This window comes from Phyllobates terribilis, unplaced genomic scaffold, assembly GCF_046119375.1.
Source record: "Phyllobates terribilis strain yellow unplaced genomic scaffold, ASM4611937v1 Scaffold_1__5_contigs__length_1240528914, whole genome shotgun sequence".
NCBI classification, from domain to species: domain Eukaryota; kingdom Metazoa; phylum Chordata; class Amphibia; order Anura; family Dendrobatidae; genus Phyllobates; species Phyllobates terribilis.
This window is the reverse complement of record NW_027362761.1, coordinates 613,676,639-613,746,265: the sequence shown is the minus strand read 5'-3', so window position 1 is coordinate 613,746,265 and position 69,627 is coordinate 613,676,639. Positions and strand designations below refer to the sequence as shown.

The 69,627-nt window shown below is 46.1% G+C and overlaps 1 pseudogene; it reads right to left on the bottom strand.

Annotated features, from left to right (window-relative positions):
• Window positions 1-10,438: 10,438 nt before the first annotated feature.
• LOC141153319 (uncharacterized) lies at window positions 10,439-57,158 on the bottom strand (annotated as a pseudogene).
• Window positions 57,159-69,627: the final 12,469 nt, after the last annotated feature.

Genomic DNA, 69,627 nt, shown 5'->3' with positions numbered 1-69,627 from the left:
AGTCATCATCATTGTATAGGAGGCACTGGAAGCCATGGACTTCATGAGTTTCCCCAGGCCAAGGGTATAGATGGAGAAGAGTAGGGGTCCCAGGACAGAGCCTTGAGGGACTCCAACAGAGAGAGGGCGGGATGAGGCGGTAGTGTGGGAGTGAGAGACGCTAAATGTGCAGTTGGACTTTGACGCCAAATGAAGAGAAGATCTATAGTAGGACGTAATGGTCACCTGTGTTGAAGGGAGAGGACAGGTCTAGAAGGAGGAATATAGAGAATTGTCTGTTAGCTTTGGCAGTAAGTTGTTAGTAATTTTGGTCAGGGCAGTTTCAGTAGAGTGGTGGGGACGGAAGCCAGATTGTAGGTTGTAAAGTTCGATGAGAGATGGGAGGAAAGTTTAGTTTGGACATGCTGTTTGAGGAGTTTGGAGGCGAACGGGAGCAGCGATAGCTGAATGTAGGGGTCTGGTCAAGGGATGACTTCTTCAGGATGGCAGAAGGGAAGGTACCAGAAGTTAGCGATAGGTTGAAGAGATGGGTTAGGGCCGGGATAAGCGTAGTGTGAGGTTGGCAAGGAGCTGGAGTGGGGTTTTGTGCACAAGTAGTGAGGTGCACTTTGGAGAGGAGATGAGATGATTGTGCAGTAAAGACTTGCCTTGTTTGGTCGATCTTCTTTTTGAAATGTGCGGAAAAGTTTTTTGCAGAGATGAGGGAGGTCGGAGGGGGCAGTGGAGGTTGGTGGAGGGGGTCTTTGGGGTTGTGAGATACGAGGGTTGTGATGTCATCCTGTTTAGCAGAGGTGATGGCCGACTTGAATGTGAAAGTTGCTGTTTTGAATGCGGTGAAGTCATCTTGCGAATGTGTTTTCTTCCAGCAGTCCTGGACACTTGCCAAAGCTTTTTAGGGAGGTTAATGTACCAGGGTTGTCTATTCGTCACGAGAGGGGCGACTGTGTCAATAGCTGATGCCAGTGTGGCGTTATAGAAAGCAGTGGCGCTGTCTGTGTCGTGGAGTGAAGATATGGAGGACAGCGGTAGAATAGAGTACGAGAGTGTGTGAGCGTCTAGGCATGTGATATTTCTGCGGGGGTGCACTAGTTGCTGGACATGGACGGCAGGGGAGGAGGACAATAATGAGAAAGTGAGTAGATGGTGATCAGATAGGGGGAGAGGTGAGGTTAGATAGGGAGCAGAGGCGGGTGAAGATTAGTTTTAGAGTATGTCCGTCTGTGTTGGTGTTTGTGGAGGACCATTGTGTAAGACTAAAGGATGAAGAAAGTGACAAGAGTTTAGAGGCTGCCAACTGGTGGGTGTCAGTGGGAATGATGTCACCCATGATAATGGTGGGATTGTCAGCAGAGAGAAAGTGTAGAAGCCAGGTGGTCAATAAAAGTGATGACCAGTCCCGGTGGTCGGTATATGACGGCCACTTGGAGGTTGGAGGGAGAATACAGACAGAATGCACTTTGAAAGAAGGGAGGATGAGGGAGGGTAGAGGTGGGATTTGGTTGAAGGTGCAGTTGTTAGAAAGGAGAAGACCCCCTCCTCCACCATGTTTATTGCCAGGGTGAGAAGTGTGGGTGAAGTGATGGCAGCCGTTAACACAGAGCAACAGGGAAGGCCATGTCGCATGGTGTCAGCCATGTTTCGGTAAGGCCCAGGAAGGAGAAATTGCTAGAGCTAAAGAGGTCGTGGATGAACAGACTGGGCATTCCCAAAGCGCTCCAGAGAAGGGGCGCGGCGGAGTGTGGGTAAAGGGAATGGGTTTTATGTTGCAGGGACTGTGGTATTTTCTAGTTGGTTTGGAGGGAGATTTTATCAGCTATTGGGGGTCCAGGATTGGGAGAAATATCACCAACAGTGAGGAGAAGTAAGGAGAGGGAGAGGAGGTGGGAGAAGGAGAGTGCCCGGCTTGTTTTGTGTTTTAATAGGAGGGATCAAGTCTGCAGATGAGGTCGGGTGGGGGATAAACACAGAGTCGTAGCTCTTACCTTCTGCTCACTTCTGAGACATTTCTGGTATATTTCTGACGTGCACTTAAAAGAAGCACAAAAGGACCACGGTCAGCAAAGACTTGATTCTCTAAATATATATACCTTTAATTGCACATGAGCTAAACCAGGTGAGAATAGAAGGTTGGAGCCATAGGAGACAAATCAGACAAAGGAATGGGATGAATTAAGGGTCAGGAGATAATGAGAAAGGTTTGCTAGTTGCACAGCAGGGGATGGAAGCAGAGGACATCCCAAGATAGGCAGATAAACAAATGTGAATTCAGACCAATGGATAGTGAGGAATATTCTGTTCAGTAGAAAGCAGGAGACATTCCTGTGGAGGAGACAGATGGGTGCTCAGGTCAAGGTTAGCCGTGACATTGAAGGACATACAAGAGGGTATCCCAAACAAACAAGAATGACTTATTTACATTTATTTTATTCAAGATAGCATCTTGGAAACATTAATCCCCTTCACAATCCCACCCATTCGATGATCTTCACTCGTCCCAATGGTTTTTCCACTGTTCATAACATTTTTTTCTTCTGAACTAATGCTGTTAAGTGCTATTTTTTCTTAACCTCTTCTACATCCTGAAAACGCTTTCCAATAGGGTTTTCTTCATTTTTGAGAATAAGAAGAAGTCGCAGGGGGGCTAGGTCAGGCGAGTAAGAGGGTGACCCTGATTTTTTTGTCAAAAGTCATCACAGGAAATGAATCTTGGTGTTACATCTATGATCCTGAAACAAAACAGCAGAACGGTGGAAGACAGCGCCATCACCCAGACCAAAAAAGCACTGCAAGTGAAATCAAATCTAAAGTCCATTATGGTTTATTTGTTTGGGAATAACAGGTGAGGTGACCGGAGAGATGAGGAGAAGATCTGATGTCATCACATGACCTCATTATCTATGGGAATAACAGGTGAGATGACCGGAAAGTGAGAGAATCTGATGTCATCACATGACCTCATTATCTATGGGAATAACAGGTGAGATGACCGGAGAGGTGAGAGGATCTGATGTCATCACACGACCTCATTATCTATGGGAATAACAGGTGAGATGACTGGAGAGGGGAAAAGATCTGATGTCATCACATGACCTCTGTCAGGACTGCAAATATTTTAATTACATTTTGGCCCTTTTTGCCCTCTTTCAAGATGGTGTCTTTTGTCTCATGTGCCCCTCGTCTTCCTGCTTTATAACTCCACCCAGCCTCTAATCAGTGCTAGAGTATTCTGCCTGTGATCTGCTCCTAGTGGTTCCCTAGTTTCCTGCTCTGCCCTGCAGACTTGTTTGGTTCTTCTGTTACCTGCTCTCAGAGACTCTGCTGCATTCAGTTGTTACCAGTATTCCTCCTTCTCCTGGCTGCTCCTGCTGCTTCCTCTGAGCCTCAGTCCTCACCTGCATTCTGCTAACAAGTAAGCTGGTTTCTGCTCTGACTCACCTGCTTTAGATAGTGCAGCACAGTCCTGTGCTCTGCAGCTATCAGGGACTTCCTACCCTGGCCTCCCTGGATTATCTAAATATTGTATGGACTTCCTTGCATGGACTTGATAAGGACTTCCTTGTTTTCTAGCATCCTCTAGTGTGAATTGTGCTTTACAGATTGCTTTGCTGATTACATTTAGAGCACGGGACTGTGCTGCATTATCTGGGACTTCCTACCCAGGCCTCCCTGGATTATATAATATATATTGTTTGGACTTGATAAAGACTTCCTTGTTTTCTAGCATCCTCTAGTGTGAACAGTGCTTTACAAACTGCTCTGCTAATTGCATTTTCCCCTGAGTGTTTATGGACTTTGTGTTTTTCGTCTGCACTTGTTTGAAGCACCGTGTGTTTATAATATACACTTTGACACCTATACGTTGTGTTTTGTTGTATCTTTGTTCCACACAAAAAGACTCCTGTGGTATCCATTATAATTATTACAGGATACTCTAGCCCAAAAAAATAAGGAGTCTGCTGGAACAATGTCTGCAGAAAGCAAACTAGAGCAGGTGTATTCCGTAATTAGATCTCTTCAGAAGGAGGTGGAAGGTCTGCAAAAGAAACTTGGAGGCATTGAACGGAATGAACAAGCATTTGGACAAACTTTACAGGACTTAAATACCCAAATAGCGGCCCAGGAAAACAAACTTGCGGGCTTGGACTCCCAGTACGGACGGGCTTTCCAGGACATTAGTACTCAAATGGCGGCACAAGTGACTTTACCTTCTGGGATACCGCCACCAGCTAGCCCACCTAAGTTGCCTCCATTCAGATTTAATGGTGAACGTGACAAATTTCGTGGCTTTGTGAATCAGTGTATGCTATATTTTGATGTACATGCTGACCGCTTCCTGATAGATCTAAGGTATTGTGTGTAATTATGCTGCTGACCTCACGAGCACTCGCCTGGGCGAATCCGATGATCGAGTCTCGTGACCCACGGTTAAATAATTTGGATGATTTCTTAGCCGCTATGGCATTAATGTTTGATGACCCTAACCGCCGTGCTACCGCTGAGTCTGCTTTACTATCTTTACGCCAGGGTAAACGCTCTGTTATTGAATATGCTACTGAATTTAGGAGATTAGCGGTAGATACCAACTGGGACAGTTATGCACAATTACCTATTTTTAAGAGAGGTCTGTCTAGCATTGTAAAAGATGAATTGGCCCGCTCTGAGTCACCACAAGAGCTAGAAATGTTTATACAGCATTGTGTACGCATAGACATACGCCTTACTGAATGTAGGCAGGAGAAATTGGCTGTATTTAATCGTATGTCTAACTTTTCCCTTCCTCCCAAAGAGCCTGCAGGTAAAACATCTCGGGAGGTAGAAGCGCCATGCAAATAGATTCTGTGCAGAGGCGTGAGAGTAATGAGCGGCGGGAGGCTATGTTTCTACTGCAGCCAATCTGACCACTTTCTAATCAACTGTCCCAAGCGGCCTAACAAGGTGTTAGCAGCGGTAGGAGAGTATGATAACACTGATGATGAATCTGACATCTCTGAATGTAGCCTGCCATTAAATGCTGTATTCCACTCTCTCTCTATGACTAGACCTCCCAAGGAGTTGAAGGAAAAGAACTCTCACTGTTCACTCCCTATTAAGATCCTGTGTTCAGGGCAGTGGATTTCCAGTGCAGCTATGATTGACTCTGGTACAGGGGGCAACTTTATGGACATTACATTTGCCCAAAAACATGGTATTGAGATACAGCGAAGAGCCTCTCCAATTACCATGGAAACAGTGGATGGGTCACCTTTAATCTCCGGGCCTGTGGATCAGGAGACTGTACCTCTTAAGATTTTGTTGGAGCCTAATCATCAGGAGCAACTTTCTTTCTTGTTAATTTCTTCTCCTCATTTCCCTGTGATTTTAGGCATCCCTTGGTTGCATTCTCAGAACCCGACTATCAACTGGGAGACCAAGGAGATTATTTTTCCGACTAGGAGCAACCCAGCGATAACTGAAGCTGTCCCTGAGTCGAGTCCACGGATACAAAATCTACTGTACGGGTATTCACTTTACCTTCAGCGTATAAAGCATTCTCTGACATCTGTGACAAGAAGAAAGCAGATCAGCATCCTCCACATAGGCATTATGACTGTCCCATTGAGCTGCTTCCTGGGATGGCTATTCCTTTTAGCAACGTATATCCTTTAGCAGCACCTGAACTTCAAGCCTTGAAGGAGTATATTGATGAAAATCTGGCCAAAGGCTTTATACGTCCTTCTTCCTCACCAGCAGAGGTGCCTATATTTTTTGTAAAAAAAGAAGGATGGGACCCTAAGACCCAGTATTGACTATCGGGAACTCAATAAGGTAACCATACGGAATCGTTATCCTTTGCCTTTGATTCCAGAATTATTGGAAAGAGTCCGCCATGCCAAGGTGTTCTCTAAATTAGATCTTCGTGGGGCTTATAATTTGGTGCGTATTCGTTCCGGTGATGAATGGAAGACAGCATTCAGATGCCGGTACGGACACTTTGAATATCTGGTGATGCCCTTCGGGCTTTGTAACGCCCCTGCGACTTTTCAACATCTGGCTAATGACATTTTTAGAGATTTATTGGATCAGTTTGTGGTGATTTATTTGGACGATATTTTAATTTTTTCTCTCTACAGGGAACATGAAGAACATGTCAAAACTGTTTTGAAACGTCTGAAAGAGAACCATCTGTATATTAAGCAGGAGAAGTGTGAGTTCCATCGTTCTGAGATAATTTTTAGGTTATGTCATTTCTCCTCAGGGGCTGAACATGGAATCTGGTAAGATTCAGGCAATCCTTGACTGGCCAGTACCCAGGAACGTTAAAGAGGTCCAACGTTTTATTGGTTTTGCAAATTTCTATAGACATTTTATTAGAAATGTTTCTGACATTACTTCCTTGACAAAGGAAAACCCCTTTAAGTGGTCATCACAGGCTCAAGAGGCTTTTGATCGACCTTAAGGTTTGTTTCACCTCAGCACTGCTGTTGATCCACCCAGACCCAGCACTTCCTTTCATTGTGGAGGTGGACGCTTCTGATAATGCTTTAGGGGCCATTCTCTCCCAGAGAACTGGAGAGAAGAGTCTGCTACACCCTTCTGCTTTCTTTTCCCGTAGACTTACGGAAAAACTACGATGTTGCAGACAAGGAACTGCTAGCTATTATTGTAGCTTTCAAAGAATGGAGGCATCATCTACAAGGAGCCACACAACAGATCGTAGTGCGGACTGACCATCGCAATTTGGAGTGTCTCAGATCTGCTAGATGTCTTTCTCCTCGTCATGCTCGTTGGAACCTATTTTTAAATCAATTTAATTTTGTTATTTCGTACCGTCCAGGTTCTCGTAATGGGAAGGCTGATGCTTTATCCCGAATCCATGCTGCGGATTCCGTACCTGGAGCCCCGTCCAAGACCATTCTATCCAATGCCAACTTCATTGGAGTTATCCACGATCAGGACTTGTGGAAGGAGTTCAAGGAGGCCTATGATGGTGATGTATTTCTAGCCAATCCACCTGTTGATATTAATCTTGTCCTTAAGGGTGGCATGTGGTTCAGGGATCGACGTATCTACGTCCCTGAGGCCGTTCGTCTGCAGATCCTCAAGTTGGTCCATGACTCCAAGGTGGCTGGTCACAGGAGGGTACAGAAGACACAAGAGTTCCTAAGCCGATTTTTCTGGTGGCCGACTTGTCTGAAGGATACTAAGGACTATGTTCTATCTTGCGAGGTATGTGCTCGTTATAAGACTCCTCGTATGTCACCTACGGGTCTTCTTCAACCATTACCTGTTCCGTCCCGCCCATGGGGGTCTATCTCAATGGACTTCATTGTGGAGCTGCCTACATCCGGTGGCATGAATGCGATCCTGGTGGTAGTGGATCGCCTGACTAAAGCTGCTCATTTTGTTCCTTGCCCCGGTCTTCCCTCAGCTAAGGATACAGTGAACTTGGTTATGCAGAATGTTTTTCGGCTGCATGGGGTCCCGGATGAAATCATCTCTGACCGTGGAGTGCAGTTTACCTCAAGATTCTGGAAGGAGTTTTGTTCTGCACTCAATATTAATGTCTGTCTTTCTTCTGCTTATCACCCCCAGACGAACGGTCAAACCGAGCGTACCAACCAGACCTTGGAACAATATCTACGATGCTATGTCAGCCATCTTCAGGATGATTGGTTGGAGTTACTTCCATTAGCTGAATTCTCATATAACAATTCTCAGAATGCCTCCACTAAGTTCATGAGGCAAAATCTGGAAGTTCTGAAGGAATCTTTGACCTCAGCTCAGGAACGTTACAAGAAATCGGCTGATAGATTTCGTAAACCGGCACCCATGTTCAAGGTAGGAGATTCCGTGTGGTTATCCACTAAAAATCTGAAGTTGAACGTTCCTTCACAGAAACTTGGACAGAAATTCATCGGCCCTTTCAAGATCAATGGTATTGTGAGCTCTGTGGCCTGCCGTCTGAAGTTGCCTAGGACTATGAAGGTACACCCAGATTTCCATGTTTCTTTACTAAAGTCTGTATCTCCTAATACCTTCCAGGGACGTGTTGTGCCACCTCAGTCTGTGGTGATTGATGGGCAGGAACAATTTGTGGTGGAAGAGATTATTGATTCTAAGTTTCGCAGGAATCGGCTCCAATATCTGATAAGATGGCAATGGTATCCCCCTGAAGAAGACTCTTGGGAACCTGTGGAAAACATCAATGCCCAACAGAAGATTTCTCGTTTCCATCAGAGATTTCCTGAGAAACCGGGTCCAGGATCGTCCTGAGGCCGCTTCTAAGGAGGGAGTAATGTCAGGACTGCAAATATTTTTAATTACATTTTGGCCCTTTTTGCCCTTTCAAGATGGTGTCTTTTGTCTCATGTGCCCCTCGTCTTCCTGCTTTATAACTCCACCCCAGCCTCTAATCAGTGCTAGAGTATTCTGCCTGTGATCTGCTCCAGGTGGTGTCCTAGTTACCTGCTCTGCCCTGCAGACTTGTTTGGTTCTTCTGTTACCTGCTCTCAGAGACTCTGCTGCATTCAGTTGTTACCAGTATTCCTCCTTCTCCTGGCTGCTCCTGCTGCTTCCTCTGAGCCTCAGTCCTCACCTGCATTCTGCTAACAAGTAAGCTGGTTTCTGCTCTGACTCACCTGCTTTAGATAGCTGCAGAGCACGGGACTGTGCTGCACTATCAGGGACTTCCTACCCAGGCCTCCCTGGATTATCTAAATATTGTATGGACTTCCTTGCATGGACTTGATAAGGACTTCCTTGTTTTCTAGCATCCTCTAGTGTGAATTGTGCTTTGCTGATTACATTTAGAGCACGGGACTGTGCTGCATTATCTGGGACTTCCTACCCAGGCCTCCCTGGATTATATAATATATATTGTTTGGACTTGATAAAGACTTCCTTGTTTTCTAGCATCCTCTAGTGTGAACTGCGCTTTATGGACTGCTCCGCTGATTGCATTTTCCCCTGAGTGTTTATGGACTTTGTGTTTTCGTCTGCACTTGTTTGAAACACCGTGTGTTTATAATATACACTGACACCTATAAGTTGTGTTCTGTTGTATCTTTGTTCCACGCAAAAAGACTCCTGTGGTATCCATTATAATTATTACAGAGGTTCTGATGTCATCACACGACCTCATTATCTATGGGAATAACAGATGATCTGACTGGAGAGTGAGAGGATCTGATGTCATCACACGACATACCCTTGTGAAATTGAATTTGGGGAATTAGCACGTTCACAAAAACAATTCAATATTTAATTTTTACTGCCCAATATTATAGAATTCTGTGAAACACCTGTGGGTTCAAGATGGTCATCCGCCCTATGAATGAGAGTAATTTCTAGTCACTTGTGGGCTTTTTTTTTTTTTTTTTTTTGCCGTTTTGGCACCTTGGGGGGGGGGGGGGGGTCTCTGAAAATGAACATGGAGTCTGGAATCTATTTCAGTCAAATTTGCGCTGCAAAAATCAAGTAGTGCTCCTCACCTCTTGAGCTCTCCCGTGCGTCCAAACAGAACTTTCCCCCACGAATGGTGTATCGGCATACTCAGGAGAAAATGCATAATACAAATTGTATGGTCCATTTTCTCCTTTTACTTTGCGAAAATGAAAAATTTGGAACTAAAGCAACATTTTAGTTTAAAAAAAAAAAAAAGTGACATTTTTTAATTTTTTTTTCTTCCACTTTGTATTAAGTCCTGTAAAGCACCCGAAGGGTTAACACAATTTATGAATGTGGTTCTGAATACATTGAGGGGGAAGTGAAGATTTTAAATTGGGTTTTGATTGCTTTCTGACCTATAGGCCCCCCCCTCAAAGTCACTTCAAAAGTGTAGCGGTCCCTAGAAATTCAGGGTTTGTAAATTTAATTGAAAACAAAAATTTTAAGTCTGTCAATTTTTAGATATTTTCATACATAAATGCAAACCCTATCAACCTAAATTTTGTAGAACAGCCTTCCAGGGGAGTTATAAAACAAATTGTCTAAATTACAAGGATGTGGAGCTCATGTTACAAGATGCTACCGAGCATAGGGTGCTTTAATCACGTAAGTATGTTCAGGGCATGGTCGCCCTAAACAATAACAGAAGAGACCAAGTGGTTATACGGCCATTCGGCAGCGCAGGCTACAAGAGGCTTGTCGGGAGAGGACGCGTGTGTGGTGGTGGAAGGGGGGGAAAGATTGGCATGATGTACCCAGAAATGCAACAAAGGGGCAGCAGCCATCTTTACTCGGTCACCATGTTGTACATTGTGTGTCCATTTCCGGAAAGACCTTCTGGACCATGATGTCTATGTACGAATGGGTAAAAGTATAAATCAACTTAAGAAATTGACTTGGAAACAATTGAAAGAAATTTCATAAGTATTTTTCGTTAAGTCACAGATATTTTTTTTTATAATGCTTGATATTCAAATATTAATATCAACATACAATACAAAGTCTAGATAAGAGTTTCACAACATCTGATATTCTGAATACAGTAATAACAAACAAGGTTCATGGTGACAATTCAGCTTCACTGCTTGGAAAGCAAAAAATGTTCTTCCCTGTATTACTTTTCTCTACGAATCTCGTAAATAGAATTTTAATGTCTTGCAGATCCAGGTTAATTCTACTCAAAAAGACAATAATATTGGCATTTAAGACTCATGCACATAGCCTTATTTTCGGTCCGAGTGTGATCCAGCAAAACATGGAATCACACTTGGACCAATGTTATACTATGGGTACGTTCACAAGTCAGATTTGATCCTTGGACCAAGTCGGTTACAGAAAAAAAATCACCATAAGCCAAGTTTGATCCAATCTTTGGATCATACTCGGCCATGCATGATATCTGAGTGCAGTCTGATCTCCGTGACCTGACTAAACGGAGAAATTTTTTCTCCATCTTCTCCTCATCCGAGTGAATCGGATCATGCTATGCTCACACTTCGATCCAACTCAGATCAGAGTTTGATTTGCATAATCGTCCCGATTCTCTCAAATGAGAGAATACACGGTATTCTGCACCTGCCCTTAGTGTAATCGTTTGTTTGAAAATAACCTGATACACTTTAACAACCTTTGGTTTTTTTTGGCATTTACAGAATTTTTCACATTCTAAACAAGAATATTGTTTCCAATCAATGTAAATTTTTTGAGTTTTAAAAATCTGATTTCCTTGTAAAACATTTTTAAAACATAGAACATCACAATGGCATCTCTCCCATGTGACTTCTCTGATGGCTCATGAGATCTGCTTGCTGAGTAAAACATTTCCCGCATTCTAAACATAAAAATGGTTTCTCTTCCTTGTGAATTCTCTGATGTTTAACAAGATCTGATTTATATGTAAAACACTTGTCACATTCTGAACATGAATACGGCTTCTCTCCTGTGTGACTTTTCTCGTGTGTAAGAAGATTTGATTTATTCACGAAGCATTTCCCACATAGTGAACATGGAAACGGCTTCTCTCCTGTATGACTTCGATGATGATCCTTAAGTTTGGTTTTTGTCATAAAATATTTCCCACATTCGGAGCATGAATATGGTTTCTCCCCAGTGTGACTTTTCTGATGTTTAACAAGACTTGATTTATCTGTAAAGCATTTCCCACATTCTGAACATGAATATGGTTTTTCTCCTGTGTGAATTCTCTGATGTTTCGCAAGATCTGATTGATGTGTGAAACATTTCCCACATTCTGAACATGAAAACGGTTTCTCTCCTGTGTGAATTCTCTGATGTTTAACAAGATCTGATTTACCTGTGAAGTACTTTCCACATTCTGAGCACATATATAGTTTCTCTCCTGTGTGAATTCTCTGATGTTTAACACAGTCTGATTGATAGATAAAACATTTCCCACATTCTGAACATGAATATGCTTTCTCTCCTGTGTGACTTCGCTCATGTCTAACAAGACTTGCTTTACATGTGAAGCACTTCTTACATAGAGAACATGAAAATGGCTTCTCACCTGAGTGAATTCTTTCATGTATAACAAGACCTGATTTATCAGTAAATGATTTCCCACATAGCAAACATGGAAATGGCTTCTCCCCTGTGTGGCTTCTTTCATGTCTAACAAGACTTGATTTATCTATAAATGACTTCCCACATATCACACATGAAAACGGCTTCTCTCCTTTGTGACTTTGTTGATGTCTAACAAAATCTATTTTCCAGGCAAAGCATTTTTCACATTTTGAGCATGAATATGGCTTCTCTCCTGTGTGAATTCTTTGATGTTTAACAAAATGTGATTTATCTGTAAAACCTTTTCCACATTCAGAACATGTATACGGCTTCTCCCCTGTGTGAATTCTCTGATGCTTAACAAGACTTGATTTATCTATAAAGGACTTCCCACAGAGTGAACATGAATATGGTTTCTCTCCTGTGTGGCTTCGCTGATGTCTGACAAAATTTACTTTCCAGATAAAGCATTTGCCACATTCTGAACAAGAAAAGGTCTTCTCTCCAGTGTGAGTTTGTTTATGTTTAATAAGATGTGATTTATCTGAAAAACATTTCTCACATTCTGAACATGAATACGGCTTCTCTCCTGTGTGACTTCTCCGATGTTTAACAAGACCTGATTTGTTTATAAATGACTTCCCACATAATGAGCATGAAAATGGTTTTTCTCCTGTGTGAATTCTTTTATGTGCAACAAGACCTGATTTACCTATGAATCCTTTTCCACATTCTGAACAGGAGTACGGCTTCTCCCCTGTGTGAATTCTTTTGTGTACATAAAGACTTGAGCGTCTTGTAAAGTGTTTTCCACATTCTCCACATGGAAACCTTTTTCCACCATTCTGATCTGTACTTGTGGTAGCAATCTGAAACTGGTCAGAAGAAGGATCCTCGTGATGATGGGGATTATATGTTAAATCTATACTGTGACCTTCTGAATTTATATTATGGGTAATTATCTTTTCTTCTGACGAGAGCTGCTTGATATCTTCATCTTCTCCTTTATAATTAATCAATAACATGAAGTTTCCCTCAGGATTCATAATGTGATTTTCTGTTGAGATTAAAATGGGACATTGTAAGTTTTTCTGTAGATATTCATAACATTGAAGCTGGTTAAAACAGTTACAGAGTTGTGACCCAAATCAAGAGGTGGATCCTACAGGAAGGAGAGGTACACATGTAGCAGAGCTGCGCGTGGGATCTTGTAGCAGAGCTGCGCGTGGGATCATGTAGCAGAGCTGCGCGTGGGATCATGTAGCAGAGCATAACGCGTGGGATCATGTAGCAGAGCTGCGCGTGGGATCATGTAGCAGAGCTGCGCGTGGGATCATGTAGCAGAGCATAACGCGTGGGATCATGTAGCAGAGATGCGCGTGGGATCTTGTAGCAGAGATGCGCGTGGGATCTTGTAGCAGAGATGCGCGTGGGATCTTGTAGCAGAGATGCGCGTGGGATCTTGTAGCAGAGATGCGCGTGGGATCTTGTAGCAGAGCTGCGCGTGGGATCTTGTAGCAGAGCTGCGCGTGGGATCTTGTAGCAGAGCTGCGCGTGGGATCTTGTAGCAGAGCTGCGCGTGGGATCTTGTAGCAGAGCTGCGCGTGGGATCTTGTAGCAGAGCTGCGCGTGGGATCTTGTAGCAGAGCTGCGCGTGGGATCTTGTAGCAGAGATGCGCGTGGGATCTTGTAGCAGAGATGCGCGTGGGATCTTGTAGCAAAGCTGCGTGTGGGATCTTGTAGCAAAGCTGCGTGTCTATCATAAATACATACCTGTAGTAAAATGTACTGGAATTTCCTCCTTCACGCCAGTCATACACTGTTGACTTCTGGTCATCCTCTCTTCCTCATCTTCCAATTCAATATTAGTGAGATAATTTCCCTGATAAAAGAAACCACCAAAATCTATGACATCTATGACTGTTGGATCAGAAATTTCCCCATTTCCCTCTATAAATCTGGTACAGGTCTCAGGACCATCTACCTGATGATCCTCCGGGATGTTGTGATTCTCCTCTGGACAGTCCTGGGGATACAGAGGACGGGGACATCTCTCTGGGGAATTTCTTTCCATGAGTCCATCTGTAGGAAACAGACAGTGACAGAATACAGTGATGGAATAGATTGTGTCATGTGATGATGAGATGATGGGAGTAGTAGTAGGTGACCACAGAACAGACATGTCAGTCTCCCTCCTCACCCCGCTGATCGGCCCATAAATCCATCTCTTCTGCTTCATCGATAACCTCAACCTTAATATCAATCAGATCTTCACCCTAAAAAGAACAATGTAAGATGAGCTCAGGTCCCATCACTTCATGGTCAGATTTTTTGGGGACTTCAGTGCCATCTACCTGATGATCCTCCGGGATGTTGTGATTCTCCTCTGGACAGTCCTGGGGATACAGAGGACGGGGACATCTCTCTGGTGGATTTATTTCCATGAGTCCATCTGTAGGAAACACAGTGATTGAATACACGACCTCCGTATATCAATATACCATACACACTGGCTGACTAGATTAACCTTGGTATATACACAGTCGTGGTCAATAGATTTGCAATTGACACAAATTTTGGTTTTGACTGTTTTCTGCTTTAGTGTTTTTCACCTTTTCAGTCAGATGTTTCTATTGTTACTGATGGACAATTATAAACATTTCATCAGTTTTTACACTTTTATTGACAAATCCATGTAGTTTCTATAAAGCCTCAATATTCCCAGCACCGCCCTTATCCTCCACACCCCTGCCCCTTATTCTCCACACCACTGCTCCTTATCCTCCGAACCCCTTCCCCCATCCTCCACACCCCTCACCCTTATTCTCCACAGCCCTGCCCCTTATTCTCCGAACACCCTTCCCCCATCCTCCACACCCCTGCCCCTTATCCTCCACACCCCTGCCCCTTATCCTCCACAATACTGCCCCTTATCCTCCACAGCCCTGCCCCTTATCCTCCACACCCCTGCCCCTTATCCTCCGAACCCCTGCCCCCATCCTCCACACCCCTGCCCCTTATCCTCCACACCCCTGCCCCTTATCCTCCACACCCCTGCCCCTTATCCTCCACACCCCTGCCCCTTATCCTCCACAATACTGCCCCTTATCCTCCACAGCCCTGCCCCTTATCCTCCACACCCCTGCCCCTTATCCTCCGAACCCCTGGCCTTCCCCCAGCAGTTGGATGCCGGCTTCTGAGCAGATCATGACTGATGGCCGTCCGTTCTTGTCTCATCAGGGCTCGGAGTTACCACAATTTCTGGGTTTTGTTTGTCGCTTCAAGAGTACTACTAATACCATAAAAAGCACAGCTAGTATTTATCTTATTTCACATATATACTTTTGTTAATGTCATCTAATTAACATTTCTGATGTATTTCTGATTTATTTCTATACACATACACTTTTTGTAGGCCATGAACAAGGTCATCTGACTGAAACGTTGGCCTTCTTTCCCTTCGTCAGACCTATTGCTGAAATTAAAGAAATACATACTTTTCTGAATCTGAAGTGCCGTGGTATTTTCTCTATATACACTTCATGAGGACGGACCAGTGGTTCACAGTGGGACTGAGATCTGGGGAGTTTCCTGGCCAAGGACCCAAAATGTCAATGTTTAATCACTGAGCCACCTAGTTCTCCCTTTTACCCTGTGACATGGTCTCCATCGTAGGGGAAAAAAATCATCATCACCACATTGCTCCTGGATTGTTGAGGCAACAGCTCTACAGTTTTTGGCTATCTGTCAGGTTAATTTGGGCCCTGGATGGGCAATTTTTATACCAAACATCTCCAAGAAGAAGCTTGTTGGATCTACAGGCTGGAAAATCTAAGTCCAAAAGGCCTTAAAAGGAAGCTATCAGCAGTTTTTGCACGTCTGAACTAAGAATAGCATCTTAACCAGCACCTGTGCTGCATTCTATAAAGGGGTATATAACCCCCTGACCTGTATGCCCCCCAAAAACCTTTTGAAAGTCTCCCGTACTCTACGTAAATAGGCGTCCTTACTGAGGAGTCTATCCCTCTTCCCAGCTGCCGATCGCCGTCCTCCTGCTCTGACTGACGTGGATGATGCCTCCTGCGTCATCCGCCATCTCGCGCCTGAGCAGAGACATCGCCGGCTTGCGCCTGCACACCTACTGCGGGCAGAGACTAAAACAAAAGTGCGCATGACAATGCGCTCGCTGTGTGGATACACCGTGTTCCTAGAGGAAGCATATGTTGAAGGACTGCACCAACTGGATTTAACACTGGAGCCCGATTGGCTAATCAAATTTTGTGGACATTGAATATTTATCCAAAGTATCTATTGGACAATAGCCATCACACCTCTAATGACATGCAACAGAGATTGTATAACCTTGGGGAACATACGAAATGCAGTAATTTGTTTCACTTCCTGTTAGGGGGAGCGGTTGCAGACAACTTTATTTAATGGAACGCAACCGACCCCGGGGTCCGCGATGCAGCCTAGAGGACTGCTGCCGAACACTCTCCGGGTGGAAAGGCAAACGACAACTAAATGATAAACCCCTCCGTGTTAACTTCACACCGGACAGGGTATAGCGATACGCTCTATCTCCGTTTACTGCATGGAGGAGAGAGCGACCGGCGACGCACCTAACAATTATCTTAGCCCTTCGTGTTAACGCACACGGAAGGGTAAGACGGTTCGCACAATCTCCAAGAACCGCAGGGAGACGTGCGACCGTGGGAACAGCAGTAGCCCTGTCTTTGATACAGGCGCTACGCTATGGGGTTTGGCGCTAAAGCGGTTCACACAATCTCCAAGAACCGCAGGGAGACGTGTGACCGGACTATGAGCAGTAGCCCTGTCTTCGGTACAGGTGCTACGCTAAAGGAGACGGCGCTAGCGTGCGGGTGTGATTCCCTCCGGATATTCGAGCACTCAGCCGGCGTGCTACCGGACTGAGCAAACCCGCTCTATTTAGCTCACAGGCGGCTCGGGGTGTTAGGCGAACCCCCTGGTTAGAGCCAGTCAGCGAGGCGAAGCTACCTGCCTACTTTTTCTACCTGCCTAGCTAAAGCTATGGCTCTTCGAGGAGCCCAGAGTAAGTGTGCACACCACAAACAGCTAGCTCAAATGATCTGAGCGCGCCGCCATGTTTGTGGGCGGGCCTTTTAAAGATTAAGCCCTGCCCCACTGTCGCACCATTGGTGACGACACCCGTGACCAATCAGGCAGTGCCAGCTCACCAGGTCAGGTGGGTGCCAACCCACCAATCATGATCCGCCAGGTCACGGACATGCTCAGTGCGGCAAATCCTGGACTTAGATTCCGCAAGCCCTGTCTCCCTCTGCAACCCAGGCTTAACATTGCTAGGCACAACTAGCTGGGAGACAACCAGTGCTCGCGGACCAGCTAGGCGTTAGGGCTGACGGTGATGCTGAGCAGCATCAGCCCTGGCTGGACTGAAATGGGAAACCACAGAAGGTCCTGGACCCATTTCGAATCCAGCACCAGACCGACGCCTAACACCTCCCCTGATGAAGCCGATTTATCCAGCGAAACATGTTGGGAGGGGGGCAGATTTCAATATGTTTTAATATAGGAGAAATCAGACTCCTTTAAATGACGACAACCTGCATGAACACACACACACACTACACATTGTTATACAACAGTTATGGTTAATTTTTTAATATCTAGATATCATTATTAATTTAGAAAAAAATATATATATATATTTTTGCTATGTCTGAAGTCTGCTTGAGTGTTTTCTGATTTTTCATTGTGGAATGTCTGACTAAGATACTTGCTTCCTGTGAAGTCCTTGACAAGAAGGTTTACGTTGGGCCAAGGGAAATGTGTTTGTTACTTATTAGTCTATTTCGGTTTTCTGTTCAGTTGTATGTAACAATGAAGTTCTGTTCTGTCTAGCTAATAAATTGGTGAGTCTATGTTGCCACACCAGAAGACTCTACCTGCTGATGCATGTCACATGTATTCTGTCTCTCTTCCTGCATCGATGGAAGTATCTTAATTTGAATCTCACTGGCAATGTGAAGACCCTTTGCTGTCTATTCCAAAGTTCTCCCTAAAAACAAAGAGGGTCTCCATAACACAACTAAAAATCAATTCATCCAGTGATCATCTGAGTGGCGACAATATACTGCTGCAAGACTTAAAAGCTAAAAGTTAAGTTTTAAGAATCCACTAGAAATTATTAGTAGTTTAGTAAATTGGGTTTTTGTTTTCCATTTGTCAAAATGGATAAAATAAAGATTAACCCTTCATATGCCAGGGTCATTATATTTCTTATAAATGTATCATCACTTTGATAAATCTGACACATTTTAAGACTGACTGCCTAGTCCAAGTTTGTTCCGTCTAAAGCTATGTTCACACGTTGTGTTTTTGCTGCGTTTTTTTTTTTCCTGAAGGCAAAACCTGCTCTCTTGGCAGTAAAAAAAACAACCCCAAAAAGCAGGTTTTGATGAGTTTTTGCTGTGTTTTTGTCAGGGTACATTTGCCTCTTGTACATGCTGATAAAGGTTAGTGCATAAAAAAATAATCTGATTCAACTTCCTCAGGTTTTGGCACCAAAAATGAATTAAAACCTGATACCTGCGTTTTTTTTGCTGTGTTTTTTGCAATACCCATTGCAAAGGGTGAAAAACGCTGAAAGAAGTGACATGCTGCATTTTGCAAAAACGCCCCAACTTCTGTACACAGACCAAGGCCAGCCCCCACTTCTGTACACAGACCAAGGCCCGCCCCCTCTTCCCGTACACAGACCAAGGCCTGCCCCCTCTTCCCGTACACAGACCAAGGCCCGCCCCCTCTTCCCGTACACAGACCAAGGCCCTCCCCCACTTCCTGTACACAGACCAAGGCCCGCCCCCACTTATGTACACAGACCAAGGTCAGCCCCCACTTCTGTACACAGACCAAGGCCCTCCCCCTCTTCCTGTACACAGACCAAGGCCCGCCCCCTCTTCCTGTACACAGACTAAGGCCCGCCCCCTCTTCCTGTACAGACTAAGGCCCGCCCCCACTTCTGTACACAGACCAAGGCCCGCCCCCTCTTCCTGTACACAGACTAAGGCCCGCCCCCAATTCTGTACACAGACTAAGGCCCGCCCCCTCTTCTGTACACAGACCAAGGCCCGCCCCCTCTTCCTGTACACAGACCAAGGCCCGCCACCTCTTCGTACACAGACTAAGGCCCGCCCCCTCTTCTGTACACAGACTAAGGCCCGCCCCCTCTTCCCGTACAGAGACAAACAGTAAAAATGAGTCTCTAGTGTGATTTAATACAGGAGGTAAAAAAAACATCTATTTTTAACGGCAATGTAAACGCTTCAATACAGCAGCTAGTCGACACAGTAATGGGGATAAATATATATCTGCTGACCTCCTAATGTCCAAGGCCGGAGCTCCTCCATCATCACCTCCTGGTACCGATCCTGGTGTCCTTCTAGATACTCCCACTCCTCCATGGAGAGATAGACAGCGACGTCCTGACACCTTATAGGAACCTGACAACAACGACACCGTCATCACCCAGAATCCTCCAGTGCTGTCCTGTATAATGTCCCAGCAGTCACCTCTCGGGTCATCACCCAGAATCCTCCAGTGCTGTCCTGTATAATGTCCCAGCAGTCACCTCTCGGGTCATCACCCAGAATCCTCCAGTGCTGTCCTGTATAATGTCCCAGCAGTCACCAATCCGGCCATCACCCAGAATCCTCCAGTGCTGTCCTGTATAATGTCCCAGCAGTCACCTCTCCGGTCATCACCCAGAATCCTCCAGTGCTGTCCTGTATAATGTCCCAGCAGTCACCTCTCCGCTCATCACCCAGAATCCTCCAGTGCTGTCCTGTATAATGTCCCAGCAGTCACCTCTCCGGTCATCACCCAGAATTCTCCAGTGCTGTCCTGTATAATGTCCCAGCAGTCACCTCTCCGCTCATCACCCAGAATCCTCCAGTGCTGTCCTGTATAATGTCCCAGCAGTCACCTCTCCGCTCATCACCCAGAATCCTCCAGTGCTGTCCTGTATAATGTCCCAGCAGTCACCTCTCCGCTCATCACCCAGAATCCTCCAGTGCTGTCCTGTATAATGTCCTAGCAGTCACCTCTCCGCTCATCACCCAGAATCCACCAGTGCTGTCCTGTATAATGTCCCAGCAGTCACCTCTCCGCTCATCACCCAGAATCCTCCAGTGCTGTCCTGTATAATGTCCCAGCAGTCACCTCTCCGCTCATCACCCAGAATCCTCCAGTGCTGTCCTGTATAATGTCCCAGCAGTCACCTCTCCGCTCATCACCCAGAATCCTCCAGTGCTGTCCTGTATAATGTCCCAGCAGTCACCTCTCCGGTCATCACCCAGAATTCTCCAGTGCTGTCCTGTATAATGTCCCAGCAGTCACCTCTCCGCTCATCACCCAGAATCCTCCAGTGCTGTCCTGTATAATGTCCCAGCAGTCACCTCTCCGCTCATCACCCAGAATCCTCTAGTGCTGTCCTGTATAATGTCCCAGCAGTCACCTCTCCGCTCATCACCCAGAATCCTCCAGTGCTGTCCTGTATAATGTCCCAGCAGTCACCTCTCCGCTCATCACCCAGAATCCTCCAGTGCTGTCCTGTATAATGTCCCAGCAGTCACCTCTCCGGTCATCACCCAGAATTCTCCAGTGCTGTCCTGTATAATGTCCCAGCAGTCACCTCTCCGCTCATCACCCAGAATCCTCCAGTGCTGTCCTGTATAATGTCCCAGCAGTCACCTCTCCGGTCATCACCCAGAATTCTCCAGTGCTGTCCTGTATAATGTCCCAGCAGTCACCTCTCCGCTCATCACCCAGAATCCTCCAGTGCTGTCCTGTATAATGTCCCAGCAGTCACCTCTCCGCTCATCACCCAGAATCCTCCAGTGCTGTCCTGTATAATGTCCCAGCAGTCACCTCTCCGCTCATCACCCAGAATCCTCCAGTGCTGTCCTGTATAATGTCCCAGCAGTCACCTCTCCGCTCATCACCCAGAATCCTCCAGTGCTGTCCTGTATAATGTCCCAGCAGTCACCTCTCCGGTCATCACCCAGAATTCTCCAGTGCTGTCCTGTATAATGTCCCAGCAGTCACCTCTCCGCTCATCACCCAGAATCCTCCAGTGCTGTCCTGTATAATGTCCCAGCAGTCACCTCTCCGGTCATCACCCAGAATTCTCCAGTGCTGTCCTGTATAATGTCCCAGCAGTCACCTCTCCGCTCATCACCCAGAATCCTCCAGTGCTGTCCTGTATAATGTCCCAGCAGTCACCTCTCCGCTCATCACCCAGAATCCTCCAGTGCTGTCCTGTATAATGTCCCAGCAGTCACCTCTCCGCTCATCACCCAGAATCCTCCAGTGCTGTCCTGTATAATGTCCCAGCAGTCACCTCTCCGCTCATCACCCAGAATCCTCCAGAGCTGTCCTGTATAATGTCCCAGCAGTCACCTCTCCGGTCATCACCCAGAATCCTCCAGTGCTGTCCTGTATAATGTCCCAGCAGTCACCTCTCCAGCCATCACCCAGAATCCTCCAGTGCTGTCCTGTATAATGTCCCAGCAGTCACCTCTCCGGTCATCACAAAGAATCCTCCAGTGCTGTCCTGTATAATGTCCCAGCAGTCACCTTTCCGGTCATCACCCAGAATCCTCCAGTGCTGTCCTGTATAATGTCCCAGCAGTCACCTCTCCGTCATCACCCAGAATCCTCCAGAGCCGTCCTGTATAATGTCCCAGCAGTCACCTCTCCGGTCATCACCCAGAATCCTCCAGTGCCGTCCTGTATAATGTCCCAGCAGCCACCTCTCCGGTCATCACCTAGAATCCTCCAGTGCTGTCCTATATAATGTCCTAGCAGTCACCTCTCCGCTCATCACCCAGAATCCTCCAGTGCTGTCTTGTATAATGTCCCAGCAGTCACCTCTCCGCTCATCACCCAGAATCCTCCAGTGCTGTCCTGTATAATGTCCCAGCAGTCACCTCTCCGCTCATCACCCAGAATCCTCCAGTGCTGTCCTGTATAATGTCCAAGCAGTCACCTCTCTGCTCATCCCCCAGAATCCTCCAGTGCCGTCCTGTATAATGTCCCAGCAGCCACCTCTCCGGTCATCACCCAGAATCCTCCAGTGCTGTCCTATATAATATCCTAGCAGTCACCTCTCCGCTCATCACCCAGAATCCTCCAGTGCTGTCCTGTATAATGTCCCAGCAGTCACCTCTCCGTCATCACCCAGAATCCTCCAGTGCCGTCCTGTATAATGTCCCAGCAGTCACCTCTCCGCTCATCACCCAGAATCCTCCAGTGCTGTCCTGTATAATGTCCCAGCAGTCACCTCTCTGGTCATCACCCAGAATTCTCCAGTGCTGTCCTGTATAATGCCCCAGCAGCCACCTCTCCGGTCATCACCCAGAATCCTCCAGTGCCGTCCTGTATAATGTCCCAGCAGTCACCTCTCCGCTCATCACCCAGAATTCTCCAGTGCTGTCCTGTATAATGCCCCAGCAGCCACCTCTCCGGTCATCACCCAGAATCCTCCAGTGCCGTCCTGTATAATGTCCCAGCAGTCACCTCTCCGCTCATCACCCAGAATCCTCCAGTGCTGTCCTGTATAATGTCCCAGCAGTCACCTCTCCGCTCAGCAGCTCAATCATCTTGTTGCTGAGCTCTAGGATCTTCTTCTTCCTCTCATGTATCGGGGAGTGCGGGGGAGGATCTGTGATGGGGCCTGGGCTCCGCCCTCCTGACTCCTGGAGATGGATGATGGGAGTCACACCCTCCCCCGGTGTCTTCCTCACTATTGTGTAATCCTGTGTATGGAGAGAGACACTTAGGGAGAAGAATTCCTTCCCGACTCCAGATCTGACAATCAGTAGAAATCCCGGGATCAATAACCGTCTCCAGTAATCTGGGGCCATAACCTGGAATATTATTACACTCAGGACAGACATCCAGGCCCCTCTACGGCTCTTATAGGGAATCCCCATGACAACTCCTCCTGGCAGAGAGCTGCACACAATCACTGCTCTTACAGTAAAGAATCCTTCTCTTCCTCTTCTGGATTTCCTCTTCCCGATGTCGGACTTGTTACATAACACAATAAAGCTGATAGAAATGTAGAGGAGTTACCTCTCCGCTCAGCAGGGAGATGATCTCCAGGGTGACGTGTAATAATCTTCTGGTGGTCTCGTCCTCGTCCATCCTCGGGGTCATTCAGGAGAAGGAGGGATGAGCACGGGATCAGCTGGAGGGATCTCGTCCTGCCGGCGTCTTCATGATAAAGGAGAAGAAGTGAGATACAGAACTGCAGTCACTGAGCAGTAAGAGAAGCAGGTTCTCTGAGCTTTCTAGTTCATTTACAGAGTAAACAATCATTTAAGTGATGGTCACGGGACCTAACCTCATTAAAAGACAATCATTAAATGTAAATGTTTATCAGCTATAAATTAGTTCACATTCACAATTTATGAGCGAGTAACAGTAACTTTTACTATAGTTTAAACAGTTTTTGGACATATCGTTCATGGGCTTCATCCATTTATACTATACAAATATTGCAATGATGACTTGTTAGGGATCAATTCAGAGCAATTATCTACTATTTAAAGGGAATCAGTCATGTAAAAAAATGCTATTAACTTGCAGATATGGGGTCAATCTGCAGATAATACGAGTTCTGAACCTGCCCAGTGCCCGCACTGAGAGCCCCGCTGCCAGGAGGAAATTAACTGTATTCCTCCCAGCAACAGATTGTAACCAAGCACCCGGCACTGACTGACATCCAGTTCTGCATTAGGGATAACTGTCAATCAGTGCCTGGAGTGCGGTTACAGCCGCTGCTCTATCCACAGCGTTATTATATATAACAGATTCCCTGTAAATGAACTCTGACACTAAGGCTCCGATCACATCTACAAGACGTCACCAGGCACGACCGATGGATCCTGTAACTAAGGATCCGATCACATCTACAAGACGTCACCAACCACAACCGATGGATCCTGTAACTAAGGCTCCAATCACATCTACAAGACGTCACCGACCACGACCGATGGATCCTGTAACTAAGGCTCCAATCACATCTACAAGACGTCACCGACCACGACCGATGGATCCTGTAACTAAGGCTCCGATCACATCTACAAGACGTCACCAGCCACGACCGATGGATCCTGTAACTAAGGCTCCGATCACATCTACAAGACGTCACGAGCCAAGACGGGTGGATCCTGTAACTAAGGCTCCGATCACATCTACAAGACGTCACCGACCACGACCGATGGATCCTGTAACTAAGGCTCCGATCACATCTACAAGACATCACCGACCACGACCAATGGATCCTGTAACTAAGGCTCCGATCACATCTACAAGACATCACCGACCACGACCAATGGATCCTGTAACTAAGGCTCCGATCACATCTACAAGACATCACCGACCACGACCGATGGATCCTGTAACTAAGGCTCCGATCACATCTACAAGACGTCACCAGCCAAGATGGGTGGATCCTGTAACTAAGGCTCCGATCACATCTACAAGACGTCACCGACCACGACCGATGGATCCTGTAAATAAGGCTCCGATCACATCTACAAGATGTCACCGACCACGACCGATGGATCCTGTAAATAAGGCTCCGATCACATCTACAAGACAACACCAACCACGACCAATGGATCCTGTAACTAAGGCTCCAATCACATCTACAAGATGTCACCGACCACGACCGATGGATCCTGTAAATAAGGCTCCGATCACATCTACAAGATGTCACCAACCACAACCGATGGATCCTGTAACTAAGGCTCCCATCACATCTACAAGACAACACCAACCACGACCAATGGATCCTGTAACTAAGGCTCCAATCACATCTACAAGATGTCACCGACCACGACCGATGGATCCTGTAACTAAGGCTCCGATCACATCTACAAGACGTCACCAGCCACGACCGATGGATCCTGTAACTAAGGCTCCGATCACTTCTACAAGACGGCACCAACCACGACCGATGGATCCTTTAACTAAGGCTCCAACCACATCTACAAGACGTCACCAGCCACGACCGATGGGTCCTGTAACTAAGGCTCCAATCGCATCTACAAGACGTCACCAGCAACGACCGGTGGATCCTGTAACTAAGGCTCCAATCACATCTACAAGACGTCATCGACCACGACCGATGGATCCTGTAACTAAGGCTCCGATCACATCTACAAGACGTCACCAACCACGAGCAATGGATCCTGTAACTAAGGCTCCGATCACATCTACAAGACGTCACCAGGCACTACCGATGGAACCTGTAACTAAGGCTCCGATCACTTCTACAAGACGGCACCAACCACGACCGATGGATCCTGTAACTAAGGCTCCGATCACATCTACAAGACGACACCAACCACAACCGATGGATCCTGTAACTAAGGCTCCGATCACATCTACAAGACGTCACCAACCACAACCGATGGATCCTGTAACTAAGGCTTCCATCACATCTACAAGACGACACCAACCACGACAGATGGATCCTGTAACTAAGGCTCCAATCACATCTACAAGACGACACCAACCACGACCGATGGATCCTGTAACTAAGGCTCCAATCACATCTACAAGACGTCACCAGCCACGACCGATGGATCCTGTAACTAAGGCTCCAATCGCATCTACAAGACGTCACCAGCAACGACCGGTGGATCCTGTAACTAAGGCTCCGATCACATCTACAAGACGTCACCGACCACAAGCGATGGATCCTGTAACTAAGGCTCCGATCACATCTACAAGACGGCACCAACCACAACCGATGGATCCTGTAAATAAGGCTCCGATCACATCAACAAGATATACATTAACTAAATGAAAATCAGCAGCATAAATGTATATAAAAAAAAAAAGTTTCTGGGGTTTCATAACACTCTGTACCAAAAAGTGGATCGTCAACAACAGACTTTTCCTGTGCGTTCTCCACTCTGTGTCCTTAGCCTCGTCTCCTGATCTGACCCGCTGTAATCAAGAGCCAGAATGATATTTTCTGAATGGGGACAGTCACCTCGGGAACTACACCAAGGTGGAGACACTGTACATTTTTCATTCTGTCCTCAGCCGCGGTAGCATATACGGCCCTGCTCCCTCTTTAAATGAATTAAAGATCTTTAAAAAGTCATCTAAACATTAACTAGACATCTTTTAGCCCCAGTTACGGACAGTTCCCTTTTTCCCTGTGTGCATCACTTAACTTGGCTTACCCAGCAAATATCATGTGCAAGGCTCTTCCCTCTCATCGATCTTCTAGTACTATATACCAACAATACGGTCAGGGCTAGAATATGCACAGCTTTCACATTTCCTTTCTTCTCAGCACTGACCTCCACCATTCGTTATCTCCAAACAGACGTGCATGGCCCCTTCCTGTTCCCCACACTTCATTTCAGATATATACATATTATATAAAGTATGCAGTAACTTCCTACATTCTAAAAACCATGGCAAACCACACTAAATAAGCAATTTACAGAAGTACAATGTGTTTCTATCAATTTTATGAAGTAATGACCTGGTTCTACTGGGCTGAATTTCAATCCCAAGCAATTTAGCACAACATAGTGGGATAATGTCATTCTTCCCTATACGCGTTTGTCATTAGTTCCCTTTGTTTGTAACTTCATTTTTACTCTTAAAGAACAGCGTCTACTTCTTTTGGAACATAAATTCTCCCTCATATGGTGGCCGTACCGGTGCAGACTCTTCCTTTTCCACCTTCTCTGCTATGTTCAGGGCTTCACATTCGGATCCTGTATTGTGATCTCTTTCCATTAATGCGTATTATAACTTACAGTCATCCCTCACAAGTCTTTTCACTAATGACATTGCGCATTTATTGATCTCCTTCATATACTATTGAGTTTGACACAGAGAAGCTGCTGGGGGAACAAACACAGAGGAGCCTGGGAGGGGTTGTCAGGAGGAGGTACAGTGGGCAAAATAAGTATTTGATACGCTGCCGATTTTGCAGGTTTTCCCACCTACTAAGAATGAAGAGGTCGGTAATTTTTCTCGTAGATACACTTCACCTGTGAGAGACAGATTCTAACGATAAAAGCCAGAAATTCTCATTTTATGATTTTTAAATAATTAAATTGCATTTTATTGCAAGAAATAAGTATCTGATCGCCTACCAACCAGCAAGAATTCTGCCTCTCACAGACCTGTTAGTTTTTCTTTAAGAAGTCCTCCTACTCTGCACTCATTACCTGTATTAATTGCACATGTTTGAACTCGCTACCTGTATAAAAGACACCTGTGCACACACTCAATCACGCTCCAACCTCTCCATCATGGCCAAGACAAGAGAGCTGTCTAAGGACACCAGGGACAAAATTGTAGACCTGCACAAGGCTGGGATGGGCTACAGGACAATAGGCAATAGGCAAGCAGCTTGGCGAAAAGGCAACAACTGTTGACACAATTATTAGAAAATGGAAGAAACAGATGACTGTCAATCTTCCTCGGTCTGGGGCTCTATGCAAGATCTCGCCTCGTCGGGTAAGGATGATCCTGAAAAAGGTCAGGAAACAGCCAAGAACTACACGGCAGTGCCTGATCAATGACCTGAAGAGAGCTGGGACAACAGACTCAAACATTACCGTTACTTACACAGTACGCCGTCATGGATTAAAATCCTGCAGGGCACGCAAGGTCGCCCTGCTCACGCCAGCACATGTCCAGGCCAGTTTGAAGTTTGCCAATGACCATCTGGATGATCCAGAAGAGGCAAGGGAGAAGGTCATGTGGTCGGATGAGACCAAAATAGAGCTTTTTAGTATCAACTCCACTCGCCTTGTTTGGAGGAAGAAGGATGAGTACAACCCCAAGAACACCATCCCAACTGTGAAGCATGATGGGGAAACATCATATTTTGCTGGTGCTTTTCTGTAAATGGGACATGACGATTGCACCGTATTTAAGGGAGGATGGATGGGGTCATGTATCGCGAGATTTTGGCCAACAACCTCCTTCCCTCAGTAAGAGCATTGAAGAGGAGTCGTGGCTGGGTCTTCCAGCACGAAAATGACCCAAAACACACAGCCAGGGCAACTAAGCAGTGGCTCCGTAAGAAGCATTTCAAGGTCCTGGAATGGCCTAGGCCAGGGGTCTCAAACTCAGCTGGGCATATGGGCTGCACACGGAAAAACATTTAATTTAGGGGGCCGCATTATTTGCATGACAAAGTGACAATTTTAGTGATACCATTTTATTTTCTATACACCTTTTGAACTGGTCCCCATCTTGCAGACATGGTCTCCCCTCCAGGTCCCCCATCTTGCAGACATGGTCTCCCCTCCAGGTCCCCCATCTTGCAGACATGATCTCCCCTCCAGCTCCCCCATATTGCAGACATGGTCCCCCCTCCAGGTCCCCCATATTGCAGACATGGTCCCCCCTCCAGGTCCCCCATATTGCAGACATGGTCTCCCCTCCAGGTCCCCCATATTGCAGACATGGTCTCCCCTCCAGGTCCCCCATATTGCAGACATGGTCTCCCCTCCAGGTCCCCCATATTGCAGACATGGTCTCCCCTTCAGGTCCCCCATATTGCAGACATGGTCCCCCATCCAGGTCTCCCATATTGCAGACATGGTCCCCCATCCAGGTCTCCCATATTGCAGACACGGTCTCCCCTCCAGGTCCCCCATATTGCAGACATTGCAGCAGCGTATGATGTCACTGCCATGCGCAGATGTCAGGTACTGGCCTCTGATAGGCCGGCGGCTGACACTGGTATTGCTGTGCAGAGAGCCGGTCTCTGCGCGGCAATACACTGCATTACAGCGCTGATGTCGGCGGCTGCTGGAGAGAGCCACGATCGTTACGGGGTCTGTGCCTGCGGGCCACAAGAAGCAGCCGGAGGGGCCGCGTGTTTGAGACCCCTGACCTAGGCAGTCTGCAGACCAGAATCCAATAGCAAATCTTTGGAGGGAGCTGAAACTTAATGTTGTCCAGCGACAGCCCCAAAACCGGAAATATCTGGAGAAGATCTGTATGGAGGAGTGGGCCAAAATCCCTGCTGCAGTGCGTGCAAACCTGGTCAAGAACAACAGGAAACGTCTGACCTCTGTAATTGTAACAAAGGTTTCTGGACCAAATATTAAGTTCTGTTTTTCTATTGTATCAAATACTTATTTCATGCAATAAAATGCAAATTAATTATGTAAAAATCATACAATGGGATTTTCTGAATTATTTTTAGATTCTGTCTCTCACAGGTGAAGTGACCTACGATAAAAATTACAGACCTCTCCATACTTTGTAGGTGGGAAAACCTGCAAAATCAGCAGAGAATCAAATACTTATTTTCCCCCCTGTAGTTGTCAGTCAAAAGATTGTACTGCCGATAGCCATCTAATGTGTATGGGGTTTTCTGATGTTTCTTCAGGATCACGCCTCTTCTCCACCTCCCAGCTTACTGGTTCCCGGTGATGGTGCGCAGTTTGACAGTTCAGACCGGCAGCATGGCTGTACCGCTGGGCCAAACTGAATATCCTCAAAGGCTGCTAACAGAGACAACTTTGCCTTTTCAGCATTAGAAAAGGGCAGGGGGACTAGATAAAATCTGTCCAGATCCCGCGATCCAGTCAGCTGCACAGCAGTGTGAGCAGACTCTAAGGCAGGGTTCACACGAGTGCATTTCTCAGTCGATATACAGACTGCAAGGACCGGACTTGACCGCGGGTCTCCTGATATGAACTTATTGCCTCATGTGAGACACATGCGAATCTGTAAGTTCAGGTCAGATCAGCATCTGTTACGGGGCACAAAGTGACAGCTACTCATGATGCGTACAGCACTAAGGGGTTAAAGAGAGGTAAACTGCAAAATTGCTTCATTTTACAAACACTTTGCAATTATATGAACTGGGGACGACCCCCGGTAAGGGTCTTTACCTTCTTCAGTCAGTGATTGTAATATACATTGGTGCTTGACTGTGAACCCTTCAGAAGTTTCTAGATTTCTGCATAAATTGGACCTAAAACTACATCAGATTTTCACACAAGTCCTAAAAGTAGATTAACAACCAAATCAAAGAAATTAGTCAAAAATATTTGGATTATTTTCCATGATAAGGCTGAGTTCACACGATGCGTATTTAATGCGTTTCCGCGGCGCTTTTGCAGTTGCGTAAACGCCGCGGAAACGCATGAAAAACGCATGGTAGAAGGGCAGCAATGTTCCCCAATTGAAATCCGCATGTGCTGTGCCCATGATGCGGATTTTTCCGCAGCATAAACGCTGCGCTCAAAAATATGCAGCATGTCAATTAATTTTGCGTAAACGCGGCGTTTTCGGCGCCATTGACTTGCATTAGAACGCGCCAATTCCGCAAGACTGCATCTGTACTTGCGTTATTGGCGCGTTCTAATGTGCGGATGGTACCCGGGTGTGGAGGAGAGGAGAGTCTCATCCGCACCCAGGTACCATTAAAAAAAGCTGTAAAACAAGAATAAAATAAAAAATATATATATACTTACCATCTGTCGGCCCGCGCAGCGCTCGTGCTTGCTTCCCGGCACTTGCAGTGAGTTGAAGGACCTGCGCTGACGTCAGAGTCATGTGACGGGTCATGTGACGCTGACGTCGGCAGGTCTTTCAATTCAAAGTTGCCGGCAGCCGGGAGAACGGAGTGTAAGGACAGCGCGGGCCATCGGAGGTAAGTATATACACTCTCTCGGGTCACACTATATAAATCTATGCTGTTTGCATGGATTTATACAGTGTGACCTAGTTGTCAAGCACTTTCCAGGTGATGCTAAAATCGCCTGGAAAGCGCTTGTCAATCTGCATGCGGAAACGCATGTGAATCTGCATGTGGATCCGCATGTATTCTGCAGGAAAAACGCATGCACAATCTGCATGTACAATCCGCATGCGTTTTTTCTGTCAGGGAGATGCAGAAATGATGCAGAAATTTTCTGCTTCATTTCTGCATCGTGTGCACATACCCTAAAAATGACAAAGCCCATGTCACATTTCTGTGAGGCAAAAGTATGTGAACCTTCAGGATTAGCAGATCATTTGCAGGTGGAATTAGTCTGGTGTCTTCAATCAATGGGAGGACAATCAGGTGCAAGTGGGCGACCTGTTATATATAAACAACAGGGAACTATCAAAACCCGATCATTAGAGCACGTGTGAGAAAGAGGATCATATCATGGCACGAAGAAAGGAGATGTCTAAGGACCTCAGAAAAGTTGTTGATGCTCCTCAGGCTGGAAAAGGTTTTACTAAACCACCTCCAAAGAGTGTGGACTCCACTAACTCATTGTCAGACGGACTGTATACAAATGGAGGAATTCCAGAGGATTATTCCCGTCCCCAGGAGCGGACGACCAACAGACATCACTGCGAGATCACAAAGGAGCCCAAGATCACCTCTAAGCAACCAAAGGCCTGTCTGACATCAGCTACTGTGTGTATACACAGTATATAGAGCAGGTGCACAGCGACCCCATCCATACTGAGCTTACAGCACAGCCATGACGCTGGAGGGTCGGCCGCCCCCTCCTGACCCCGCGGCCTCAGCAATGAAAGAAGACAGACTGAAAATGACACAACTCACAAGAAATCACTGAGGCCGGAGGAAGCGGGCGACCACCAGACGACCTATAGAGGCGGAGCCCCCCATACTGCGTCCAGGGGTCACAGCGACTACCGGCTGAGTACAGGGAGCCACAGGAACAGCTCTGATCTCACCCCACACTCTCCTCTCACAGATTCACCACAAACCCTCCCTGTAATCTCACCGGAATGGCGGGAAGCGGAAACCTGCTGCTGGCTGATACCAGAGAGCAAGAGCTGCGCACAACCAGGACGGAGCTGCTGCACTGAGAGCGGGAGGAGCTGTGGTGACGTCACCGCCATGTGATCAGGGGGCGGAGTTCAGGAGAGAAGTGGTGAAGGAGCTGTGTGACGTCACCGCCATGTGATCAGGGGGCGGAGCTCAGGAGAGAAGTGGGGAGGGACCTGTGGTGACGTCACCGCCATGTGATCAGGAGGCGGAGCTCAAGAGATCGTGTCACCAATGACCATTACGTCATCAGCTCTTTCAGTGAGGAGGCGCCTGCTGTGCTCTGTTCTCTCTGGTATCAGCCATTCTCCATTGCTCTGTATACAGGCTATACACACACATTGCAGGATCTGTGTGACGTCAGGTGAGATTACAGGAGAAGCACAGACCTATGCTGCCCCCTCCTGTCACCTCACACAACTGCAGGTTCAAGTCCCCTAAAAAAATTAGTGACATGGAAATATTTTTTTAAAAAATCTATATCTATCTATCTCTCCGCTGTGTGAATCACCGTCTTTTTCTCCAAAAATTGCATAAGCTGATTACACCTGCGGGAGTTTGTCCTCTGAGCCTGAAAGTGTCCGGACCCTCGGAGCAGCCATCATCCTGACCAGGAACTGCAGAGAGATGAGAACAATGCAGGCTGAAGGCGGCTCTCAGCCACCTGGGCTCCATAACCCCTCAGCAGGGCCACAGGCACTCCTTTTGGAGGTGACCCCAGCCTATGTCGGGGCTTCCTAAATCAGTGCACACTGCACTTTGAACTCCTGCCACATCAGTTTCCCTCCGACCGGGCCAAGGTGGCTGGCGTTCATCATGTCTCACCTCACCGAGGAAGCATTGGCATGGCTAAATCCTCTATGGGAGAGAGGGGATTCCCTGGTGTCCGATCTTCCGGCTTTCCTCTCTGTCTTCCGGAAGGTCTTCGATGAGCCCAGACGAAGGACTTCTACTGCCTCCTCACTGCTCCGTCTCCGCCAAGGGAGTCTCACCATGGGCCAGTTTTCCATACAGTTCCGTATCCTCGCTTCGGAGCTTGCCTGGAACAACGAGGCCCTGGTGTCCACCTTCTGGAAGGGTCTTTCCGGACGGATCAAGGACGAGTTAGCCGGCCGGGACATTCCTTCCACCCTGGACGACCTGGTGTCACTAGCTACCCAGATTGACAACCGTTTCTTGGAACGAGTTAAGGAGACTACCCGGGAGATAAGATTTCCTCGTCTCGCACCTGTTTTCCAGGAACCTGCCTCCCAACCAGCAACTCCCCGGGCACGCTCGCTCAAACCCATGCAGATTGACCAGACCAAGATGGTCAAGTCTCGCCAAGAGATGCGCCGAGGGGAGCTGTTTCTACTGTGGAGCATCTGATCCGTTCCTGTCCGGTGAAGCCGGGAAACTCCAGTGTCTAGGACCGCTCGGAGAGGTCATCCTAGGCAAGAGTAAATCCTCTCCGTCCTTGACTATATCCGTTTCTATTTCCTGTGGCGAGACACGCTTCTTTGAAACCGCCCACCTGGATTCCAGAGCCGCTGGGAATCTCATTTCTCAGTCCCTTGTAGAGAAGTATCAGATTCCCACCAAGCGTCTGGCCGAACCATTGGCAGTTGCTTCCGTGGATGGAAGACTCCTTCCGGTGACCATCTTGCTCGTCACAGAGCCTGTAACCCTTCAGGTGGGAATGCTGCACTCGAAGAGGATCTCCTTCCATGTGCTTTCCGGACTCTCTCACTCCCTTTTGCTAGGTCTACCCTGGCTACAGAAATATGAACCCATTCTGAATTGGCGATCCGGTGAGGTGCTCCTTTGGGGGCAGGATTGCCATGAGACCTGCCTGTTTCCGGTTCGCCCGGCTCGACCTCCGTCTACTCTGGCTAATCTACCCGGTCTGCCGGCACCCTACTGGTCCTATGCGACGTCTTCGACAGGAAGGAAGCCGAGACACTACCACCTCATAGGCCGTATGATTGCCCCATCCACCTGGTACCTGGCGCTTCACCTCCCCGCGGGCATATCTACCCCTTGTCGCTGGCTGAGACCCGGGCCATGTCTGAGTACATCAAGGAGAATCTTGCTAGGGGATTCATTCAGAAATCTACTACCACGGCTGGAGCAGGATTCTTCTTCGTTGAAAAGAAAGACGGCTAGCTACGGCCGTGTATATATTACTGGGGGCTTAACCAAATTACCATCAAAAATAAGTACCCCCTGCCTCTCATCTCGGAGCTGTTCGACTGACTTAAAGGCACGAGGGTCTTCACCAAGCTCGATCTTTGTGGGGCGTACAGTTTGGTCCGGATCCACCAGGGAGACGAGTGGAAGACGGCATTCAACACCCGGAACGGTCACTATGAATACCGCGTGATGCCCTTTGGTCTCTGTAATGCCCCAGCTGTCTTCCAGGAGCTAGTTAATGACATTTTCCGTGACCTCTTTTATTCTTGCGTAGTGGTGTACCTGGACGATATCTTGGTCTTCTCTCCGAATCTGCCCTCACACCGGAGGAATGTTCGTCAGATTCTGCTAAGGTTCCGGCAGAATCGTCTGTATGCAAAATTTTAAAAATGTCTCTTCGAGCAGACTTCCCTTCCGTTCCTGGGATATATTATCTCCGAGACTGGTCTTCGGATGGATCCCGAGAAGGTTTCTGTTGTCTTAAAATGGCCCCGACCGGAGGGGTTGAAGGATATTCAGCGATTCCTGGGCTTCGCAAATTATTACCGCCTCTTCATTCCTCATTTCTCCTCCCGGACCACTCCTATCTCCACGCTCACCCGTAAGGGAGCAAATCCCAAGGAATGGACCTCTGAAGCGGAGGAGGCCTTCGTCTCCCTAAAACAAGCTTTCTCTTCCGCCCCTGTGCTGCACCGTCCAGATTGCAACAAGCAGTTCTTCCTGGAGGTTGATGCTTCCTCCTCCGGAGCCGGAACGGTGCTCACCCAGAAATCCCTGTTTGGGAGAATGGTAACCTGCGGCTTCTTCTCCTAGCTCTTCTCCTCGTTCGAGCACAACTACTCCATAGGAGATTGTGAGCTGCTTGCCATCAAATTTGCGCTGGAGGAGTGGCGCTACCTGCTGGAAGAGGCTCTGCACCCGGTGATCATCTACACAGATCACAAAAACCTGGCCTATCTACAAAACGCCCAGAGACTCAATCCGCGTCAGGCCCGGTGGTCTCTGTTCTTTGCCCGATTCTGCTTTTCTCTACATTACTGCCCTGCTGACAAGAACGTTAAAGCCGACTCTCTATCCCGCTCATTCCTGTCCTCCGACCAAGAGGAGGAGCCTCTGCATATCATCGACCCCTCCAGAGTAATGACCGTGGCCCCGTTTGACCTGTCTCGTCTTCCACCCGGTAAGACTTTTGTAGCGGTTCCGGATCGTAAGAAGGTTCTTCTCTGGGGTCATTTGTCCAAACTAGCCAGCCATGCTGGCCAGAGGAAGACCTTCCTGCTCATCGCCCGGCATTACTGTTGGCCTTCGCTACGCAAGGATATTGCGGATTTCGTCTCGGTTTGTTCCTCCTGTGCCCGTAACAAAGTTCCCAGGCATCTGCCCGCCGGCCGTCTCCTGCCTCTACCCGTACCTTCCGCTCCGTGGCAACACATTGCTATGGACTTTATTATGGATCTCCCTGTTTCTGCCGGTTGTACCGTCATTTGGGTGGTCTCCCGCCCGCATCTGTGCTGGCTAAGGACTTCATCCTTCACATCTTTTGTCTCCACGGCCTACCCCTCCACATTGTGTCTGATTGCGTGGTCCAGTCACTTCGCGCTTCTGGAGAGCTACGTGTAAGCTGCTGGATGTCACCCTGGATTTCTCCTCTGCTTATCACCCTCAGTCCAATGGTCAAGTGGAACGTATCAACCAGGTCCTTACCAGCTTTCTCTGGCATTTCGTCATTGCTCACCATAATGATTGGGTTGAGTTCCTACCATGGGCCGAGTTCTCCTATAACAACCATGAGAGTGAGTCTTCTTCCAAATCCCCATTCTTTGTGGTCTACGGTCAACACCCCCGGATCCCGTTTCCCGTCTCCGCTTCAGTGGACAATCGTGCCGCGGAGTCTCTGGTCAGCGAATTTTCTACTATTTGGGAAGACACTAGATCCACGCTTCTTCAGTCCTCTGAACGGATGAAGAAACATGCCGATAAGAGACGTCTGGATCCGCCTCTTTTCCATCCGGGAGACAGGGTCTGGCTCTCCTCCAAACATGTTCGGCTCATACAATGGAATTTTAAGTTGGGTCCGCGGTTCATCGGCCAGTTTAAGGTTCTCCAGCAAATCAATCCCGTGACTTACAAGCTAAAACTCCCGCCAACCTTACGGATTCCCAACTCCTTCCACGTATCTCTCCTCAAACCAGTTGTTCTTAATTCTTTTTCTGACGATCCAGGTACCACTCCAGCTCCAGTCTCCGCTGAGGACGTCTATGAAGTAGAGAACATTTTGGCCACCAAAAGGGTAAGAGGAAAAACCTTTTTTCTAGTGGATTGGAAGGGGTTTGGCCCGGAGGAGAGGTCTTGGGAACCCAGGGAGAACATCCATGCCCCTCTTCTTCTTAAAAAATTTCTTGCTGGCCTGAAAAAGAGGGGGCGCAAAGGGGGGGGGGGGTACTGTAGCATCGGCGTCTCTGCCCCCTACCAGGCAGAGACGCCGTCCCCCTTAACGCCACGGTCCTGCTCCAGCGTCTTCCGGCCTCCCTGCTGCTGGTGCACGCAGCTTCCCTGGCTCTGTGCTTAGGGCGCGCGCGCTCCCTCCCTCTTAAAGGGGCTGCTCGCGCCGTCCTAAAAAGTCCCCGGCCAATGGCCAGAGGGCTTACCCTATAAAAGGCACCTCCTCCAATATGGAGGTGCCTGTGCAAGGTTGTTGCTCTGTGATACTTACTTTGCTTCAGCCCTCAGGTCCTCTGCTAGTTAGTCCTGTCCGCCAGTTGGATCTTCAGTCCAGTCTGGCAGTCTGACTACTTTCCAGCCCGACAGTCTGTCTACAGTCCAGTCCACCAGTCTGTCTATGGGCTCTGCCCGCCTGGAAGCACCTGCCTGTTACCTGCCGTGCCTGCCCGCCTGCTTACCTGGAAGCACCTGCCTGTTACCTGCCGTGTCTGCCCGCCTGCTTACCTGGAAGCACCTGCCTGTTACCGGCCGTGCCCGCCAGCCTGCTTACCTGGAAGCACCTGCCAGTTACCTGTTGTGCCCGCCTGCCTGCTATTGTGGTTAATTTTTGTTAATATCTAGATATCATTATTAATTTAGAAAAAAAAAATTATATTTTTTCTATGTCTGAAGTCTGCTTGAGTGTTTTCTAATTTTACATTGTGGAATGTCTGACTAAGATACTTGTTTCCTGTAAAGTCCTTGACAAGAAGGTTTACGCTGGGCCAAGGGAAATTTGTTACTTATAAGTCTATTTCGGTTTTCTGTTCAGCTATATGTAACAATGAAGTTCTGTTCTGTCTAGCTAATTAATATGGTGAGTCTTTGTTGCCACACCAGAAGACTCTACCTGCTGACAATGCATGTCACATGCATTCTGTCTCTCTTCCTTCATCGATGAAGTATCTTAATTTGAATCTCACTGGCAATGTGAAGACCCTTTGCTGTCTATTCCAAAGTTCTCCTTAAAACAAAGAGGGTCTCCATAACACTGCTTACCCGGAGCACCCGTCTGGCTATCAGCCGAATCAGCCTGCTTGTCTACCCGGACCACCCGTCAGCCTGCCTGCCGTGCTCACCCTCTGTACCGGTCAGTTCCTGCCTTCTGACCCGCGGGAGTCACCTGCTCTCATACTAGGTTGGTCCCAGAGTGGCACCTGGTCCCTCTGCTCGGTTCCTCCCCGGTTCACGGAGTCGACTGAGCCGCCGTGTGACCTTGGTCGGGCCGAGTAGATACTTAGACACTCCCCTCTGGTCCCTCCTTGCACCGCAGCACAGAGGTTCCACCACCCAGATCCGTAACAGATTGTTGGTGTTTATGAGGCTGGAAAATGTTACTAAACCATCTCTAAAGAGTTTGGACTCCACCAATTGACGATCAGACAGATTATTAGTGTTGAGCGAATTTGTTCAGCATTTCAAATTGGGGTTCGTCTGCGTGACAGTGTGGCAAATCAGGGACGTTTGTGGGCAGAGCCGATTTTTTTTGAGCGAACAAACCGGAACCCCGAACGCGAACCCGAATTTGAAATTCCAAACAAATTCACTCAATACTACAGATTATGTACAAATGGAAGAAATTCAAGACCAATATTATCCTTCCTATGACCGGTCGACCAGCAAAGATCACTTGAAGAGCATAGCATATAATATGCCTCAATGTCACAAAGGAACCCAGGATAACCTCTAGGCAGATAAAGGCTTCTCTCACATTAGTTAATGTTCATGAGTCCACCATCAGGAAATCACTGAACAACAATGGTGTGCATGGTCAGGATTCAAAGAGAAAACTACTGCTCTCAGACATCTATGATACATGGTGGTGCTATCATGGTTGGGGCCTTTTTTTGCTACATCTGGGCCAGGACAGCCGCCGTCACTAATGGAACCATGAATTCTGAATTATTCCAGCAAATTCTAAATGAAAATGTCCAAACATCTGTCCATGAGCTGAAAGTCAAGAAAACAGCAAGACAACGAGCCAAAGCCACAAGTCGTTCTACAATACACTGGTTACAGAAAAATAAAGTTAATGTTTTGGAATGACCAAGTCACAGTCCTGACCTTAATCCTATGGAAATGTTGTGGATGGACCAGAAGCAATCAGTTCATGGGAGAAAACCACCAACATAACAGAGGTGAAGCTCTTATGTAGGGAGGAATGAGCTAAAATTCCTCCATCCGATGTGCAGATCTCATCAGCAGTTGCCGGAAATGTGTAGATGCAGTTATTTCTGTACAAGGGTCACACCACATACCCACATACTGAAAGCAAAGGGTCACATACTTTTGCCAGACATGGAGTCTTAAAACATTTTGTCATTTTTTTAAATAAGGAAAGTCACATAGCACCAAATGCAATATTCACCCTGCCATATGTATCATATCTGATGTCAAAACCATCCATGAATAGATCTGTGCTCGAGGAACCCAATTGCTTCTATGGCTTTAACTACTATTTTATTCAACAGTGGAAAACCATAGAAATGCAATATCACCTCGAATTATGGATATATCATAGTTATGTACGATTGGAAATATGGTGGTCATATTATTCCACCTGGAGTTTCCTATGGGAAAATATGACCTAAAATAGAATTATGTCCAAAACTATGGACCTCCATGCATATGATCAGACATCCTCCTCTTATATCACCAGAGGAAGGGACGAGGGGGTCTAGATAAGACCCTGTGTAATACCTTATCAAGAGAAACGCATGGTCAGATCCAAGGAGGACAACGTGTATTGTAGATCTGCCCTAATTTCTACGGTGACTCCTCTGCAGCAAAGTTTTTAATATTCAAAAGAGATAATAGGAGAAAATGAACGGTATAATTTGTTGTGCAATTTATTCTGAGTGCACCAATACTCAAAATGTGGGGGGAAACTACTTTTGAGTGAAAAGCTCAGAAGGGAAGAAGTACCATATTTGAGTTCAGATATTGCTGGAATGGTTTGAGGGTGCCAGAACCGTATAACCCCCCCATAAGTGACCCCATTTTACAAACTACACATCCTAATGAATTAATATAGGGGTGCAGTGATCATATTGGCACCACAGATTGGTCACAGAATCTTACAGCATTGGGCAGTGAAGAAAAAATAATTACATTTTTGCCACAAAAATGTTGTTTTAGCCCCAAATTTTACATTTTCACATGGAGAAATGGGTAAAAATGGCACCAAAATGTATCACGCAATTTCTGCTGAACTTAGACATACCCCATATGTGTCTGTACAGTACTGATTAGCCACACGGCGAGACTCGGGAGGGACAGAGCGCTATTTGACTCTCGGAGAACAAATTATCCTAGAATAGTTTGCGGACTCCATATACAGAGCCCCTAAGTGCCAGAAGAGCAGAATCCCCTCTCTGGTGACCCTATTTTGGAAATTACACCCCTCTGAGAATTTATCTACAGGTGTAGTGACGATTTTGACTCCATGGGTGTTTTCCAGAAACAAGTACAGTGGATGGTGCTGAGTGAAAATTGCAAATCTGCCATAGTAGTGTCCAGTACAGTGTAGTGCTCAATACATTATAGTGCCCGTTCATTGTGTCCAGCTCGTGCTTTCGGAGACATGGACCCGTAAATTAGGCGGGATCTCCTCGCTAAAGAAATGCCAAACGTGGACGATTTAGGCACACACTAGAGCTCAGAAGGGAGAGGAACATTTGGATGTGGGAGCGTATTCTGGCCTCTGTTCAGCGGTGTCTTTCTTTTCAGAAGTGCACAAAACTGTGGCTAACTGCGCTTTTATGCACGCCTAAAAAGACGAACACCGTGGGATCACAGGACAGACGGTGTCCACAGTGCCTCCATCTGCCTCATTATAGGGAATCTTCTGCCGGGGTTCTGTCTGAATCACGTATTTCACAGATTTACACGGAAACCCTGGTGTAAGCGCTCAGCGCAGAGCGCAGGATAAATGTGCGTCGAGCCTTACTGTGATCTTAAGGAAGCAGAATGTACAAATCAACAGCAGGTGAAGAATTGGTTTTATTTATTTTTTACGCTGTTCCTCGTGCGGTATAAGTGATTAGACGACTTTATTCTTCGGGTCGGTGCGATTACAGCGATACCAGATTTATAAAGGGTTTTTATGGTTGGCTGCTGTCACTCACTATAACACGTTTTTTTTTTTTTTGCAAAATATAGTTTTTGCATCGCCATATTTTGATAGCTATAATTTTTCCATATTTCGGCCGATGGAGTCATGTTTTTGAGGGACGAGTTGACGTTTTTATTGGTACCATTTTCGGACTATTGACATTTTTTTTATTGCTTTCTATTCTGATTTTTGGGAGACAGAAAAAAACAAAAAACAACAATTCAGGATTTTTTTATTTTTTTTTTTAATTATGTCGTTCCACGTGTGGTGATATTGATAAGCAGCTTTATTCTTCAGGTCAGTGCGATTACAGCGATATCACATTTATATAATATTTTTACATTTTGCTGCTTTTACACTAACAATTTTATAGAAATGATAATTATTTTTGCATCGCTTTATTCTGAGAGCTATAGCTTTTTTATTTCTCCACTGATAGAGCTGTATGGTGACTTGTTTTTTTGCTGGACAAGATGATGTTTTCAGTGATATCATTATTATTTACATTAGTCTTTTTGATCGCGTTTTATTCTACTTTTTTTCGGCGGTATGATGAAAAAGCACCGATTCTTGCCACATTTTTTATTAATTTTTAATACGGCGTTAACTGAAGGGGTTAAATAGTGTGACAGTTTTATAGATTGAGTTCTTGGCGCAGCGATGCTAAATAAGTGTATTTTTTTTTTTGCAGGAATATGCCTATTTGTTTCGTATTTTTTATTTCTTTTTTTAATGATTTTTTTTTTATGGTTTTTTATTTTTATTTGCTTTTTTTATTTATGTTTTTTACTTAGTTCCTCTATGGGATCTTAACTTTTATCACTCTGATCGCTCGTATACTGCATTGTAATGCTTTGTACCGGTCAGTGCTGCTCTGACAGAAGCCTCTTAGTCCGTGCTCCTGGTTTAACAGGCTTGCCTTAGCAGGCTGACCCAGAGGTCGTCATGATGACCTTCTGTTGCTATGGCAACTATCAGGCCCCTGCGATGATGTCATGGGGCGCTGATCTGAAGGGAGAGGGAGCTCCCTCCCTCTCTTCTAAATTCTGCGATCGCTATCAATTGTGGCATTTACTGAGTTATATAGCCCCGAGTTCCCGGTGACGATCGTGCGGGCACTGGTCCTGTGCCTGCATGATCCCCATTACGAAAATTTGCATCATTTTGTGGGACCCCCTTCCCGACCATAACGTAAACCAGCGTCAAATGTCGTAAAGGGATTAAATCGAAAATTTAATACGTTTTTTTTCTTGCTGCTCTAAATGTATCCACAACCTCAAAGAGGAAAAGTATAACCTGGTTGTGTTAATCTGTGCATGCCAGAATGCAAGAATAGTACCTATTGCATCAGGTGCTTGGGGAAAGCTGAGTGACGTGTGTGCTAGTGCTCCATGGGGCGCACCTCCAGGGGAGCACCTCCAGGGGCGCACCTCGGGGTTCCAGCGAATGATAATATGGGGTTTGGGGCAAAGACTGTTGAGAAAAAAAAATAAGTCTGGCTCATCGTTTTGCATCACTACATTCTGAGAGCCGGCATGGATTACTCTTTCCATTGACAGAGCTGTAGGACCACTTGATTTTTTTTGCAGGATGAGTTTTGTATTTTATCGGCATTATTATGTGGTGCATGTAATGTATTAAAAAAACTTTCATAAATTTTTGAGGTTGGGAATAGAAAAAAACATTGTTATATAGATTATGTAGATGATGTTGAGGTACTAAAGATACATGATAACTTTATTCCGTAGGCAAATATGATTACGGCAATACCAAAATGTGTACATTTTTTTAACACTTTTAATAGATTTACATAACAAATCCACTTTCTTAAAAAAAAAAAACAAAGAATCTGAGAGCCATAACGTTTTTATTTTGTGAAGACTTCTTTTTGTAGGACGAGTTATCGTTCACATTTGTACATAAGACTTTGTTGCTTTTTCCCTTTGGATATAAGTTTAACAAAAACAGCAATTTTTTCACGAGTTCCCCCCATGTGGCTTATTTTGTAGGTGAATTCGATTACTGTGATAATACCTTTACATACTCTTAATAAAAACATTTTTTTTTTTTTAGAAGAACGCCATGTTGATATGTCAGCGCATGCTGACCTGCAGGATCCGCGCGCACGCTGCATGAAAAATCTCCACGTTTCCACCAAATCCGGAGCTCCAGAATCTAATTTAAACGTTTTTAATGTAGCAATAAATAATAACGAGTGTTTCTGTAGAAATTATCTTTCAATAAATTATTGTCAAGTGAATTTGTTAGTTTTTCTGTTCAGTTTTTTTCATCGTTAAATTATTTCAATGAAGATCATATGTGCACCTGTCGAAATGTGGCAAAAAAAAAAACCCTAAAAAATATAATTCATGGGGTGTCCTTAATTTTTCACTATGGATACTTCAGTGTGGATCATGGTGAAAATTGAGGTTCACTGCTTAGAAAGTTTTTTTTGCTTGGTGGATACAACTATTTTCTCCTTGGATTCTCGGCACATGTAAGTATAATGTCCGGCAGATCCAGGAAATTGTAACCCCCAAAATAAACTCTCTTAAGCTACATTCAAACATTTGTGTGGGCATATATATGTATATATGTGCTGCCGAGAAAAAAATGGACAGCACTAGGATGTGTCACATTTCATGTATAATATACAGTATAAGATTATATATATTTATATTATACATAAAATATGAAAAATCCTAGTGCTGTCCATTTTTTTCTCGGCAGCACACTGACCAATAGACGGTCATTGAGCCATACACACATCAGTTTTATGTCTCGAGTCCGTGAGACTCAGATCTCATCTGATTTGCGGATCAGACTTGGCTATGAAAGTCTATGGCGTTCCGTGAGACACCGATAAACAAGGAAGACATACGTTGTACTTCAGAGTTCCCTCCTAGTTTGATCCTTATTTAACTGATAAATTAAGAGTCAATGTATACAAAAAAAAGAGTTCAGACAGTCTACCTGCTTAAGTGAAAAAAAAAAACAGATGAGAAAAAAAACTGATACAAGGAGGAAGCAGCTAGGAGGATACCCAAGAAAAAAAAGTTTCTCTCGGATGTGTGAATCCAGCCTTATAACCAGACATGGTTAAACTTTTTTTTTTTTTTTAAACTCTTATACTTTTCCCACTTTCCAAACAGGAATGTGGTTTCCCATCTATGTGAATTTTCTCATCAGTTTCAAAATTTGATTTCCTTTCAAATCATTTTAAACACGCAGAACACCAAAACATCTTCTCTCCTGCGTGAGTCTTCTGATGATACCCAAATTTGGCTTATGTAATAAAATATTTCCTATATTCCGAACATTAACATGGCTTCTTTACTGTGTGAATTTTCTGATGTTTTCCAAGATCTGATTGATGTGTAAAACATTTTTCACATTCTGAACACGAATACGGCTTCTCCCCTGTGTGAATTCTCTCATGTTTAAGAATATATGATTTATCTGTAAAGCATTTCCCACATTCTGAACATGAATACGGCTTCTCTCCTGTGTGAATTTTCTGATGTTTAACAACATCCGATTGTTTTTTAAAACATTTTTCACATTCTGAACATGAATACGGCCTTTCCTCTGTGTGAATTCTCTCATGTTTAACAAGATATGATTTATCTGTAAAACACTTCCCACAATCTGAACATGAATATGGCTTCTCCCCTGTGTGAATTCTGAGATGTTTAACAAGATCTGATTGATGTGTGAAACATTTCCCACATTCTGAACAAGAATACGGCTTCTCTCCTGTGTGACTTCTCTCATGTCTAACCAGACTTGATTTATCTGTGAAGCACTTCCCACATTGTGAACATGAAAATGGTTTCTCCCCTGTGTGACCTCTTTCATGTCTAACAAAACTTGATTTATCTGTAAAGCCCTTTCCACATAGTAAACATGAAAATGGCCTCTCTCCTGTGTGATTTCGATGATGATCCCTTAGTTTGGCTTTAGTGAGAAAACATTTCCCACATTCTAAACATGAAAATGGCTTCTCTCCTGTGTGACTTTTCAAATGTTTAACAAGACTTGATTTATCTGTAAAGCATTTCCCACATTCTGAACATGAATACGGCTTCTCTCCTGTGTGACTTCGCTGATGTTTAATAAGATCTGATCTATGTGCAAAACATTTCCCACACACTGAACATGAATACGGCTTCTCCCCTGTGTGAACTCTCTCATGTCTAACAAGACTTGATTTACTTGTAAAGCCTCTCCCACATTCTGAACAGGAATACGGCTTCTCTCCTGTGTGACTTCTCTCGTGTATAACAAGATTTGCTTTATCATTAAACCACTTCCCACATTCTGAGCAGGAGTACGGCTTCTTCCAAGTGTGAAATTTTCTGTGTGTAAGAAGACCTGAGCTTTTAGTAAACTGTTTGCCGCATTCTCCACATTGAAACCTTTTCCCTTCTTTTAGACCTGTACTTGGGGTAAACATCTGGAATTGGGCAGGAGAAAGCTCCTTGTGATTGGGTGGATTATATAATGCATTTGTATCGTAATGTCCTGAATTCACGTTAAGGGGAATGAGGTTTTCTTCTGTCGCGTGCTGCTTGATCTCTTCATTGTCTACTTTGTGATTTAGTAAAAACATGAATGTTCCTTCAGGATTCTGACTGTGATTTTCTGTTACGATAAAAAAACAGATTTAAGTTTTCATTACAAATCACAAAGTAATTATTCACAGCTTTTCTATTGGGGCTATTAGAAAATGTGTGCAGTTCTATGGGCACAGAGTTCTGAGTCAAGAAGAAGTAGAAGCTATTCCTCTAACGTCCACTAGTGACGTTGGCTCAAAAAACTTGGCATAACAGTGCAATCCTTATCTTATTACTTTCTTTTAATTAAAAATGTAGCATCGTGAAAAGAATTACAACATACATAATACCCCTCCGCCGACCATCCGTACCCAAACCCCTTGGAACAGGAGAAGTATATAACAAGATATCCGCACCGCACAAATACAACCTGCATACGTAGTAACATAGAACAGATCGAGCGCGGCCTCCAAGCCTTTAACTGCGATGAGAGCCTCACATATGTCCCTGCTTTAAATAGAAATTAATTCATAGAACTTGGGCTGAACAATTTTGACAGAAAAATAAAATCTCAATATTTTCTTTTTTAAACTATAGACGATTTTTGATTTTATTGAAGGAAGAGTCCATTTTTTGCAAGTGGACTCCTTTGAACTTTTTTTTGACAGTGTGTCCTTTTTGTGCCTGTGTGTGCTTTGGAATTGTCCAGTATTAGAGTGCAGTGAGCCACCTTGATTTTTTATTTTAATCTCGATTTTATTTTTTTTATAGAGTCTATATAAGTTAAAAAAAAATCCATACTCTCCTTCCCGTACCCTTAACGAGAGCTCCAGAATTATCCATAGCTCCGAAATTAACGAGAGTTCCGGATTATCCATGGTTCCGAAATTGTCCATGGCTCCAGAATTATCAAGGGCTCCGGAATTATCGAGGGTTCCAGAATTATCCATAGCTCAGGAATTATCGAGGGCTCCGGCATAAACGAGAGCTCTGGAATGAACGAGGGCTCTGGAGGTATCGAGGGTTCCAGAATTATCCACAGCTCCAAAATTAACGGGAGTTCCGGAACTATCCATGGAGCAGGAATTATCCATGGCTCCGGAATGAACGACAGCTCCGGAATGAACGAGGGCTCTGGAAGTATTGAGGGTTCCAGAATTATCCATAGCTCCGAAATTACCGAGAGTTCAGGAATTATCCATGGCTCAGGAATTATCGAGGACTCCGGAATTATCCATGACTTAGAAATTAACGACAGCTCCGGAATTATCTATGGCTCCGGAATTAATGAGAGCTCCAGAATTATCGAGGGCTCCGGAATGAACGAGGGCTCTGGAAGTATCGAGGTTTCCAGAATTATCCATAGATCCGAAATTAACGAGAGTTCAGGAATTATCCATGGCTCAGGAAATATCGAGGACTCCGGAATTATCCATGGCTTCGAAATTAACGACAGCTCCGGAATTATCTATGGCTCCGGAATTAATGAGAGCTCCAGAATTATCGAGAGCTCCGGAATGATCGGGTGATTAGTGTGTTAGCTAAGAGTGTGACCTCTGCAGCACATCTCATCTTCAGCAGATCTGCTGTAACTTATTACTGCAGCCCGGCATCCACATACCGGCAGATGGTGTCCAGGTCAGAGGCAGCTGCTGGTTACAAACTTTATGCTCATCTCCCGCAGGCTCCAGCTGGACACCGAGCCACCCGTCCACTTCCTGCTTCTTCCTGCCCTTTCCCACCAATGGTAAAACTGAAAGGACGGGGCTAAATTTGAGTCTCGATTTTGCTAAAAACAAAATTCATCGATCAAGCATCCGATCGATTCATTCAATTAATTGCCCAGCCCTACATGAAGCCGTGTAACCACTGCCTGCCGAAGACAATTTTAGTTTTGGCACTTTTGTTCTTTCTTCCAAGTGTGGAAATTATTTTTTTTATCGGCATAGTCTTTTAAGTGCTTTTTTTTTGTAAAAAATCGAAATGCAATTCCGTCATCGTTTTTTGGGCTTTATATTTACGGCGTCCATTGTGTGGAAACATAACCTGGTCACATGATTCTCCAGGTCAGTGCAATTACGGCGATACCAAACTTGTGTAGTGTTTCTACGTTTTAGTGGATTAAAGCAATTCCGACGTTTGGAAAAAAAAAATTGTTGCTTTGTCGCCATATTGTGAGTCCCGTAACTTTCTTATTTTCTGTAGACGGGGCTGTGTGAGGGAAGGGTTTTTTTTTTGCGTGGAAAAGTGTAGTTTTTGTTGATACCATTTTGGGGTTCATATAAGCTTTTGATCACTTTTTAGTGCATTTTGGTTACTTTCAGTGACAGCAACTTTGGCGCTTCAGGGTTCTTTTGCTTTACAGTGTTTACCGCACAGGTGAAATCATTTTACATTTTGATAGATCGGACATCTGCAGACTCGGCGATACCGAACATGTCTTATTTCTTTAATTATTTTCTTAATTTCATTATTTTCAAAGGAGTTCAAAGGTTAAAAGGATTTTTAATATTTATTTTTAAAAAAAACTTTGTTTTTTAACTATTTTTTTTTTAGTCCCCGGATTACCTGCAATTGCTTGATCACTTTTACTTTATACTGCAATATTTCAGTTCTCCAGTATTGCAGTATATAGCGTATTTAATGATCTCCTTCATAGGAGCCCAGGCATGGAGGATATGGGGGGCCTTCTATAGGCCATGGCAACTCAGCATCGTCCCACGATCATCCAAATTGGTGGGCCCCCTGCACTTTGGCATTGCAGGGGTTGAAGAGCTGCAGTGGGCGTTCACTGTGGCCACTGTTGTTAGCGGCAGGTGCTGGCTGTATAACAGCCGGCTGCTCCATACACCCGCACCTGACAAGCGCCTACTTGTACATGTCGCCAGACACGGACGGTACAATTCTCGACCTTTTGGTTTTTTTGATTTATCTAAATCTATCTTTGTATTATCTCCAACAAAGCTGTCATATCTGAATCCTCCTCCCCAGGTCCTGAACGGCACATAACTCAATGTATAATAGTTGGCCGATGTGTAACTGCAAGGTGGAACTAAACCAAGAAACCTCTTTACGTACCTGTGGTAAAACCTAGTGGAATCTCCTCCACATCACTCCTACACGGCTGATCCCCACTCATCTGCTCGTCTTCTCCCAATTCATCCTCCACTTTAATTTGAGCCGTATCTCCATCCTGTTATAACAGTTCAACAGAAAGTTGGAGAAATCAAACACATCAATAAGAAACTGCCAAAATATATGATAGCGATGACTGCAGAACCAAAAATATCCACTGTTCCCCTAAATGAACCTCAGCGCCGTCTACCTGATGATCCTCCGGGATGTTGGGATTCTCCTCTGGACAGTCCTGGGGATACAGAGGACGGGGACATCTCTCTGGTGGATTTATCCTCCTGGATCCATCTGTAGGAAACACACAGTGACGGAATAGATTGTGTCATGTGATGATGAGATGATGGGAGTAGTAGTATGACGGTCTCCCCTCCTCACCCTGCTCATTGACCCATACATCCATCGTCTCTCCTGCTTCATCGATAACTACAACTTTAAAATCAAACGTATTTTGATCCTAAAAAGACAAGAGAAATGTAAACGATCTCAAAACCAAATCACTTCATGGTCAGATGTTGTGGGGACTTCAGTGTCATCTACCTGATGATCCTCCGGGATGTTGTGATTCTCCTCTGGACAGTCCTGGGGATACAGAGGACGGGGACATCTCTCTGGTGGATTTCTCCTCCTGGATCCATCTTAGGAAACACAGAGTCTGAATACATGACCTGCCGTGTATCTGTCTATATCTCACCACCGTTAATTTTATTTATATGCATCAAGGACTAAATAAAAACATTGTGGTCCTCATCGCATGTGCCAGGGACTACAGTGAAGGCAGGTAATAGATGACTATGGATCTACGATAGTATTCTAACATCCTTAGGCCATGGATATGGTGGAAGTGACAGAGCAGGCCACAGTGAAGACCCTCATTAACCCGGTCGCTATGGCCAACAGGATTTTTTCAAATCCAGTAAACAAACTTTTTGGGCCCGATTCACTAGGACTGGCATGTTGTACGCCTGCCTTAATGAAGACGCATCTTTCAACTGCTGTGAGCCACTGCTAGAAATGTCACTCCAGTCAGGGACTACAGTTCTGGCATAATTTACACAACTAAAGTGGCTTAAAATTTAGATTAATTTGTTGAGTGGACCTCGCTGCACGCCCTCCCAGTTTGGTGGAGCTACTGGTCTAAAAATGCCAAAACGTTGCTACATTTTTGCACAACTTCAAGATGCAAAAAAAAAATTATGACATTTCAAGATGTTTTACACCAGAAAATTGACAAAAAAAGACCTTGATGAATTGGGCCCTTTGAATTTTTACTTTCACCCCTGGTTGTGAATGTACAACCCTTGAATTCACTCCTGCCCTGAATGTCCAACAAACTATCCGTGAACCCTTCCAGAACCCTCTCAGATGTGGGAACAAGAGGATGAGTCCTTACTGGTGAGATGACCACCCAAACATGAAAACCACTGAGGTGTTGGAGAAAGCTCTACTACATACAGTACAGACCAAAAGTTTGGACACACCTTCTCATTTAAAGATTTTTCTGTATTTTCATGACTATGAAAATTGTACATTCACACTGAAGGCATCAAAACTATGAATTAACACATGTGGAATTATATACTTAACAAAAAAGTGTGAAACAACTGAAAATATGTCTTATATTCTAGGTTCTTCAAAGTAGCCACCTTTTGCTTTGATGACTGCTTTGCACACTCTTGGCATTCTCTTGATGAGCTTCAAGAGGTAGTCACCGGAAATGGTCTTCACTTCACAGGTGTGCCCTGTCAGGTTTAATAAGTGGGATTTCTTGCCTTATAAATGGGCTTGGGACCATCAGTTGTGTTGTGCAGAAGTCAGGTGGATACACAGCTGATAGTCCTACCGAATAGACTGTTAGAATTTGTATTATGGCAAGAAAAAAGCAGCTAAGTAAAGAAAATCAAGTGGCCATCATTACTTTAAGAAATGAAGGTCAGTCAGTCCGAAAAATTGGGAAAACTTTGAAAGTGTCCCCAAGTGCAGTTGCAAAAACCATTAAGCGCTACAAAGAAACTGGCTCACATGAGGACCGCCCCAGGAAAGGAAGACCAAGAGTCACCTCTGCTTCTGAGGATAAGCTGATCCGAGTCACCAGCCTCAGAAATCGCAGGTTAACAGCAGCTCAGATTAGATACCAGGTCAATGCCACACAGAGTTCTAGCAGCAGACACATCTCTACAACAACTGTTAAGAGGAGACTTTGTGCAGCAGGCCTTCATGGTAAAATAGCTGCTAGGAAACCACTGCTAAGGACAGGCAACAAGCAGAAGAGACTTGTTTGGGCTAAAGAACACAAGGAATGGACATTAGACCAGTGGAAATCTGTGCTTTGGTCTGATGAGTCCAAATTTGAGATCTTTGGTTCCAACCACCGTGTCTTTGTGTGACCCAGAAAAGGTGAACGGATGGACTCTACATGCCTGGTTCCCACCGTGAAGCATGGAGGAGGAGGTGTGATGGTGTGGGGGTGCTTTGCTGGTGACACTGTTGGGGATTTATTCAAAATTGAAGGCATACTGAACCAGCATGGCTACTACAGCATCTTGCAGCGGCATGCTATTCCATCCGGTTTGCGTTTAGTTGGACCATCATTAATTTTTCAACAGGACAATGACCCCAAACACCTCCAGGCTGTGTAAGGGCTATTTGACCAAGAAGGTGAGTGATGGGGTGCTACGCCAGATGACCTGGCCTCCACAGTCACCAGACCTGAACCCAATCGAGATGGTTTGGGGTGAGCTGGACCGCAGAGAGAAGGCAAAAGGGCCAACAAGTGCTAAGCATCTCTGGGAACTCCTTCAAGATTTTTGGAAGACCATTTCTGGTGACTACCTCTTGAAGCTCATCAAGAGAATACCAAGAGTCTGCAAAGCAGTCATCAAAGCAAAAGGTGGCTACTTTGAAGAACCCAGAATATAAGACATATTTTCAGTTGTTTCACACTTTTTTGTTAAGTATATAATTCCACATGTGTTAATTCATAGTTTTGATGCCTTCAGTGTGAATGTACAATTTTCATAGTCATGAAAATACAGAAAAATCTTGAAATGAGAAGGTGTGTCTGTACTGTACCTAAAACTCTGTGATACTGTACCCCAAATAGGAAGGCATCCGAGCAATCATCAACACTAACAAGGGCCATGTAATGACTGGGTCAGAATATTTACATAACAGTGGGTTGTTCCGGGTATACGGCAGGGGTTATGAGGTATTATGGGTCTTGTGGGGTGTTCCTGGTATATATCAAGTCTTGTGTGTTATGGGTTGTTACAGGTATATGGCAGGTCTTCTGGGGTGTTCCCAAAATACAAAGAGTCTTGTGGAATGTTCCGGGTATACGGTAAGTCATAGCACACACCAGACAGTGCCAGCCTGTGCCCTCAGCATTGGCCAAGAAAATTCTTTAGAAAATATATACATATATGTTTTTTCTCACCTGGTGATGTCAGAGGCCGGAGCTCCTCCATCATCACCTCCTGGTACCGATCCTGGTGTCCTTCTAGATACTCCCACTCCTCCATGGAGAGATAGACAGCGACGTCCTGACACCTTATAGGAACCTGACAACAACGACACCGTCATCACCCAGAATCCTCCAGTGCTGTCCTGTATAATGTCCCAGCAGTCACCTCTCCACTCATCACCCAGAATCCTCCAGTGCTGTCCTGTATAATGTCCCAGCAGTCACCTCTCCGCTCATCACCCAGAATCCTCCAGTGCTGTCCTGTGTAATGTCCCAGTAGTCACCTCTCCGCTCATCACCCAGAATCCTCCAGTGCTGTCCTGTATAATGTCCCAGCAGTCACCTCTCAGGTCATCACCCAGAATCCTCCAGTGCTGTCCTGTATAATGTCCCAGCAGTCACCTCTCCGGTCATCACCCAGAATCCTCCAGTGCTGTCCTGTATAATGTCCCAGCAGTCACCTCTCCAGTCATCACCCAGAATCCTCCAGTGCTGTCCTGTATAATGTCCCAGCAGTCACCTCTCCGCTCATCACCCAGAATCCTCCAGTGCTGTCCTGTATAATGTCCCAGTAGTCACCTCTCCGGTCATCACCTAGAATCCTCCAGTGCTGTCCTGTATAATGTCCCAGCAGTCACCTCTCCGGTCATCACCCAGAATCCTCCAGTGCTGTCCTGTATAATGTCCCAGCAGTCACCTCTCCGGTCATCACCCAGAATCCTCCAGTGCTGTCCTGTATAATGTCCCAGCAGTCACCTCTCCGGTCATCACCCAGAATCCTCCAGTGCTGTCCTGTATAATGTCCCAGCAGTCACCTCTCCGTTCACCACCCAGAATCCTCCAGTGCTGTCCTGTATAATGTCCCAGCAGTCACCTCTCCGCTCATCACCCAGAATCCTCCAGTGCTGTCCTGTATAATGTCCCAGCAGTCACCTCTCCGGTCATCACCCAGAATCCTCCAGTGCTGTCCTGTATAATGTCCCAGCAGTCACCTCTCCGGTCACCACCCAGAATCCTCCAGTGCTGTCCTGTATAATGTCCCAGCAGTCACCTCTCCGCTCATCACCCAGAATCCTCCAGTGCTGTCCTGTATAATGTCCCAGCAGTCACCTCTCCGGTCATCACCCAGAATCCTCCAGTGCTGTCCTGTATAATGTCCCAGCAGTCACCTGTCCGGTCATCACCCAGAATCCTCCAGTGCTGTCCTGTATAATGTCCCAGCAGTCACCTCTCCGCTCAGCAGCTCAATCATCTTGTTGCTGAGCTCTAGGATCTTCTTCTTCCTCTCATGTATCGGGGGGTGCGGGGGAGGCTCTGTGATGGGGCCCGGGCTCCGCCCTCCTGACTCCTGGAGATGGATGATGGGAGTCACCCCCTCCCCCGGTGTCTTCCTCACTATTGTGTAATCCTGTGTATGGAGAGAGACACTTAGGGAGAAGAATTCCTTCCCGACTCCAGATCTGACAATCAGTAGAAATCCCGGGATCAATAACCGTCTCCAGTAATCTGGGGCCATAACCTGGAATATTATTACACTCAGGACAGACATCCAGGCCCCTCTACAGCTCTTGTAGGGAATCCCCATGACAACTCCTCCTGGCAGAGAGCTGCACACAATCACTGCTCTTACAGTAAAGAATCCTTCTCTTCCTCTTCTGGATTTCCTCTTCCTGATGTCGGACTTGTTACATAACACAATAAAGCTGATAGAAATGTAGAGAAGTTACCTCTCCGCTCAGCAGGGAGATGATCTCCAGGGTGAAGTGTAATAATCTCCTTGTAATCTCATCCCTGTCTTCGTCCATCTTTTGTGGGTCATTCAATAGAAGAAGAATTTTAAATGAGAACATGAGAAAAAAAAAGTATCACCTTGTAAAGTCAAGTAACTTTGCGATTCAACTTATTAAAAATCCTTTCTATTATGAAAAAAAAGGGATTTTTAATTTTACTGTTTAATGCTTGTCACACCTAGGTTGCTATCCATCTCTGCAGTGTATCAGTGGTGGGCAATTTCCTAGACAAACTGTGCTTCCAACCTTTTTGTTATAAAGTTTGGAAGCTCTTCTCTGAAGCTAGTCAGATTGCTTCTTCCACTACTGTAGAGGTAAAGCTGCCTCTGCTTGCAGCATCAGAGAGCACAAAATTCAGCTTTCAGCCAAACTGTGCTGCCGATTCAAACTGGCAATCATCGTCCCTGGAATAGAGGAAGTCACGAGGCTGCGGAGCAGTGTATTCCCGTAAATCAATGTTTAGAAAAATCTTTTAAAGAGCTACTCTCAACATGGACATTTAAATCATTGCAGCACTGACAGATGCGAGTCTTTGGTTGGTTGTGCTGAGACGTTTTCAGGACTTTTATAGATGAACAACAGCTAACACTGATGGACCCTGTACCTAAGATTTTGATCACACTTTCAAGACGAACAAAACACAAATAATAGATCCTATCAATAAGGATCAAATCTACAAGAGGACACCAACCACGACTGATGTATCTTGTAACTAAGGCTCCGATCACATCTACAAGACGTCACCGACCACGACCGATGGATCCTGTAACTAAGGCTCCGATCACATCTACAAGATGTCACCGACCACGACCGATGGATCCTGTAACTAAGGCTCCGATCACATCTACTAGACGTCACGGACCACGACCGATGGATCCTGTAACTAAGGCTCCGATCACATCTACAAGACGTCACCGACCACGACCAATGGATCCTGTAACTAAGGCTCCGATCACATCTACAAGAAATCACCAACCAAGACTGATGTATCTTGTAACTAAGGCTCGGATCACATCTACAAGACGTCACCGACCACGAGCGATGGATCCTGTAACTACGGCTCCGATCACATTTACAAGACGTCACCGACCACGACCGATGGATCCTGTAACTAAGGCTCCGATCACATCTACTAGACGTCACCGACCACGACCGATGGATCCTGTAACTAAGGCTCCGATCACATCTACGTCACCGACCACTACCAATGGATCCTGTAACTAAGGCTCCGATCACATCTACAAGAAGTCACCGACCACGACCGATGGATCCTGTAACTAAGGCTCCGATCACATCTACAAGACGTCACCGGCCACGACCGATGGATCCTGTAACTAAGACTCCGATCACATCTACAAGACGTCACCGACCACGACCGATGGATCCTGTAACTAAGGCTCCGATAACATTTACAAGACGTCACCGACCGCGACCGATGGATCCTGTAACTAAGGCTCCGATCACATCTACAAGACGTCACCGACCACGACCGATGTATCTTGTAACTAAGGCTCCGATCACATCTACAAGATGTCACCGACCACGAGCGATGGATCCTGTAACTAAGGCTCCGATCACATCTACAAGACGTCACCGACCACGACCGATGGATCCTGTAACTAAGGCTCCGATCACATCTAGAACACATCACCGACCACGACCGATGGATCCTGTAACTAAGGCTCCGATAACATCTACAAGACGTCACCGACCACGACCGATGGATCCTGTAACTAACGCTCCGATCACATCTACGTCACCGACCACGAGCGATGGATCCTGTAACTAAGGCTCTGATCACATCTACAAGACGTCACCGACCGCGACCGATGGATCCTGTAACTAAGGCTCCGATCACATCTACAAGACGTCACCGACCACGACGGATGGATCCTGTAACTAAGGCTCTAATCACATCTAGAAGACATCACCGACCACGACCGATGGATCCTGTAACTAAGGCTCCGATCACATCTACAAGATGTCACCAACCACGACCGATGGATCCTGTAACTAAGGCTCTAATCACATCTAGAAGACATCACCGACCACGACCGATGGATCCTGTAACTAAGGCTCCGATCACATCTACAAGATGTCACCAACCACGACCGATGGATCCTGTAACTAAGGCTCCGATCACATCTACAAGATGTCACCAACCACAACCGATGGATCCTGTAACTAAGGCTCCGATCACATCTACAAGACGTCACCGACCACGACCGATGGATCCTGTAACTAAGGCTCCAATCACTTCTACAAGACATCACCGACCACGACCGATGGATCCTGAACTAAGGCTCCAATCACATCTACAAGACATCACCGACCACGACCGATGGATCCTGTAACTAAGGCTCCAATCACATCTACAAGACCTCACCGACCACGACTGATGGATCCTGTAACTAAGGCTCCGATCACATCTACAAGACATCACCAACCACGACCGATGGATCCTGTAACTAAGGCTCCGATCACATCTACAAGACGTCACCGACCACGACCGATGGATCCTGTAACTAAGGCTCCGATCACATCTACAAGACGTCACCGACCACGACCGATGGATCCTGTAACTAAGGCTCCGATCACATCTACAAGACGTCACCGACCACAAGCGATAGATCCTGTAACTAAGGCTCCGATCACATCTACAAGATGTCACCGACCACGAGCGATGGATCCTGTAACTACGGCTCCGATCACATCTACAAGACGTCACCGACCACGACCGATGGATCCTGTAACTAAGGCTCCGATCACATCTACTAGACGTCACGGACCACGACCAATGGATCCTGTAACTAAGGCTCCGATCACATCTACAAGACGTCACCGACCACGACCGATGGATCCTGTAACTAAGGCTCCGATCATATCTACAAGAAATCACCAACCAAGACTGATGTATCTTGTAACTAAGGCTTGGATCACATCTACAAGACGTCACCGACCACGACCGATGGATCCTGTAACTAAGGCTCCGATCACATCTACTAGACGTCACAGACCACGACCGATGGATCCTGTAACTAAGGCTCCGATCACATCTACAAGAAATCACCAACCAAGACTGATGTATCTTGTAACTAAGGCTCGGATCACATCTACAAGACGTCACCGACCACGAGCGATGGATCCTGTAACTACGGCTCCGATCACATTTACAAGACGTCACCGACCACGACCGATGGATCCTGTAACTAAGGCTCCGATCACATCTACTAGACGTCACCGACCACGACCGATGGATCCTGTAACTAAGGCTCCGATCACATCTACTAGACGTCACCGACCACGACCGATGGATCCTGTAAATAAGGCTCCGATCACATCTACAAGACGTCACCGACCACGACCGATGGATCCTGTAACTAAGGCTCTGATCACATCTACAAGATGTCACTGACCACGACCGATGGATATAAGGAAACCATAACCCCCTCTGGTGTCTTCTCACCTGCAGCTTTCGGAGGACGTCCTCTTATCTGTATATATTTATATTTCACCTGTACAGAATTTTCTGTGTAATAGCTGACAACAGAAAACAAAAGACATCCACAGAACACCAGGACGGATCTGCTGCACTTCAAATAGCTGTAGGACCTGTGATGACATCACTGTCATGTGATTAGGGCATTAGAGGGCGGATCTATATAATCTGTGGAGAAAGGACCTGTGATGTTGGTCATGTGACCTGAGGAGGTGGAGACCAACTGAAGAATGGAGTAATGTAGGATGACCGGACGGTTATGTCGGCACGGGTCCCTCTTCTCTGGCAGTGACCGCTTGGCTGAGCGCAGTTCTCCGGTTTTTTTCTTTTTTCCATTTTCTGGTCTTTGTCTTTTTAACCCCTTCTGTTGTTGCCTATTTTGGATTTTTGCTTTTTTTTTTCGTTTTTTCATTATCACATTCTCGGAGCCGTAATATTATTATTCGTTCATCTCTGGAATCATTTTTTACGGGACAAGATGTCGTTTTCAGTGGTCACAGATCCTGGAGTTTTCGAACACTTTTTATACAACGTTTTTGGAGGTGGATCATACAAAAAGCAATTCTTCTTGTAGACACTGTTCACTGCTCCGTGTACTTGACAATCGCTTTATTCCTGCAGATCGATATATTGCGAGACCTTCACATTATTTTTGGAGACCATTACGTGAGAGCTGTTTTTCCGCAGGAGAAGCTGTAGTTTTCCCAGGTGCCATTTTGGGTGCAAACAAGTTTTTGAACACTTTTTATTTAATTTTTTTAATTATTTTTTTTTTTTGCATTTTGCTTTTCCACATATTTATGGGAGGCAAATGACAATGTAGAGTCCCTGTGGGTGGAGATAAGGGGAGGGAGAAAGAATAAATTACTGATAGGGGTTTGTTATAAGTCTCCAAATATAATGGAAGCAGCGGAGAATATCCTCGTAAAGCAAATAAATGAGGCAGCAAATCAGGGAGACGTCATTGATATGGAGGACTACAACTACCCACTACCCAGGTCCAGTAAACAACTACCCAGGTCCAGTAAAGGAGACCGACAACAATATGAGACCCTCTATCCCCTGATGATGCCAGTTTACTGGTGAAACATGTTGGGGAGGCTTATAGTAGAATCTTAATAGTATGTTAGTAACGTATAGTGAATGCAATTGTATAGGATAGCGTAGGTTGCGGCTGCACCAAATTATATCCTAAACAACGAAAATATATGAGATTGATATTGGGACACTGAAACAAATGATGATGAATGAGAAAAAGAAGTGAAAGGAATATTATCATTTATTATTATAGCAACATTAATTCCATGGGGCTTTACATGTGAAAAAGGGGTATACGTAGCAGACAACTGGTACAATAGTTTGAACAAAAACAAGTCACCGACTGGTACAGGAGTAGCGAGGACCCTGCCCGAAAGCGCTCACAATCTACAAGGGATGGGTGAGGATACAGTAGGTAGGGGCACAGCTGGTCGTGCAGCGAGGGTTACTGCAGGTTGTAGGCTTGTCGGAAGAGGTGAGTCTTCAGGTCTTTTGAAGGTTTCCACGGTAGGCGAGAGTCTGATGTGTTGGGAGAAATGCATGGGAGAAATCTTGTATGCGATTGTGGGAGGAGGAGATAAGAGGGGAGTAGAGAAGGAGATCTTGTGAGGATCGGAGGCTGCGTGTAGGTATGTACCGGGAGACTAGGTCACAGATGAATGGGGGAGACAGGTTGTGGATGGCTTTGTATGCCATGGTTAGAGTCTTGAACTTGAGTCTCTGGGTAATGGGGAGCCAGTGAAGGGATTGACAGAGGGGAGAGGCAGGGGAATAGTGGGGGGACAGGTGGATTAGTCGGGCAGCAGAGTTTAAAATAGATTGGAGGGGTGCGAGAGTGGTAGAAGGGAGGCCACAGAGCAGGAGGTTGCAGTAGTTGAAGCGGGAGATGATGAGGGCGTGCACTAGTGTTTCTTCAGATTCATGGTTGAGGAATGTGCAGATGCGGGAGATTTTTCTGAGTTGGAGTCGGCAGGAAGTGGAAAGGGCTTGGATATGAGGTTTGAAGGAGAGATCAGAGTACAGTTCTGTCCAAGCGCTGGGTGTTGAACGTTGCCCTCATCATTGTCCCTTGCTCGCTTTGATCAGCACATGCAAGGAACAATGTTGGGAGTAGTAGTCTTCTCCCACAGTGTCCATGTGTAAAAATAAGAATAAAATAATAAAATCCTTACACTCAACTGTCCAGAGATGTCCTCCGCTGTAATCCACCTGACCGCTCACACAGAGGAGCCGGGGAGAATGAGCTGCTCAAGCGAGCGGGCCCTGGAGCTGCGCTGAGCTCGAGAGCGGTGTCCTGGAACTCAGTGAGCGCATCTCAGTGCAGGGCCCTGCTCACTGGAGCGGCTCATTCTCCCCAGCTCCTCTGCGGGAGTGGTCAGGAGGATTACAGCACACTGACGTGTGAAAGTGCCCTAAAGCAGAAGAGTGAGAGTGGCGAAAACGCGCACAGACGACCCTCACTTTCTGCAGCAGCTTTGACATCTTGGGGTAATTTTTCAGGAAGCTCTGTACCACCAAATTCAGCAGGCAAGTTATGGGTGACAAACCGGATAGATCCAGAGCTGCTATGAGATTTCACCAGTTATCGCACACCACCAGTCCGGGCTTGAGGTTCAGCGGTACCAATAACTCATCGGTCTGTTGTTTTTCCCTTCCACAACTCCTGCGCGGTTTGGGATCTTTCCCCTAAACTGATGAGTTTCAGAACAGCCTGCTGTTGTTTCCCCCTGGCTGTGCTGCAGTTAGTGGTGCAGGTGTTACGCTTACTGGATGAGTAGGCAACATGGACAGAGAAATGTCCAGCAATCCTCTGTGGTGGTAGGACATTCACCAGAATGCCTTCCACCTCAGACCCACCCATCACTACATTTACCCTATGGGCAGTTATGGAGCTATAAGGTCCATGCCCGTGCTTACTGGTCCACATATTGGTGGTTATGTGGACCTTGCCAGTGATGGATTGCGCACTGCACACCTGATTTTGTCTGCAACATGTGTGTGCAGGGCAAGGATAGCCCACCTGGAAAAGTAGTGGCGGCTGGAAGCCACATATTGTGGGAAAGCCACTACCATCAACTGTAGAAAACTGTCCGTTTCCACCAGCCGGAATGGCAGTATTTCAAAGGCCAGAAATTTTGAAATGCTGTAATTCAGGGCCAGGTCTTGTGGGTAGATAGAGGGGTACTTTCTCTTTCTCTCCAGTGTTTTTGGATGGACAGCTGAATGCTTCAATGGGATGGTGTGGAGATGCTCGGTGACACTTGTGGTGGTGATGCTGTCATATCCTCACTTTGTGGTGAGCCCGGTGGCCCTGTTGATTGGGAGCAGGAGGAAGAGGCTGAGACTGGAGCAGATGAGGGAACAGGAGGAGCCTCAGATCTTTCCTGGTTTTTCAGGCGTATACTCCACTGCAGCTCATGCTTTGAATTCAGATGCCTCATCATACAGATGGTGCTCAGGTTCCGAACATTTATGCCTCGCTTCAGGCTCTAACTGCACAATGTGCAAAACCACCCAAGTCTGGTTGTCAGCACATTGCTTAAAGAAATGCCACGCCAGGGAACTCCTTTGAGCTGGCTTTGGTTTGCTCATTTCCTCAGTGCAGTGGGCAGTAGCAACCAACCTACTGGCTAGAGGCTGCCCACTCTGCTTTTGCACCCTGCTCCCTCTTTTTTCTGTGCAGCTGGGGCAACCTCTTTTTCCACCGAACTGCACACATCACACAGATAACTTTCACTCCATGTGGGGTCTAGGACCTCATCATCCCCCGAATAATCTTCCACCCACTCCTCACCCCTGCCCTCCTTGCCAGTCCGCACACTGCAGAAAGATGCAGCAGTTGGCACCTGTGTTTCATCATCATCAGAGCTGTGCTGCGGTGGTCCGCTGATCATGTGGACTAACCCTCCCACGTACTTATCCTCCAGCTGAACAAGTGGGCATCAGTGCACTCAATCTCTTCAAGTTGTGGGGCAGGGCAAGGAGGATGGCCCACGGAACTACAGCCAGCAGAGTCATAAAAAAAGCAGTAATGACTACTGCATGACTTGGGGCTCAGACTGCCTGGCTGATTTGCAAGGGGATGAGGTGGAAGACAGATGACCATGGTCCACAGGTATCAACTTTGTGCTTTCTGTAGGGGACCGGGTGGAAGATAATGCGAAGGAACTGGAGGCACTCTCAGTCATGCAATCTAACACTGCCTCAACATCTTCTGGCCTCATCATTTGTCCAGTGGTAATAGAGCCTATGAAATTATGCATAACGTCCTGCCGCCTGCATGCACCAGAGGAAGGTGTTTCATTTGGGCGCATAGGAGGCACAGAATGACCACGTCCACTCCCTGCAGCAGCTACACCACCCTGGCCACGTTCCCTATTTGATACTCTTCTCATTTTGTGCTTCCCAAGAAAGTGCACAGTTGTCACGGTTGTGTCAGAAGTGACGTACAGTCACCCTGCAGTTGTTTGCAGGAGATCTCTTCGTTTGGCATTACAAACAACTTCTTAGAAGCTGTATCTCTAGGACCCAGCGGCTACCTTCCTCTGAATAATTAACACCCTGGCCTGGGTGTATAAATACCTGCCGTGTGCCAGAGGGAGGTGCCGGTGATATTCATTACCCCTTGTGAAAGCTTGAGCAAGAGCAGTACTTCCTCCTCTCTGGTGCTAGAGGATGTGTGCTCATTTGTCTGGAGTCGACTAAAGCTAAGCGATTTTCCCTTGTTTGTCCCCCCTTGTTGTCTTTAGTGTTCAGTGGGGATCAACTAGTGCTCATCCCCTCCCTTCCCTAGCCTGAGCCTAACGCCAAGGAAAGACAGGGCGAGGTACGCGTGCAGCGTTTGGTGAAGTACCAATATAGGGACGTTAGTGGAGACAGGGTGACACTAGATCACTCCACTCCCCCTTTCCCTAGAGTCTGGGCTCCCTTTCCCTCCTCCCTTTATGTTGCACTTAGTCTTTCCCACACCTTGCGTGACAACAGTAGAGAAAATGCGTAGCAGGGTACTCTGCACCAGGCTGTTAGGGCATCCTAGACACACAAAGGCTTTTTGGCACAGTACTCCCACAGAGACGGATGCAGAGAATACACACAGACTCTTTGGCACAGTACTCCCACAGAAAAGCGTGCAAAGTATACACACAGAGGCTTTTTTGGAGAGTGCGCACACACAGAACCTAACACTGTCCCTCACTCCAGCTGTGTCCTGTACCTATGCTAATCATGCCCAAAAAGTTCCATTTTAGTTTCATCAGACCACAGGACATGTCTCCAAAAATTAAGGTCTTTGTTCCTGTGTGCATTTGCAAACATTAATCTGGCTTTTTTATGTTTCTTTTGGAGTAATGGCTTCTTCCTGGCAGAGTGGTCTTTCAGCCCATGTTGATACAGTACTCGTTTCACTGTGGATATTGACACAATCTTACCAGCTTCCGCCATCATCTTCACAAGGTCTTTTGCTTTTGTCTTTCGGTTGATATGCAAATGTCAGACCAAAGCTCGCTCATCTCTGGGACACAGAACCCGTCTCCTTCCTGAGCGGTATGATGGCTGGACATTCCCATCTTGTTTGTACTTGCGTATAACTGTTTGTACAGATGAACAAGGCACCTTCAGGTATCTTGAAATTGTACCCAAGGATGAGCCAGATTTGTGCAAGTCCACAATTCTCTTCCTGATATCTTGACTGATTTCTTTAGGCTTTCCCATGATACTACGCAAAGAAGCAGTGTGTTTCAGGTGTGCATTAAAATACTTCCACGGGGGTGTCTCTAATTAACTCAGATGTTGCCAAAAACAAATCAGAAGCTTCAAAACACATGACATCATCATATGGACAGTCCAGAATTGTTTAAAGGCACAGTAATCTTAGTGTATGTAAACTTTTGACTTTGCAGTAAGTAATGAAAATACCTTAAAACATTCTCTCTCATTATTCTGGCATTTGGCAAATATTAAAAATTATAGTAATCCTAATTGACCTAAAGCGGGAAAGGTTTATTCTGATTTCATGTCAGATATTGAGAAAAACATGCGTCTTTTTATATAGTGGATGTAAACTTCTGGTTTCAACTTCTGTAGATACACTGCTCAAAAAAATAAAGGGAACACTTAAACAACAGAATATAACTCCAAGTAAATCAAACTTCTGTGAAATCAAACTGTCCACTTAGGAAGCAACACTGATTGACAATCAATTTCACATGCTGTTGTGCAAATGGAATAGACAATAGATGGAAATTATTGGCAATTATCAAGATACACTCAATAAAGGAGTGGTTCTGCAGGTGGGGACCACAGACCACATCTCAGTACCAATGCTTTCTGGCTGATGTTTTGGTCACTTTTGAATGTTGGTTTTGCTTTCACACTCGTGGTAGCATGAGACGGACTCTACAACCCACAGAAGTTGCTCAGGTAGTGCAGCTCATCCAGGATGGCACATCAATGCGAGCTGTGGCAAGAAGGTTTGCTGTGTCTGTCAGCGTAGTGTCCAGAGGCTGGAGGTGCTAACAGGAGACAGGCCAGTACACCAGGAGACATGGAGGGGGCCGTAGGAGGGCAACAACCCAGCAGCAGGACCACTACCTCCGCCTTTGTGCAAGGAGGAACAGGAGGAGCACTCCCAGTCAGTGCACAGGGGCCCCAGGCTGCGCACAGGGGGCAGAGACAGCGCCCAAGGGGGGGGGGGGAGACAGCACACAGTGCCCCTGTGAGCTGTCTCTGCACCCCCGTGCGCTGTCTCTGCCCCCCTGTGTGCTGTCTGGGGCCCCATTCTTGAGTATATCACTCAATCCTGTACGACGTCTGGGGCCCCTGTGCGACATCTGGGGCCCCTGTGCAATGTCTGGGGCCCCATTCTTGAGTATACTCAATGGTTCTCATAAGTGTGAAAATCTGATCTACAGCAGCAGGGGTATATTCTGACCCGGAGGAGTATAATCTGGCCTAGGCTATAATATACCCCTGGTCTATACTCCTCTAGGGCAGAATATTAGTGTGTTTTTGCTGCTGTAGTGCTGCAGTATATACAGAGGCACATACACAAACCATATACCATTTCATGCGGCTTTTGTCAGGTTTTGATGTAGTCTGCAGCAGATTTCCCTCTTCCACGTGACACGGAGAAATCTGCTGTGATTCTGCACAAAAAATTCACATAATTGGGATGCGGATTTTGATGCAGATTGGCTGCTGATTTTTTCCCTGTGGAAAATCAGCAGTAAATCTAGTGCATGGGAACGGGTGGACTAGACTTACAGCAAGTGTTGGAGGCATTACATTGATCTGACAGTAGATGGCGCCGTTCTATCAGTGTATAGTTAATGTTATGTGTTGTAACTTGTTATGTCTGTTTCTCCCTGCTCTCTATGATATGCACTTTAAGTTCTCCAGTGTAAGTTCCTATTCTATCCTGATAAGGTATATAAAGTGAACTTGGAACACCTCCAACAAAAAAATACGTTTTCCAATTTTGACAACGATGGAAGACCAACTGTATGATCAGCTTTTGAGATTCTACACTGCAACAGAACAAAAGCCCCCCCCAGTGGATCTACGATCTACCTCCAGAGAAACGTTCAAATGCCAAGTATCAGTGTAGACAAACATCTAAGCCATATCGAGGAGAGAAAGGGATTATTTACTATGGAAAAAAGGAGGTTCTCACTAAAAGCCGACTGCCAAATATCCTGAAGGCCTGTCACGTCAATTCAACTTCTGGTGGCCATTTTGGCAGAGATAAAACATTTGCCAAAATTTCTGACCGTTATTACTGGAAGGGAATGAAGAACGATGTTCACCAACATGTCAAAGCCTGTCAAAAATGTTTTGTCACAAGTCCCAAAATCAGCAAAGAAGCTCCACCAATCAACAGTATACCAGTGGCTGGAAAAGTATGGAGCTTAGTTGGGATTGATATGATCGGTCCTCTTCAGGAAACTGATAATTCACTGATAATTTCTCCAAGTGGACTGAAGCAGCAGCTGTTCCAGACACGAGTGCCATGTCAGTAGCAAAATTTTTGTACACCATTATTTGCCGCTTAGGTTGTATGGACACTGTGATTAGCGACCAGGGAAGAGAGTTTGTGAACTCGATCATCGACAACCTGATGGATCATTTTCAAACAGATCACCACATTTCATCTGCCTACCACCCACAAACAAATGGCCAGCGGGAACGTGACAATCGAACACTCAAAGAATCTCTTAGCAAGCTTGTCAAAGACCAAGGAACCAACTGGGACCAGTTCATCCCTGGTGTTTTGTTTGCCTATCACACATCTGTGCATGCCTCAACCAAGTGCACTCCATTGGAGGTCATGTATGGACGAAAGGCTAAGCTTCTTATTGACCTCAATCCATCAGCGAGTGACACTGTGGATGTCATGTCTCTTTCAGGCGATGCCAACCCTGATGTGCTAATTACACTCACAACAGTTCATAACAGGATCCACTCAACTGTAAGTACCAACATCCATTCTGCTCAGGACCACCAAAAGTGTGCCTTTGATCGCCGACTGCTGGCGCCATTGTTTATATCAAGGATCAATGTCGTATTCATCGCATGGGTTCAAAGATGGAACCACGCTGGGTTGGACCCTACTTGGTTATGGAATCATTAACCAAGGGACGAGTAAAACTTAAGAACAATAAGACTGGCAAGATACTAAGCAACACCTACCATGCCAGCAACCTTAAGATTTATCAGGATGAAGAGACTTCTCCACCACCCCTGTCCCTGACGACTGTCCCAGTGACTCTGCCACACAGAAACACAAGCAAAGCAAGACTTCCAACCCACTACCAAGTTCAGGAAGGAAGTATCTCACCACCACTCTTGACCTTACGTTTAGTAGGGTTGTGTACTTCGGATGCACAATACAACCACAGCGTACATATAAAACCAAAGGTGATGGGAACTGCTACTTTCGGGCCATTAGCGATATCCTGACAGGAACAGAGGACAACTACTCCCTTCTCAGAGCTAAAGTCATCCACCACATGAAAACTGACTTGTCCAAAAAACTACAGGGCTACTTTAATCAAGATGTGACTGAATATGTGACCACCTCTGGCATCTCTCGTGATGGAGTCTGGGCAACTGATGCAGAAATCATGGCCACAGCAAATCTGTTGAGTTGTGACAGCGCCATCCACACAAAAGTCGGTGACACCATGGATTGGTTGACCTATCCCCGCAAGCTTCAACCTGCCGTCACCAACAGAACATGCACTTTATCCTGAACACAAGCAGGATCATTTTATTGTTATCAGTGTTTACCTTTAAAGGTTTATATTGTAGCGTCCTGTCACCGGCCATGTGTACGATTATCGGCCGAAAACCTCTCTGGAACCAATAATCGCCCCATGTAAAGGTCCTTTATAAGCTGAAGTTTCAGAATGTTATAACTTTTATTATATCCTGAAAAATCAAGTTTTTTATGAACCGTCAAGGTTTTCTGGTTGAAGTAAAAAAAAAGTCTGTGTGCTGAGAGTTTGAAACAATAAAATGCTGAAAAATTATGTAATTCTTGAGTATATCACACTCAATGGTGCTCATAAACGTGAAAAATCTGATCTTTAATATACTTTAATATACTCAAGAATGGGGCCCCAGACGTCGCACAGGGGCCCCAGACATCACACATCGCACAGGGGCCCCAGACATCGCACAGGATTGAGTGGTATACTCAAGAACGGGGCCCCGGACATCTCACAGGGGGTCCCAAACAGTGCACAGGGGGTCAGAGATATTGCACAGGGGGGCAGAGACAGCGCACAGGGGTCCTGTGCACTGCCCCCCCCCCCCCTCCCACCTTGCGTGTTGTCTCTGCCCCCTGTGTGCTGTCTGGGGCCCCGTGTGCTGTCTGGGGCCCCGTGCGCTGTCTCTGCCCCCCGTGCGCTGCCTGGGGCCCCGTTATTGAGTATATCACTCATCTGTGCGTCCTGCTCATCTCTCGTTGTGGATTATTTCTTGTTCCCTCATTCACAGTCGGAGCCGCCAGAACTTTCTCATCCCTATGTAGCTTCATTATACGACCTCCGGCTTTATTGTGTCTGTAAGGCCGCGTTCACACAGTGCAGAATTATTTGATGCGTTTCAGGTGCAGATGTGAAGCCGCGTTTTTAATGTGCTTTTTATATACAGAAAAGCTTTGATCTGCAGTTTTTTACGTGTTTTTTTCCGGTTCCGCATAGAAGACAAGAGGAAAAAAAAAGCACCAAAATCGCACAGTTCAGTGGTGTCTTTGGACCACAGGGGGCGCAGTTCTCATGAAATCACATCCACTTTGCTTGAACAGTTAATCACAGCAAAATTTTTGTGCAATAAAAGCAGCAGAAAAAATGCAGCATTTACGCTACATGTGAACACGGTGTAAATTTCTGAGCAGAGTGGATGTGACCCCATGAAATCTCCGCTCTCTGTGGTCTGAAGACGCTGCTGAATGCTGCTGCGCTTTTTATGCATTTTCTCTCTTGGCTTCTTCTGAAAAAAAAACGTTGCTGCATTTTTAAGAGCAGAATGAAAGCTTTTCTGTGCTATTAAAAAAACTTGAAAAACTCTGCATAATACCAGCATCAAATAAGCGGGAAAACGCAGCAAACACTCAATAATCAGAGAAGATTGTTATTGCATCATGTGGTGCGGACAACAGGAGAAAAATAGCAGCAGAAAGAACGCAGCATTTACGCTACGTGTGAACACGGCCTCAGCGTTACCATTTTATTACATTTTTTATGAGTTTAATGAGAGAAAATATCAATCACGCTATTTTTTTTTCTTTTACGCCATTTACCGATCCCAGTAAATAATCTGATCGCTGTGTTCTGCGGGTCGTTACGATTACAGAGACACCAAATAGGTCCATGTTATTTGCTGATTTGTGATGTTCATTCTTTTTTAAAAAGTGACAATATTGTGTTTTTTCATTACTTTTTAGTATTTTTATAGGAAGAAAAAAAAATTCTCTTATTCTCCCCCTAGAATACAATACTTAGAAATCCACTGCTATGTACAGATGTATCTCTATGTAACGTGTCTGCAGTCAGAGCTGCTATCACAGATGAAGTATAGAAAGTTCTCCTGATTACCTCACTGGAGCTTGTGGCTCACTATGTTCAGCTCCTGCCTGGGATGTTGAGGGTTGTGGGTTGGAGACCTAGGGGAGGCTCTCACAAAAAGCAAATGACACTTTTGTAATTGCTGATAATAAAAATCTTAGTTTTATAGGAACAAAAATCTGACTTTTTTTTTTTCACCTCAGAATACAAAGTACAAAGAAACCCACTGCTGTATGCAACGCACTCGTATCCTCTGCTCCTGATATAGAGGTCAAGATCACCAAAACCTCCTATGTGGACCGTTATGAGCGGGCGGCTCATGGGTAGAGCGGCGGCTCACGGGTAGAGCGGCGGCTCACGGATAGAGCGGGCGGCTCACGGGTAGAGCGGCGGCTCACGGGTAGAGCGGCGGCTCACGGGTAGAGCGGCGGCCCACGGGTAGAGCGGCGGCTCACGGGTAGAGCGGCGGCTCATGGATAGAGCGGCGGCCTGGGAACCGGTTTGGGAGACAGGACGGGGAGTGAAGTGAATAAATTAAGTGTAATTTATGCAAAAACAAAAGGAGCATGGACAGCACCTCCAAAAAATCATACATTGATCTAATGCCTCTCGGCAAAAATATATATATATAATTGTCTTATCCCGTCTGTCTATCTGTCTGTCTGTCCAGGAAATCCCGCGTCGCTCATTGGTCCGGCTGCGGCCAATCAGCGACGCAGGATTTCAGAAAAAAGATGGCGGCCGTTAGCGGCTCATCTGCCGGACGGAGCTCAGCGGCAATGCAGCCGGGAGATGAGCGGCGCTAGCAGAACTACCCCGACCGGCGGCGCCACTGACCTCCATGCGGCTAACATCGGGAGATCAGAGGCTAGGACCGCTGATCTCCCGACGGCAAGTGTGAACGGAGGACCGGGGAGCGGCGCCACCGGTCGGGATGCTTCTGCTGCGAGCAGCCGCTCATCTCCCGGCTGCTCGCAGCGGTAGTACCCGCACAAGCAGCGCCGCTCCCTGGTCCTTGCTAATACGACACTGATTGGTCGCAGCCGCCGGACGCGACCAATCAGCGATATGGCTGGCAAATTTAAACGCCGCTCTGCTGATTGGTCGCGGCCACCACCCACGTCCAATCAGCGATTTGGGCGCCAAATTTAAACTCGCTCTCCAGTACTAACACGGTTCGCTGATCGGTCGCGGCCGCCGGCCGCCCGCGACCAATCAGCGACATTGGCGCCAAATTTAAACACTGCTCTGCTGATTGGTCGCGGCCAGCGGGCTCGACCAATCAGCGATTTTGGCGCCAAATTTAAACAACGCTCTGCTAATTGCGTGCGGTCGGCCGCATACATATTCTAGAATACCCGATGCGTTAGAATCGGGCCACCATCTGGTCTAAAAATGAGGTTCTTAGTGTAACATTCTGATCAGATTGTATGAAGCCCACTACCACGTCACGGTGACCCTCACAGTGGGTCCAAAGGTTTCCTGCCTAAAAGGAG